The sequence below is a fragment of the Mixophyes fleayi genome, chromosome 2, assembly GCF_038048845.1.
Source record: "Mixophyes fleayi isolate aMixFle1 chromosome 2, aMixFle1.hap1, whole genome shotgun sequence".
Taxonomy (NCBI): Eukaryota; Metazoa; Chordata; class Amphibia; order Anura; family Limnodynastidae; genus Mixophyes; species Mixophyes fleayi.
In genome coordinates, this window is record NC_134403.1 from 89,088,229 (window position 1) to 89,160,317 (window position 72,089).

General features: G+C 41.9%; 1 protein-coding gene across 2 annotated transcripts; it reads right to left on the reverse strand.

Annotated features, from left to right (window-relative positions):
* Positions 1-1,354: 1,354 nt before the first annotated feature.
* On the reverse strand, positions 1,355-52,649 carry RDH5 (retinol dehydrogenase 5). 2 transcript variants are annotated; one of them, XM_075199603.1, is made up of 5 exons: positions 52,517-52,649; positions 21,751-22,080; positions 4,477-4,735; positions 2,932-3,095; positions 1,355-2,102 (listed from the first exon to the last, which is right to left on the reverse strand). In XM_075199603.1, exons 2-5 carry the CDS (start codon positions 22,061-22,063, stop codon positions 1,879-1,881), a joined length of 960 nt encoding a protein of 319 aa, XP_075055704.1. In that variant the 5' UTR covers positions 22,064-22,080; positions 52,517-52,649; the 3' UTR covers positions 1,355-1,878. The 2 variants fall into 2 exon arrangements, with proteins under 2 accessions (XP_075055704.1, XP_075055703.1); XM_075199602.1 differs by lacking the exon at positions 52,517-52,649 and adding an exon at positions 26,479-26,513.
* Between the last annotated feature and the right edge of the window lie 19,440 nt (positions 52,650-72,089).

Below are 72,089 nucleotides of genomic sequence, written 5' to 3' on the forward strand. Positions count from 1 at the left end.
TTCCCATGTGAAACCTCCCCTTAGGGGCGGAGAAATGCATTTGGTGACGTCATCACTTCCGGGTAGTAGCACTGCCTGTATACTGGCCCCCTGGCATGGGAATCAACTTTAAATTTCAGTGTAAAAATAAAGTTATCAAGTATTTGTGTGCTACATGAAAAAACAGCCAGTATTTTCCTTATGTGTGAAATAATAAAGTCATTTGCACCCCTTGCATTGTAATATGGTTTGTCCAGGATTAAATTTACTCCTTTTTTTGCCTTACTTTCCTTAATGACTCAGGAAACCCAATGAATTCAAATTCTGGTCAAAATGGATTACATCATATTATACATAATATTATTATTAGATGGTGGTAATGATGAGTCTTGTATTCTCCTGGGTGCTCAGTTCTTTAAATGCATTTGATTTATTAATTAGTGTTCTATATTACATTTCAATTTACTATCCCTAAAGATATATTGTTATATGTAGTACCTTCCTGTTGATGTGTTTTATAAGACCTAGCCATTACAATTTGGCCCTTGTCAAAGTCGCTCAGCTCCTTACACTAGCCCATTTTTCCTGTGCAACTTGTATTGCATCCTAATGTTTAATGAATGTATTAAATATTAAATGGTCATAAGGAATTTGTCTTACTATTGGTCACCTCATTTCACTGACCATGCTGGGATGTTATTTGCTTAGCTAACACCTGTGTGTAAACCCTTGCCTTCAATATACTCTGTGCCCCTCATTTACCCAGGTGTTTCCATTTATGTCCACTACATGTACTTGTCATACATACATGGGTATATTTACTAAACTGCAGGTTTGAAAAAGTGGAGATGTTGCCTATAGCAACCAATCAGATTCTAGCTGTCATTTTGTAGAATGTACTGAATAAATGATAACTAGAATCTGATTGGTTGTTATAGGCAACATCTCCACTTTTTCAAACTCGCAGTTTAGTAAATGTAGCCGAAAGTATTAGTCCCCTGGAAGATTGAATTGATTTAGTGCTCATCATTCAATTTAGGGACTACAGTCAATGGAAAAGGACAATTATACAATCAATATCCATTCCTAACGTCAATAAGACAACACCTTATGAACTATACAATAAACAATATTTTGTGGTAGCATTTCTGCTTACATGCACTGGGGCCTTGGGCTTTCCATCTTCCTTCCATGGTCTAAAGACATACCACTATGTAAATTGTCTTCTAAGTGTGTTTAAATTTTAATCTCCACTGGGGCAGTGTTGTTATAAAATTGCAATATATTAATCATTCAATAAAAAGAAAAGTAGAAAAAAAACCTTGATTTTCTGCGCTATATACATACTGTACATGTAATCGTATAACAGCCATGACATGTTCCAGTTTTCTTTATTACAAATCTGTAATCCATTACACATACACTTATCACATTAGCTATCTGAAAACCTTAGTGTATGTATTGGAGATGACAGTGGACTACAGACTATTGCTACAAGGCGTGTCATGTGATTCTGTACAGTTAGGATAATTTTTTGCCTGTTATCTAGAACTGATGTATTTAACATAGAAATGCTATAACCATAAAAGCTTATAGTGGTTCAGACACAAACTCAGCAGACTTGTGCAAATCATGTAATTGATCAGTACATGACCTCTATTTCACAGCCTGAAACATTAGAATTCATGGAAGTCGGGACACAAGTAAACAGATATACAGGCAAAGACAATTGTGTTTCATCCTTGTTAGGCATAGAGCCTTCTAGTGTCTTAGTTGTTAGCTTAAGTTTTCAATACAGAATGGGCTTTCTCCTCTGTGTGAAGGAGGATATTCAGCAATTATTAGAAGACGTTTAAGTCTTCCTATGACCCAGATCTGGCCAATTTTCAAGAACATGTCCTAGCGTACTTTGTGTCCTGGTTTAGGAAGGACAAAGGCAAGTACTGCATCCACAATGAAAGTTGGCATGTAAGAAGCAGGTAGCCACACCAGTTTGGCATCCCAGCCTGGACTGTATCTTGTGCGAGGGTATGTGGCTTGTAAGGCATGCTCAATGGACTTCGGCACTTTGGAGATGTCAGGATCACAGATGAAATTCATGATCAGCCTTTGCACTTTCATATCTAATTACAACAGAAATCAACAAGGTAGATTAAAAGGTGGAGAAAAGGTACATTGCAGTTTAGATGTTATAGACAGAAGTCACAAGTAGAATATACTCTAACAGACAAAAAACACACTCTCAATATGTGTACATTTGGCCAAGATCCCCTGGAAACTGCTTATATGGAGGAATATACTGGTATTAATTGTAAAAGAGCCTGCTATGCCTGAAAGTGTTGTTACAACATCTCTTTCCAGACCTAGCCATGCTATGGAAGCTGAGAGCAATATAAACATTCAATACTTAGTGGCGCCACTAAATGAGTCTTCCTGGTTAGTGCGTGCGACACTGACCAAGGTGGTGGCTTCTAGACTGGCTCTGCTACCCATCACACCCATCAGTGGTCTACATGTTGTCGCTATAAGCAATACTGTGTTATTTTTACATACCTAGCCTAATTAGTTACAAGACATCAGTGATATATCACAAGCATCAGTTATGGTATATATCCACTGGTGTTTTTTTAAGTGCATTTTTTAAAGTAAAATGCATGTAAATGGCTCTGACACTAGCAATTATTGTTATTAGTGTTACCATGTTACCATACCCAATGGCGTTATTACTTGGGTTCTGGTGCAGTAACATTTTTCAAAAGATGAAGAATAAAACAATGTATTTAGTAAAAAACAAAACAAAAAAAACTCAGATTCTAGACTAGGGACAGCTAGAATTGCATCATGCATACAGGGGGGAAAAAAGTGTCTCTCTGCAGAATTTTTAGTATTAAAGATCAGAGGCAGCCCTTACAAACCAGAAACAATTGTCACATTGTGCACCCAGAAACATACACTGCTGGTAATATACGTCCCCATAACTCCTCCTCGTCTCTGCTGGCATCTGGTCCCAGAGCTTCTGCAGGGAATGCTCAATAGAATCCAAATCGGTTACTGCGGTCTTAAAGAAGCCAGGCTCTATGATACAGACCTTAACTCCAAAGTGCCGCACGTCTCGTCTGTAGCACAAAAAAGAAATCATATACAAAACTTAGTGATCACATAACACCACCTGGATCGGAGGTGTATATTGAGAGACATTTTCTGAGGGACTAAATTTATAAATGTCGCATTGTGCACAATTTGTTTATAAAAATGTTCTATAATTCTAAAAAACGAAAAAACAACCTCCACCAGATTACCGGAACCAGCAATTTACGTCAGACAGCAGACAGTTTTAGCTGCAGTACATTGTACTGCTGATCATAAAACAAAGCTATTGCATAATAGCAAAATGTTATGTATTGTAGGCCTGTGATTCCAAGTAGGTTCAATCCCCATATTAAAGGGATTCCCAAGAACAGCTATTAGTAGGTTTGTGTCACTATATCCCTCACTACAGCCATGGATCTCTATGACATAAGAGAAGGTATGTAACCTTGTTGGCAAGTTTTGGGAATTTCACTGAGTTAACAAAAATAGATTAAAAAAAATAAGGATCACTTTGCAGATGTCTGGGACTAACACTTCTGTGGACTGTCAGTGGAAATATGATACAGATGAAAAGAATGATTTTTGTTGCAATTTTCTTTCTATTCTACATTTCTGTAATAGAATGAAATTACAACGCATTGAAATGCGTAGGTATAATGTGCAACTGTGGGAGTTCTCCACTAATTGAAGGTTTGTTTATTTACAAAGGTGAACATTTAAAGGATATAAAAAAAAAATAATAAATGATAAAGCACTTCCTATAAAATGATTATAGCTTGTTTGGAGTAATAAAAGTTTACATATATGCATATGATTTCAGGCTAGCCCCAAATAGTTACCTTTTGTTCAGATATCCCATATTCCTTGGCTGGCAGTTCCTCCCTAATGCCAGCGGCTATGCAAATTATGAGACCGCATTGTAATTGTGGAAAAAAAAAATTTGAAAGAAAGAAAATGCCTCTTTCCATTGTAACATTTGGGAACGTAATATTATTATTATTATTATTATCATCATCATCATAGATTTGTAAGGAGCCACTGTGCTCCGCAGCGCCGTACAGCAGAGAAAAAAGTACATATATAAATCAGGGACATACAAGGCAGACAAAATAAATGCAGACATGAAAATAAAGGGTATGAAGGACCCTGCTCATTAGAGAGCTTACATTCTAAGTGGAAGAGGGCACAGCTGAAACAAGAGGAGTAAATGTGTTTCAGAATGGAGATAATACAAACTAAATCAAACTAAAAGTCGTTAAAAGCTTCTATATTTATTTTTATCCTATAGGCAGTTAGCCGTATCCATAAATGCTGGTTTAAAAGGAGCAATGTGGTTTTATATGTAGATGAAATTACTATAATAGGTTTTACTGAAAGTGTGTATAAAATGCTGATTGCGCTTTTTACCTCAGACTGTCAGAGAACGCCTCCACAGCATATTTAGAGACACAGTAACCACCTCCGTTGGCTGATATCCTCCCAAGTACGCTGGCCATGTTAACAATTCGACCTTGTGCCTGCTTCACTAGTGGCAGAAACCCCAGTGACACTGCAATTGTGCCAAACGTGTTTACTTCCATAACCTTACGGTACTCCTCTACTGTCATCCATTCAGTGGGGCCTATCGGATTGGCAATACCAGCATTGTTGACCAGACCAAACAGACCTATAGAAGAAGACATGAAAATAAATCATAGCCTCAGTGTCCAGTAATAGTAATTATTTCATAGTAGAGAACCAGCTGAACTTTTCACGTCTCATTGTAACAGTTTTAAGGAGTCTAGACTTCTTCCAGGTAGTTTGCCCTAAATTTGTTTGAATTTTATGGTAATAAAAGATAGTATTATAAAAAAAATACTAGGAATTGTACATCATGGACCATTAATGTTATAGCAACAGTGGCAGTGTAAGACCCTCAGCCTTACACACCTTTACTGTGCTGTATGGATTAGAGAGGAAGATAGCAAATAGCCTGACAGTTTGTTCTGCTCAATCATGTGGGGTGAAATGATCTCTTACAAATAGAGTGGGTAAATCTGTGTCACATGGATGCAGGTTACACTGCTCAGGTCCAAGAGGAGCGACCGGGCTATGGCCCCACCCATCTCCATTAGAATCCACCACTGTCTATCATAAAATACAACCCATGTATGTATGACCTGTGAGACCTCTAATTGAATACAACTGGAAAAATATACAAGACAATATAGACTATGTTTATGGGGGTATTTGTTCTCTCTCCATCTGGCATACGCAGCGGACTTGCTTTCGTTGACGGCCCAGTGTCTTTGTTCTTGGCATGTGCAGAAGGGAATAATTGTGTACGATACGCAAAAAAAACAGAGATACGTCCCTTAATGACTCAGGCCCCTCGTGTCTAATTGAATCTCCCCCATGTCTCACAATAAAAAAATGTGTATATATATATATATATATATATATATATATATATATATATATATATATATACACACACACGTACGTACATACGTACGTACGTACGTACGTACGTACGTACATACATACACACACACATACATACATACATACACACACACATGCATACATACATACATACACACATGCATACATACATACATACATACATACACACACACACACACACGTGTAAGATGCACACACCTTCAATAATACGGTCTTGGACAAAAGTTTTGAGAAACAAAATTAAACAAATATTATTTGTCACAAAGTGGGCCACCTTAGTTTTTATAATGGCAATTTGCATATACTCCAGAATGTCATGAAGAGTGATCAGATGAATTGCAATTAATTTCAAAGTCCCTCTTTGCCATGACAATGAACTTTATCGCAAAAACATCATTTCCACTGCATTTCAGCCCTGCCACAAAAGGACCAGCTGACAACAGGTCAGTGATTCTCTCATTAACACAGGTGAGAGTGTTGGCGAGGACAAGGCCGGAGATCACTCTGTCATGCTGATTTAGTTAAAATAACAGACTGGAAGCTTTAAAAGGAGGGTGATGCTGCAAGGAAACGCATGTAGTCATCATTGCATTGCACAAAAAGGGAATCACAGGAAAAGATATTGCTGCTAGTAAGATTGCATCTAAATCAAGCATTTATCGAATCATCAAGAACTTCAAGGAGAGAGGTTCAATAGATGTGAAGAAGGCTTCAGTGCTCCCAAGAACGTCCAGCAAGCACCAGGACCATCTCCTAAAGTTGATTCAGCTGCGGGATCGGGGCACCACCAGTGCAGAACTTGCTCAGGAATGGCAACAGGCAGGTGTCAGTATATTTGCACGCACAGTGAGGCGAAGACTTTTGGAGGATGGCCTGGTGTCAAGAATGCCAGCAAAGACGCCACTTCTCTCCAGGAAAAACATCAGGGGTAAAGTCATTTTCTCTGATGATTACCCTTTCAGATTGTTTGGGGCATCTGGAAAAACGCTTGTCCGGAGAAGGAAAGGTAAGCGCTACCATCAGTCCTGTGTCATGCCAACAGTAAAGCATCCTGGGACCATTCATGTGTGGGGTTGCTTCTCAGCCAAGGGAGTGGGCTCACTCACAATTTTGCTTAAGAACACAGCCATGAATAAAGAATGGTAACAAAACATCCTTCAAGAGCAACTTCTCCCAACCATCCAAGTACAGTTTGGTCATGAACAATGCCTTTTCCAACATGATGGAGCACCTTGCCATAAGGCAAAAGTGATAGTGGCTCGGGATCAAAACATCGAAAATTTTGGGTCCATAGCCAGTAAACTTCCCAGTCCCATTGAAAATTTGTGGTCAATCCTGAAGAGGCGGATGGACAAACAAAAACACACAAATTCTGACAAACTCCAAGCACTGATTAGACAAGAATGGGCGTCCATCAGTCAGTATGTGGCCCAGAAGTTGATTGACACCATGCCAGGGTGAATTGCAGAGGTCTTCAAAAAGAAGGGTCAACACTGCAAATATTACCTCTTTGCATAAACGTAATGTAATTGTCAATAAAAACCTTTGACACTTATGAAATGCTTGTAATTTTACTTCAGTATACCATAGCAACATCTGACAAAAAGGTCTAAAAACATTGAAGCAGCAAACTTTGTGAAAACCAATACTTGTGTCATTCTCAAACTTATGCCCATATGACATATAGACTGTGTATATATATTTGTGTGTCTATATATATATATATATATATATATATATATATATATATATATATATATATATAATACATTATAATGATACATATCCCTCCCCCTAGACACATCATACCCCCCCAGACACAGCATATTTCCCTCTCCCAGACAAATCATACAACCCCAGACACATCATACCCCCCAGGACCTATCATATTCCCCCCAGACACAGCATATCCCCCCCCAGACACAGCATACTCCACCACCCCCAGCCCAGCATACTTACCTAAGCTGAACTGGAACTCTGTGCATCAAGAGCTAAAGCTCCTCCTCCTTGTTTTCCAGGCTGCTGTGACAGTGTGTGATGTCACACACTGTCCGGGGACTGGGAGCTGGGAACTGTTTATCAGACAGTATGCAGTGGCGCACGCAGGGGGGGTTTCTGGGTCTCCAGAACCCCCCCCTCCGCTAACTAAGTGCCCTCCATAGTGGCACTGTCCTATACAGCAGCCGCTGCGCTGTAAAAGAAGCGTCTGTGGCGGTGCTGTATTGCGGGCGCATGCGCAGCAGCTCTCTCACAGGGTTTTTTTTTTTGTCTGGGGTCACTGACAATCCTGCGTGCGCCCCTGGTGCGGGTCCCGGGTCCCCAGGCAGGCCGGGCCCCGGTAATTCGTATCTGTTCCACCCCCTCGGTGCTCCCCTGGCCATACCATCACTTTTAAATTTCCAGTTTGACCACTGGTTGTAACACAGTACAAGTGTCAGATGTGAGCTATTCTGCATTCTCACATATGTCTGTGTTCTCTTGTGTGTGCGTGCACAGTGCAAGTTTACATATTTTAAGCTACGCAAACAACCATAAGTCCAACTCTTAATCAGACCCTAAATGAGCCCACAAATCACAAAGTCTAGTTTAACACCCTAAACATTTTAATACTACATGCAATCCGCCAACATAGAGAAATGACATCTTACACACAGATTGCTCTTTACACAGCTTTATTACATTGCCCTCTTACTGGAAATCATGGACATTTCTTCTGAAAGAGAGATAACATTTCTCCACTCTTCTTCTCAGTAAGATGACATCAGTGTAGTTATGTATGCATTTTTTCATAAAAATGTCATTACAATGTTTCCAATGAGAAATGTTTAGGGGAAAAAACAGGGGTGTAGTACCAATTAACAGTACTGACTACTCCGACAGAGAAGAAGACGACAGGAGGACACAGAATGCATAGTAGAGCAACCTGAAAAAAAAACCTACTTACCAGGATGCAGAAGACTTCATGGGGCGACTCTCTGTGTTGCCGACTGTGCAAGATGACGTCATCACAAACCGTGACTTGTCTTAAAGCGGCGATGGACGGTCCCAGCTATCATTGATGTAATGTAAGTATTATTTTAGGGGTTAGGGATATTAGGGTTAGAAGTTAAGATTAGGGTTAACCCTAACCCTAACCTCTAAAAGAATACTTACATTACATCAATGATAGCTGGGACCGTCCATCGCCACTTTAAGACAAGTCACGGTTTCTGATGACGTCATCTTGCACAGTCGGCAACACGGCGAGTCGTCCCATGAAGACATCTGCATCCTGGTAAGTAGGGTTTTTTCAGGTCGCCATACTATGCATTCAATGTCCTCCTGTCGTCTTCTTCTTTGTCAGGGTAGTCAGTACCATTAAACTGACTATCACCGAAAAGCAGTAGATTGATAAAGAATTTATTTTCAAGGTTTGTTTCATTACAACTTCATCATAGCTTTAAATACAAAATAACAATACCCACTAAAAGCATGTTAAATATGGTTCTATTGTGACCAATCACTTGTCCCTCTTAAGTATTATATAAAACGGACTTTCACATTGTAAAACAATGTGAATTTGGTCTGTCTTGTTCCTATTGATTACATTTCACCTATAAACACATTTGAAGGAAATGTTATTGTTCATAACAATGTCATTATTTTATAATTCCCCTTAAATAACCCTCAGTTTTCAGTGGAGACTTTGCCTGATTAGAGTATTATGACCTCAGCAGTGACATCACAACCAGCTGGATTCTAGTGTCCTACAGCTGCTAGGCAGTAAGGAGGACAGACACTTGCCGTCATGGAGAGAAGCATGGTAGATTGGTTGTACCAGCGGCAGTTATTTGATATGAACAATATCCTGAAAACCAACCAGGAACATTGTAATGAGAAGCAGGATGAGTGAGTACAGATCTATGGTGTACAAAGCATATTGTGGGGAAGAGAATTGTACGCCTCCATTGAGGATCATTTTAAGTCAAACCTGTAGATGATTATTAGTATTCTGTTTATTAGACAAATATCTAAACATGGTCAGTGAAATGGAGCATTATAATAATAACACTGCAACACTGAAACTTTATTCAGATATCTCTGTCTAATTAAAAATTTAATATAATTGAGATCTCCCCAGCAATCTGTAGTCGGGGGTGGAGCAAATAAATATTACAGATTATTCCCCTTAGAATGTTTCAAGCTCATACACAATAAGGTGCACAAGGAACTTATACTGAGAAGTATTGAAAATGAAGTGTTTATGAATAGAATTAAAAGCATTGCTGCTGTCCAATACCTCACACCCAAATAAATTGCTTAGTGGCTAGTATTATATATATATATATATATATATATATATATATATATATATATATATATATATATATATATATATATATATATAGTAATCACCAACCAGGGTGGGGTGTAATGTGCTCCCCATGTTTGTGTGCGTGTCCTCTAGATGCTCCAGTTTTCCCCCTCAGTTCACAGATATACTGGAAGGTTAATTGGTTAAGCGAGTGTTTGTGTGTCAATGACAGCGATATAAGGGTGTATGCTGCACTATAAATAAAGGATCAAATGGAAAGGACTATTAACAAAATGGAATAGTTCTATATAACTGAGTGTTGTTACAAGCTAAATATGTGGAATTAAGTGCTCATGGGTGACGTGAGATATGGAATGGGTGGAGCTAGTAAAGCTAAGTGGCTACAGGTATGTGCCTATGTACATGGCATGTACCTTATGTGCTTATTTACCATTCTTAACTGTAGTAGATAATTATTAGCTCCACAATGATAAAATTCATGGAAGACCCTCTGAAATATGTTTTTTTCCCCCAGAGCTCTGAAGAAAACAAAAAAGAAGAAGAAAAAGTCTCGTCGAGCATTAGATGCAAATCCCTGCATACAGGAACAGGCTGGTTCCAATGCTGATGAGGACTCAGGTGAGATAGAACCCACCACAAGAAGAATTCCTGAGAGATACAGCAGCTTTCACAATGCTCTCCAATCTAGGCGAAGCAAATACAATTCGTCCAGACGCTTTCTTCCAAGAGATAACAACATGGAAGCAGCAGGCTCCCTATTAGAAGAACTGGGAGATGAAGCTGAGGAGTCACTGGGTGTCACCCTAGAAGCTGAATCTTCTGTACCAACAGACACAACTGTTGTCCTGATGAGAATGAAAGTACAATATGAAATCTATACTGAATATTCTGATCATTGTAATTCAATTCAATGTTTCAGTAGTGAAACTATTATTTACTATCATTGTTTTTAAATAAAATTATACAATGTGAAATATAAGGATGGCAGAATGCGTAATTTCTCCAAAGTATAACTGTAAACTAATGACCAAATGTGTCCTCTAATAGTCTGCTTTAGAAAGAGGAAATGTTACCAGGGCTCAATACGATGGGGACAACCCATGACCCATATAACCTGTGAGGATGAGGTAACTGTGCATTCACCTGCTGTCACCAAGTTCTGTCTTGGATTCATTTTATGCTGAATGTGCCTCACCCTTCAGGGGGGGGGGGGGGGGGGGGGGGATCTAGGAGAACTCTTACCTATCTTCCCTTCAACACAATGGGGTCTGTTTATCATTGCTGGGCAGTGGGCAGCAGTACTTAAGGATCCGTACTGCTGCTATTGAAGAATACTTACCCGTCGTGTGATCCTCAGTGAAAATCCCTCTTTGCAACGAAAGGGACTGGCTCCATTGAAGAGACAGAGTTGACGTCATGCACATGCGCCGATGTTTTGTCGCTCATGCGCAGTAAATCGGACTCTGGCTATGGAGTATGAAGTTTGCGAAGAGGATCCTCTCCAGCAGGACCAATCTCCATTGGAATAGGTAAGTAACGCCATCCTGAGATTTGCTTTTCACTGCTTGATGAATAGGTTTAGTTCATCGTCCCCATAAATTTTCCTTGGGCACGGTGTTAACCAGTTTGAGGTTGCTTAAGGCCAGAGAAATCTCTAATTTCTCTGGTACTAAGCCTTTGTTAAATGGGACGAAGCAGTGAAAGAGCCTTTTTCAGACACTGTCGTCGATTGTAGGCACTTCACCGCTTCATAAATAGACCACAAAGTGAGAAAGCAAATAGTAAGGGGGAAACCAAACTAGTGTATTTACTCAAATTGGAAAAAAGAGCATGAGGACACATCAATGGTAAAAAGCAATGTGAGGGCAATAAAAGTTACGGTTGACAAATAACAATGACTAATCGGCTTAGTGTGCCCTGATCAACACCATGTAAATATCAAGAATGTGTATACACACACACTGGTATATATGCTTCCACTCTGCGCTATTGCCACCATAGTGTCACACACCAGACTCTCATTTCCTGTCACCTCTCTGCTGTCTTTCCAAGCTGTCTCTTTGGTCCTCGGGCTCTGCTGGTTTCAGATCTCTCTGCAAGATGCTGCCCAGTCTGTCTCCACTCCAGAGATCCCTTTAGAATCAGGGTATGGGCACTGCCATCTTGGATTCGGTCACATGATTCCTCCCAGCCAATCAGGGCATAGCAGCCTCCACTCCAGGTTTCCCTCCAAAGCCAGTTCCTGGCAGCTGCCATCTTAAATATGGTCACCTGATCCATCTTGGCAACTCAGAGTGCTGCTTCTGCCCAGCTGACCGCAGTCTCCAATAAGGAATCCTCAACTACTATAAAATTACTTCCTGTAGCCTTTACCTGTTGCCAGTGCAACATTCTTATTTTAAACACCAACCTGGTTCCCAGCAGTCTGCAATCCTTTCTCCTGTTTCAGATCAAACAGGTCAGTCTTCATTCCAGCTCCATTCCGGTTCCAGCATTACCAGTTCCATTTTGGTTCCAGCATGTCAGCTCAATTCCGTTTCCATTCCAGTTCCAGCATTACCAGTTCCAGCTATCTACTCATGAGCTGCCTTCTACACTAGATGAACTAATTTTCTTGTGTACTAAAGTTGATTTATGCTTTCAGAAACATGAACTGGAGAATGGAGAAAGTAAGGGGTGAAAGGGTTAAGCCGCATCACCACCATCGGCCCTGGAAGTCCTCACCCAAGCGATGAGCCCATGCAGGAGAACCGCACTCATTTAGCCCAAGAGGAACATCAGAGACGCAGACAGGCGAACCTATGCCTTTACTGTGCAGCTCCGGGACTCTTACTTGATTCCTGCCCCAAGCGTCTGGGAAACTCCCACTCCTAACTAGTGATAGAGAAGTTAGGTTAGGAGTGGTCAATTCTTCTCCTCAAAAATCTGATTGTGTACTAACAATCACTCTTGAACATGCTCAGCGAACCAAGAACCTCTCAGCTCTTCTTGAATCTGGTGCTGCTGGAAACTTTATTACCGCCACAGCGGGTCAAGAGTTGTGGTTACCCACAGAGCCGTTACCTTGACCTTTCTACATCACGGCAGTGGATGTAAGTCGCATCTCAAATAGTATCATCACCCACCAGACTCACCCTCTCAAGATTACAGTGGGGGTTCTGTACTCAGAATTGCTTAAGCTTCATATTAATCCTAAAGCCTCACATTCCTTAGTCCTAGGTTTACCTTGGACACCGGTTACATAACACCCAGATTGATTGGACTACATCTCAGATTACATCCTGGGGTGTATCTTGCCAGAGCAGGTTTCTTTTTTGTGAAGAAAAAAGATGGCGGTCTCCAATCCTGCATTGACATAGCAGTTTGAACTATATTACCATTAAAAATTGTTATCCTTTGCCCACTTATAACAGAACTGTTCGTGTCAGAGGTGCCACCATCTTTACCAAACTAGATTTAAGAGGGGCTTACAATTTAATTCGAATTTGTGAAGGAGACAAATGGAAGACTGCTTTTAACACTAGTGATGGGAACTAAGAGTACCTTGTCATGCCATTTGAATTGAGCAATGCCCCAGAGGTATTCCAGTATTATGTCACTGAAAATTTCTGTGACCTCCTCAAAAAAACAGTGGTTGTCTACTTGGACGACATTCTTATCTTCTCCAATCATCTGGAATCACATTGTGCCCATGTCAAAGAGGTTTTTCATAACTCTGTACCGACTGGCTCTTTTGTAAATTGGAAAAATGAACATTTCGAAGTACCACTCATCTCTTTTTTAGGTTACATTATTTCTGGTACCGATTTACAGATGGACCCAGAGAAACTCAAGACTAACTGGCCTCTTCCAACCACACTCAAGGCGGTTCAATGCTTTCTGGGTTTTGCGAACTACTACAGGAAATTCATTAGAAATTTCTCCACTCATGTGGAGGGGCTTTTGGTAAGGGCTTTCATCATATTTCTTCAGTGTGCCACAGTAGACATTGTGGTCGATGCGGAATGTAAAATGTAGCTGTAGCCTCCTGATCAAGGGCTGAATCTAAGGTTTGGGTGTGGAATTGCCAGATCAGGAGAGAAGAATGTAGATGTTAAGGAGAGAAGTGGTCATAGAAAGTTGGAGAGTTGTTGATAATTAAAAGATGTGAGAATGTTGCGTTTATGAGGAGGCTTGGTAGAGTTCGACAGCAGAGAAGTTAAGGTAATGGAGGTGAGCTTGCAGGTGATAGGGTGATCTGAGAGGGGAAAATTAGTTTTAAAGAAAAAAACCTGAACATAATCTAGAGAAAACAAGATGAATGTAGTGGCCATTCCGATGAGTACAAGAGTCAGTACACTGAGAGAGGAGGTTAGTGAGAGTAGTCTGGAGGCACAAGGGGAATGTGGATAATCAACGGGGATGTCGAGATAACACAATCCGAGGGAAACATTTTAAAGTATTTATGGTTTTTCTCTCTGAATATAACAATTCATCTAATTTAATTAAGAAAATCGTTCAGATAAATTACCCATTCTTTTATCTGTTCCAGTTTTGAAATATAATTTTAAAACTGTTCCATCTATTGTCTTTCAGAAAGTGAATATGTTAGATAATATGTTACCTCTTAGCTCTTTTAGATCCCAGAAAGCCAAAAGAACTGGAGAAGCAAACTTTATTAATACTTGGCTCCCCCACATCTCCAGAAGATATGACCTAACCATTCTAAAATGTGTTGGTGCAACGGTGGAGGTGTGGGGTACCTTATGCATGTCTTTTGGTCGTGCCCGGTTATTCAGTCCTTGTGGCAGGAGGTGTTTGACCTTGCGCAGAAAGTTAACTCTATATCCTTAGCTCAGACACCACTTGCTGCCCTCCTTCATCTATATCCTGAACAATTGCCCGAACATTTCAGATATATTTGGGGGCATATCTTAGTAGCCACTAGAGCAGTAATTGCGCAACTTTGGAAACAGTTGTCCACCCCTACCCTTCATAAAATTATTATGATGATTCATTATAGCTTTCAAATGGAGACTTTAGATGCTCCATATTCAATGTCACCGTCCTCCCCAATTGTTAAGTAGATATCTTGGCATGAATTCGCATCTGAAGGTAAAGGTTCTAGATTAATTCATCCTCTAAAAACACATAACCTTTTAACTCAGGCCCCGCCAGATCTACTTCCAACCTCGAGCTAAACATTAATAGTCTTTATTTTCCCACCCCGTAGGGATACTGTTGTTATGTCTTCGCAAATATGTTGTATGGTTTAATATACAATGTTATGTCTGCTTCCCACTATGTATCTCCCTCCTCCCCCCCTTCTTTTTTTTTTGTACCCCTCTACCCCTTACTTTTAAAACTCCAATAAAAATTATTGATGTTAAAAAAATACTTGGCTCCCCCAGAAAACTTTAAGCTGTTTCTTATGAGGTGGCTCTCAGTGTATAACCTGCTCTTATCTATCTATATATATATATATATATATATATATATATATATATATATATATAGAAGTTTGTTCGTTTGTAGGCAAAAATCTTCGACACCCCTGCAACAAATCGGATGAAACAAATGCGAGGTGGTTCAGTTGGATCCCAGACAGATTTTAAATGATTTTAGAGACCCAGTTGGACCTCCCAGTAGTGTACACTGGGCAGAACTTTGAACCAGGGAGCCTGTTCTGAGCCTTCTACTGGATGGATTTGGACGGAAACCTTCACAGACTGATAACATTGGATCCCAAAAGACATACTAGGGGCTTTAGGTCTCAGTCGGACTGCCTGTTGGTGTATGCTAGCCAGAAATTTGACCTGTTCTGGGACCTGCACTTGATGGATTTGTTTTTTTTTGCATTTGGCCACCCCTGCACCGATTGGGATGAAGCCAATGTGAGGTGGTCCAGTTGGATCCTGGGCAGGTTTTAAGGGGGTTAGGGCCCCAGTCGTACCTCTCATTGGTGTACGCTCAGCAGAATTTTGACCCGGGGAACCTGTTCTGAGCTTTCCACATGTTGGATTTGGACAAAAACCTTCACAGACTGGTAAAATTTGATCCCAGAAGACATACTGGGGGAAATGAAACTAATACAAGGTGGTTTATTTTTATCCTGGCTAGGCTTTAGGAAGTTTCAGGTCCTGATCAGACCACCCATTGCTGTACACTGCTCAGAGCTTTGACCAGGGGAGCCTGTTCTTAACCTTCCACTGGATGGATTTGGTTTGTTTGTATTTCCAGTTAAGTATTCAGACACCATACACCGATTGGGATGAAACAAACGTGATGATACATGGAGATATAGAGACAAATTCCCCCAGCACACTGCTATAGCCAGCAACAGATCTGCTATTTCACCTGTAGATAAAAATGCAAAAGTCTCAGTTGCACACATTTGCAAATGTATGTTGAAGCCACCCACCACGCCAAAGTGCTTTTGCTAATAGGGTGGTCCTACTCTAAACAATGAGAGTCCCATATATTTGGGCCATACATATGTGTTTTTAAATTGAGAGCTAACTTACCAAAGAGGTACCCCAGAGACCTCCAAATAGCAATCCAATGTCAGTACTCCCCCTCAGCTACTGACACCAACATGCCTCTCAGACAAATACAGAACTGGTAATTGCTCAAATCAATTTATAGGCTAAAACAGGTGCATGAAAGGGTGGGGTTATCCTAAAAGGAAAAAACTCAAATATATGGGACTCTCATTGTTTAGAGTAGGACCACCCTATTAGCAAAAGCACCTTGGCGTGGTGGGTGGCTTCAACATACATTTGCAAATGTGTGCAACTGAGACTTTTGCATTTTTATCTACAGGTGAAATAGCAAATCTGTTGCTGGCTATAGCAGTGTGCTGGGGGAATTTGTCTCTGTTTTTTCCTTTTAGGATAACCCCACCCTTTCATGCACCTGCTATAGCCTATGAATTGATTTGAGCAACTACCAGTTCTGTATACATGGAGATATCTATGGGCTCCATTTCCTCAGATTTGTCATCAGTAATAGTGAGTATTATCAGCAGAATGTGATGGTTATTTCTTAACTCTATCTTACTTTATGGGACAATATTAGGGCATATTTGGGAATGAAACTCTCACTCCTCTCTCTCCGTTCAGAGGTTCATCAAAACTTGGTAAATTATATGGTGAGGCATTTCATGAATGTACAACATAATGTATTATGTTGTAAGAAGGTCAATAACAGCAATTACTTCAACTAGACACAATTTTATAAATTGTAAGATCCCTGTATATGGATATGTAATTGTTGTATGGCAGCTAGAAGTGATATTACCTCTGGGATACGGTATGTGTTTTACTGTTACATAAAATGGCTGCTATGATGGAGGCTAATCTGATGTGTTACCAAAACTGGCATCTCTGTGGCTCACATCTGAGAATCTATTTGTGCTGGTTTGTATACTTGTCTTAATTTTATTGTAATTTTAATTTACTTCATGAAATTATATTTAGTAGGGCCTTCTTTGTACAAATGAAGGAAGATGATTTGGGGCAAATTGTTGTCCTAAAGAAATTTGCGACACCTGTAAATTTATTTTATTAATTTTATAATCTAATAGCTATTAATATTAATTATTGTTATAACATATCTTAGTATACTCTAATGTTATCATCAACATTTTAGTTTATTTATGATTACTTTTTCAATAGTTGTATGCAGGGCTGGACTGGGACTAAAAATCAGCCCTGGCATTTAAAGTACACAGGCCCACCTCAGGTCCAGAAGGAAAAAAATCGTGAGCCGTCGCGCAGCGGCGGCGCCATAAAGGGCGTGGCCAACATGGGGCATTGATACATACATTATAATAAAACATTACATTTATCATGCCCTCCCAGCCACATCACGCCATCCCCCCAGGCACATTATGACACCCCCAGCCCACTGTACTTATCTATGCTGCTGACATCCATCAGGGTGGGAACTTCCTGTAGAGTGAACAGGGAAGCTCTTAGTCTCACAAGATTACCAAATCTTGTGAGACCTAGAGCTCCTCGACTTGCTCTGCAGGCTGTGTCCTGTCCAGGGACTGGGAGCAACTATCAGATTCCTCCTGCTAACCAGAGCTGGATTAACGCTCGGGGGGCCTGGGTTATTTAAGACAGGGGGCCCCTATTATGTAACATGGTTATCATATTAGACACAATGTTAGACAAATACACAAGCAATACTGTGTGCAATACTGTTAGGTGCCCGCAGCTTTGCCTTCATAAGCAGTACAGTGTGAAGTGGGACTTACCTCCCAACTGTCCTTGTAGTCTGATCAAATCTCACTAAACGAGACAGTCATCAAAATTCGGGACTTCCCCAGCTGTGTTCTTGTCACTTACACCACCTGTGGCTGCTGGTGTCTTTAGTTGCTGCTTGTCTGGATCCTCGAATGCTGAAAGCCCTATTTGTAAAAAAAAAAGGGTACATGTAATTTAGAAACCTCCAACCAGCCCTGGTGTTTAATCAATGCAATCCATGTTTTATAATTAGGCCTCCCTCCAGCCTCAGCATTAAAATTGTAGTATTCACGTTTAATAAATAAACCTATATACCTCCCTCCAAACAACCCCAGCAATAAATTAAATCGCATTTACGTTTAAGAAATATACCTATTTCCCCCAACCATCAATGCCATTAAATAATTCCTATTCACATTTAATAAATAGACGTTATTTTTCCCCCAAACGGCCCCACTTTCAATTAATAGCCCCCAAATCATATTATGCCACAATAGTGCCCCAGTTCGTACAATAGTTCCCCCAAATTATTTTATACCACAATACTGCCCCCGGTTAATATTATACCTCAATAGTGCCCCCAAATCATATTATGCCATACAGTAGTGCCCCCAAATCATATTATGCCATACAGTAGTGCCCCAAATCATATTATGCCATACAGTAGTGCCCCAAATCATATTATGCCACAAAGTAAACATATTAACAACACTAAATTACATTTGCATAAAATGTGAGGTTATATAAATATCCAGTAGGAATATACAGCCCTCCCCTCCCCCGTGTGGCATCCTCACTTTTCTCTCCCCCCCCTGCTTTCTGTGTGCCATTCTCTTTCCCCTTTTCCTGCTTTCTGTGTGCCATTCTCTTCCCCCTTTTCCTGCTTTCTGTGTGCCATTCTCTTCCTGCTTTGTGTGCCATTATCTTCCCCCTTTTCCTGCTTTCTGTGTGCCATTCTCTTCCCCCTTTTCCTGCTTCTGTGTGCCATTCTCTTCCCTCTTTTCCTGCTTTGTGTGCCATTATCTTCCCCCTTTTCCTGCTTTCTGTGTGCCATTCTCTTCCCACTTTTTCTGCTTTCTGTGTGCCATTCTCTTCCCCCTTTTTCTGCTTTCTGTGTGCCATTATCTTCCCCCTTTTCCTGCTTCTGTCTGCCATTCTCTTCCCCCTTTTCCTGCTTCTGTCTGCCATTCTCTTCCCTCTTTTCCTGCTTTGTGTGCCATTCTCTTCCCTCTTTTCCTGCTTTCTGTGTGCCATTCTCTTCCCCCTTTTTCTGCTTTCTGTGTGCCATTCTCTTCCCCCTTTTCCTGCTTTCTGTGTGTCATTCTCTTCCCCCTTTTCCTGCTTTCTGTGTGCCATTCTCTTCCCCCTTTTCCTGCTTTCTGTGTGCCATTCTCTTCCTTCTTTTCCTGCTTCTGTGTGCCATTCTCTTCCCTCTTTTCCTGCTTTGTGTGCCATTATCTTCCCCCTTTTCCTGCTTTCTGTGTGCCATTCTCTTCCCCCTTTTCCTGCTTTCTGTGTGCCATTCTCTTCCCCCTTTTCCTGCTTTCTGTGTGCCATTCTCTTCCCCCTTTTCCTGCTTTCTGTCTGCCATTCTCTTCCCTCTTTTCCTGCTTTGTGTGCCATTCTCTTCCCCCTTTTCCTGCTGTGTGCCATTCTCTTCCCCCTTTTCCTGCTTCTGTCTGCCATTCTCTTCCCCCTTTTCCTGCTTTGTGTGCCATTATCTTCCCCCTTTTCCTGCTTTCTGTGTGCCATTATATTCCCCCTTTTCCTGCTTTCTGTGTGCCATTATCCTCCCCCTTTTTCTGCTTTCTGTGTGCCATTCTCTTCCCCCTTTTCCTGCTTTCTGTGTGCCATTCTCTTCCCCCTTTTCCTGCTTTCTGTGTGCCATTCTCTTCCCCCTTTTTCTGCTTTCTGTGTGCCATTCTCTTCCCCCTTTTCCTGCTTTCTGTGTGCCATTCTCTTCCCCCTTTTTCTGCTTTCTGTGTGCCATTCTCTTCCCCCTTTTTCTGCTTTCTGTGTGCCATTCTCTTCCCCCTTTTCCTGCTTTCTGTGTGCCATTCTCTTCCCCCTTTTCCTGCTTTCTGTGTGCCATTCTCTTCCCCCTTTTCCTGCTTTCTGTGTGCCATTCTCTTCCCCCTTTTCCTGCTTTCTGTGTGCCATTCTCTTCCCCCTTTTCCTGCTTTGTGTGCCATTATCTTCCCCCTTTTCCTGCTTTCTGTGTGGCATCCGTCACCCGCTATCTCCCCCCCCCCACCCCACCGTTTTACTGTACTTACCTTTTCATCTTCTTTTCTCTTCCTGTTTCTGTCTTCTTTCTTCTTCTGTTCCACGCTCCTCAGATCCGGCCGACTCGACAGTGCAGCGCGCAGCGCTGCCCATGTGATCTGGTGGCTGGTTCCTGGGGAGGAGCCAGCCACCAGGCTGTCAATGCACGCTGTGTCAGTGCATGGTGTACGCTGTCAGTACACCGTGCACCGACTGCCAGGGACCGGACCGGCCCATCTGTCCATCGGCCCTTCTGGCATTTGCCAGAAGTGCCAGATGGCCAGTCCGGCACTGGTTGTATGGTTGTTCCATTAGAGACATTTTCAGATTACTCCATGATTATAACATTCCCCTTATGTGCCTGTATATATGTATGTATATAATCATCAGTACATCTCTGTATAATATGTATATACCCAGTGCTCAAAGTGTGCCGGTATGAGATGATATGTCATACCATCACTTTTAAATTTCCACTGTGACCGCTGCATATTGCCCTAGTTATTCCTGTGCCATAGAGACAATTTGGTCTAGGCCTCTGGTGGATGAAATAGCATTGTCTTGCCCTATATCAATTTTTACTATGTGGTCCAGTCATACCATGTTCCCCCTCTGTGAGGTGACATCGGGAGTGTCTTCATTACATTTGGTACTTTTGTGTGGTTGAAGCTTTGTTTTAGTTTGGGCAAAGTGAACTAAGGAATGCATCTCTCCTCCTATGTGTATAAAAGTATAAGACAAGACGTCATCGCCACAAGCTCTGAGTTAGTGCAAGAATCAGGTCCTTTGGTCGAGTGGAAATGTGGCCCTTCTGCCAGCAAGGAACGCCCCTAAAATGCACTCTCTCCACCCCTTCATCTCATTACAATGATCTTGGTCCACAAAATGAAATCTTGTTTTTGCACTGCTCCCTTAAACTACACTTACAGGAACGCTCTCAATCCACCCACAATCCTTCCATCAGTCAGTACAAACTTTTGTTTCTCCATCAAGGAACACAAAGTCCATAATGAGGCACTTGCCGTATGCGGAGAGGCCCAACACACTGCATGACACGTACAATGCATATGTATACATAAAGTCCCATTAGAACGCACAGAAAAAAAATATGCAAAATGATTACATACATTAACACCTGTTAATCATATAATCATTAATGAAAATACATTAACGTGAAAACATTAATGCAAATAGGCAAATAAAACATAGCTTCTTTTTACAGTAGTTTATGCGGAAATATTTCACTGATAATTTATATGAAAATAAATTGTATACTTTACTTTTAAAGTAATCATTTGAATATATACATTATTATACATTAGTTACGCTGTTGAAATTCTCATGTTACATATATATATATATATATATATATATTTATTGTTTCAGGGCACATGATCACCATTGCTTTCTGATTTTATATCCTACCTCTATCTCCCACCTCTGCCTTCACCCACTCCACTGCCCTTTTGATGCTATCTGGGCTGGTGACATTCAGTAAAGTGACTTTCAGTCCCATAGGACATGCTTTTTGCAGGTCATCTGCTCCAGTTTGTGTGAGACATCCCGCCAGGACCTGAAAACCTTTTCTGTTTAGTCGTTTGGCCAGCAGGTTTCCAAAGCCTGTGTCACAACCAGTGATAAAGACATGTTTGTCAGATAACCGTGAAATTGTCTGTCTGTCTCGTAACAGCCATCCAATAGCCCATGCAATGGCAAATAGAAGCACGTAACACCACATGGAGTCCTCGTAGAGCCCTATTACGAAAAAGAAGAGAGGTGAAACATATATAGAGGTGATTATATTTGATAAGAATAAAAGAGACTAATTTTTAGGCCATGTCACACTGGGCTATGCCGCTTTTGGTTATGTCCCAAATGTATTTGAATATGACTGTGTACACATGTAAGGCAGAATACAGTGTAGCCTAATATACCTTTTATACAGTACAATACCCATGCAAGTATATTGTATGTCCTATTGCCCAAGTATACACTATGCCCCACTCTGGCAGTGTGCCAGAGTGTTAGTTTACACTATGCCCTAATATATACAATTGCCCTGTGCCACGAACAGCAATCTGAACAGCTGGCTGTGACTGGTGTTACCTTAGTTAATTAACAATGAATACATTTTTCCTGCCACCACAAAATATTTATTATGGTGTCCTTACGTTCACCAGAACCACTCATTAATGTTTCACACTTAAATTACATACATAGGTAGCATGAGCCTCCCTTGACTTCGTAAGTTCACACAGAATCACGGAGACATACGCTAGATTAAATATGTTTAGACTCAAAATGATTCCAAGGCTTATTTAAAAAAGGTAATAAAGAGACATATAATATGTTTTGCACAAATTAGTTTTAGAAAATAAAATAGGAAATAAAACCAGAATCACAAGTTCAGGAATTGGGGTGTGAGGAATACACATTGAGAATAATGGCACATTTCAGTCTTGACAGACTCTCCTCAGAAGCTTTTAAACCCTACTTACAGCTCTTCACCCCCACCTTAGGAATTATATTTTTCACCTAAGTTAGATTGATGGCCAAAATGACACAGGGCTTTGAAATAAATCATGGATGTCCTGAGACCTAGCATTTTTCGCAGGACCTTGAATTTTCACCTCTGCTCTTCTGCTTAAGTAGTTTACAACTTTGGGCTTCAAACTCCGCCAAACCTTTCTCTTCCTGATCTGGCTAACAACAGCCACAGAAACAAGGGCAGGCAATGGGTGTCGTAGCAGAAACCCATTGTAAGCAGCCTGTGCTTTAACCAATTACGGCTACTTTCTAAAGGTTACCAGGAACTAGAGCAAGGTTCCAGCTGGAGGATGAGCAACTAGAGACCCAGACTTTTCACTCATAAAGAGGAAAAATCGGGGGTAACCAGATAGATGGTAAGCCAAACAATATAATAATATAAAATAATGTATAAAGTCAACTAAATATTGTTACTAACAGGGGCAGGCTGGGCTGGGGGGGGCATCTGCCCCCTGGGCTGGTCCCACAGTGGGCTACCTTGGGCTGGGTCAATGGGCCACATGCATTTTTTTCCTTTAAAATAGGCTGCTGAGTTGAGTCTTACCCCTCGGGCTGAAATTTGCCAGCCCTCCCCTGTTAGTGAATGGAAAAAATTGTTCTCCGTTTACCAAGAAAATAATTATATTTGTGCTACACAATACCTACCATCTATCTTGATTTAGGTGGACAGACCAATGCTCTAAATGTTGGGAATTATGTCCCGTTCACACACCCTGGGTGCGCATAGCAATTAATGGACGTTTTGTGGGGAGGTGCAAACAGAGCGATCTAGTACTTCACCATAACAAGCCACTCTCCTGGGATTGTGGCCATGCCCAGATTGTGACATAGCCACGACCCGTTGTTACGCAGTCATGACCTGTTGACAATGGTCCCTAACGGACCCTGCTAGACATGCACCTGTCTGCCATACTGTTGTGCCACAGTCCTATAATATTGCTGTATTTGTTTGTCACACCGGTTGCATGAGACCATATGGTTTTTTACTAACATGTCATTTAGGTGCAACATTCTCTCTAAATCACAGACACTTATTTCTGATTGGTTGTTGTGGCTCAGTGCAAACTTTATACCTAAAAGCAATGTTAGTTAATTAGCGCTATAGTGCTGTTTGTTGTTGCTTTTAGACATGCTTGCAGACCACATACTGGAACACCAGAAAAAAATGCATGCAACAAAATTGCATGTAGATGGATGCAATTACTCGGATTACAATGCTAAAATTGCTAATCTAGTGTGGCCCTTATATATCCGTAGGATATTTCTAGTTTCTTTTTTTTTGCATAATACAAAAGATGAAAGACCTCATTCACTGCTGTCTTGGGGAATATTATGTGAGAGTATGAGATCACATCACACCTGTTCCATTACTTATGTTGCTATTTCTGTGCCGAAAAGAAATGGAAAAAGAGCTGGTGCCATATTCTCACACTTAATTAATGTAATAATATATGCAAAAAGCATTTACAGCTTTGCAACACGTATTGATAATGCACAGAACACCACTAAGAACCACAGACAGCATTGTATACAATAAAAAGTCAAACCTCCATTTCGGTCTCTTCAAGGGACTTGGAAAAATTGGTCTATATTCAGGAGAGCTTAAAATAAGGAAGAAGTATGTAAAACGCATAAAACATCAAGCAGATAAAAAAACAAAACAAATCGCTATCCTTGGATGGCGACCGCCATCTTGCCTCGGGTTCTGCGCATGTGCAAGTCGGCTCTCTCTTCAGACCTCCTACTCATTCCTCATTGGTCACAGCATTTTGGAGCGGTATTTAAACCTACTTCCTCCTGTCAGACGCCTGTTCTTCGAGTTCATTCACTCGCTGTGAGGATCTGGCTCCCTCCAGTCTACCCGAGACTCCTGTTGCTCCAGTGTGGCGTCTGCTTCTCACGAGTATTCCTCTTCGTGCTGGCTGCAGCGCTACCTCTCTGCAGCATCCACAGCTGCTACTGCTGTGTCCGAGGTTCCATTTCCTCTCTTGAATTCATCTACCTCTCCATTGCTCATATTGAACTACCGCTGTTCCAGTGACTCTCCTGCCGTTGCTCTGAGTTACCATAATCAGCTCAGCTATAGTGCTACATCTACTTTGCTCATATTGAACTGCTGCTGTTCCAGTGACTCTCCTGCCGTTGCTCTGAGTTACCAGAATCAGCTCAGCTATAGTTCTACATCTACTTTGCTCATATTGAACTACCGCTGTTCCAGTGACTCTCCTGCCGTTGCTCTGACTGCTATCTTCAAGTCAGATACAGTTCTGCACCTCCGTTGCGCATATTGATCTACTGCTGCTTCAGTAACTCCACGCCTCTGCTGGTCACCGCCCGGTATCAGCCGCCTTCTGCCTTCTCTGCTTCTGGCTCCTCCTACGAATCTGCCCAGCACTCACCCAGGGGACCACGACCTGCGGGATAGGGGCAGCTAAGACCATACCTCCTTGCGGGGAACCCTGGTGAATACCACATACTCGTTAGACTCCGCACCCCTGAGTGAGCAATACCAAACCTGGCAGATACAAGGGATCCGTTAAAGACTCGCGGATTTCGTGTCAGCAGCCTAGCAGCAAATCCAATTATTGACAGTGCAGTGAGTAAGTGTAAGATGTTCCGGAACGATAAAAGTTCTGTTGGCTGCCTGTTATGTATAAAGAAACAAATGAAATAGAAGACTGCTGTGACAAGATGATGGCGGAGACTGTTAGGCCTGAGTTTGGATGTTTGGGCCAGAGAGCAGGGATTGAGGAATAGGTCGATGAAATGTGGCTAAAAGAGGGTCCAAATAGCCTCTCAATGTAAAAAGAAAAGTTTACAGCATATTGCTTTCAAGAGGCGTTGGAAAAAGTGAAAAAGGGTGATGAAAATGGTTGAAGGATATTTAAAAACTGGAGCAGCTTTAGAGGGGTTCATGATCTCTGTGTTGTGTGGTGGTCACAAGAATGTTCTTTGTATTGTGTGGCAGTTAAAAGGATGCTCTCTGTGAGCTCTGCTTTCTCTAGAATGCTAAATATTAGTCAGATGGGACTGGTAGATGCTTGTATTTGATCATAGCTCTTTGACAACAATTTATTATATATTTTATTGTCTATATATGCCTGTGTTATGGTGTAGTTTTATCTGCCCACAATGGGGTGTTGTAACTAAATAGTCTAATCACTCAGGGTTTGTTAACATTTTACATTATAATACAATACTTCCATATTTTCAAATGAAAAAGTACTAAACAGTGAATGTAAGAAGTTAGAAAAATGAATTAAAAAGGTTGTAAAAAGCAACCTATACATGGTAATCATACATCACAACTAATCAAGGACATTTAAATAACCCACTGTTACTATGTTAGGCAGCAAAAGTTGTGATATGAGGGAAATATAATTTCCTTTGTTAAACAACAGAACAACAATCATTCAGTGTTATACCAAAAAAACACAAGCAGAACTAACTGAGGCTGACCAACAATACAAGCTTTCTCCTTCTCCTGGGAATAAATTATATTACCAACAGAGAAAAATCCCATTTGACAACTCTGTTGCCCAATTAAGGGATAGACAAACAGCGAATGAGAATGGAGGTAGTAGGGACCCTTTTAAGGGGGTTTACCTTGGACGTCTGCGCTTGTCTTGTGTGTTTTGGAGGTCGTTCCGATTCCTGTAGGTTTGGTCTTGTTTGTGGTTGGTTCTGCCGTGGCACAACTTGAGGTGCCTGTAAGGGGAGAGAAGTGGGTTGGGTGTTGGTTTGAATTTGCCTACGGCGTATTTAGGGGGGGGGAGGGTAATTTGTATTGCTTCATGCTTATTGGGCTGTGCGTTTGTATGGTATAGTTTGATTGGTTTTGGGAACTTTTGAGAATGATGCTTTTATTGAAAACAGCAAAAAGCTATAATCATCTGCTGCAATTCCAGCAACCAGAGTATATTGTCTGTACCGATACTCCTGCATATTCCCCCTATCTCTCCCCCTCCCCAATACCCCACCCACTTCTCTCCCCTTACAGACACCTCAAGTTGCGCCATAGCAGAACCAACCACAAACAGCAAATGAGAACTATCTATTCCATAAACTAGGAAAGTAGGCTTCTCTCAAATCTGTTAAGAGGAGAAAATGCTCTAAAGGATGACAAAGAAATCATTGTTCATAAAGGGGATGACATAGTGGATACTATGTTATTGTTTAATAGCACACTCTATGAACAAGATCCCATAGATGAGAAGAATAAACAGACATTTTGGGAACACACAAGATTGCCGCAGATAAATTGGGCAACAGGTTGAACCACTAACCTTCCCTATTACATCAGAGAAGGTTCATAAAGTTATAAAAACCCTCAAACTAGGGAAAGCGCCAAGACTTGATGGCCTTAATGGCAAATTTTATAAAATGTTATAGAACAGGATTTGTAATATTTTAAATTCTACCAATATCTCCAAATACGCCACTTCCTACAGACATTCCTTAAACCCACAACCCCTCAGCGTCTTTCCCAATTCGAGTGCATACTGTCCAACCATACTGTCCTTGTCCTGCAGGATCCTCTCTCTGCTACGTATATAATGGATGGTTACCCCACTCTGGGAGAAAGAGGGGGGCGCTTCAGCATCCCACATGGTGTAGTACAGTTCCGCTTCAACTACATTTTCTTTTCCAAGCAAATTCTCTCCAGGGAGTTAATAGTATCAAGCTGAGAGTTTTCCAGCGGATTTGAAAAGTGGAGATGTTGCCTATAGCAACCAATCAGATTCTAACTTTCATTTTGTAGAATGTACTAAATAAATGATAGCTAGAATCTAATTGGTTTTTCAAATCCGCAGGAAAACTCTTGGCTTGATACATTTAGCCCCAGAAGTCTTCATGATTTGGTATGTGTCTTGAATATTAAACTCTCTCCTTTTATTTAGCAGTATCAGATCTCCAACCCTTATTTCATATCCCTGGGACCAGCACCTTCAAGTCATCAAGGCACTGTGTGACGAGGAAGGACACTTGAAGGTAGTTTATGGTTTCTGTTAATAAAATGACTGCTAAGTCTTCCATACATGTCTGTTCACTCCCTGCTTCTAAGTACAGCTCAATAAAATGTACATCTCTGTGAAGACAAAACACATCTAGATACGAAGTAAACATGCAAAATATATATATATACATACATGTATGTATATGTGTGTGTATTTAGGATAGTAGTTCTGTGACTGCCTCAGGCTGCACCATGGCTATATACAAACCTTTCCACATATGCATCTGGTTTAAGAGAAAACCACTGGACACACCCCTGCTCATATCCATCTGAATTTGACAAAATTAGGTAAGACCACAGACCTCAGAATGAGACCGAGATTTTACAGACATTAATTGCACTGCATACAAACCATCTCTTATGGCGACAGTTCAGACAATGAATATATAAAATATTATGAGAGGAGTGTAAATAACGAATAAAAATGACAGAACCCAGATGAACAGAAAATCAGAATTTATATTCCATAAAACTAACATTTTTATTAAAAACCTGAAATAATTAGAGCTGAGCCATCATCAACTCCATTGGCCTGACAGATTATATAGTTGTATTAGTAATTAAGAAGTGTGAAGTAATGGGAGCACTTAGTCGCAGTAAGAATGTGATTTGCATGAAAGTGAGTGGGTATTGAGTGTTCAAATTTAACAGGAGAGTACAAAGGTAACTAATTATACACAGATCAGTCACAACATTATAGCCACAGCCTAATATTGTGTTGGTCCCCCTGTGGTAGCTGGCTCCAAAACGTTACCAGCAGATCCTTTAAGTCCTGTAAATTGCGAGTTGGGGCCTCCATGGCTCTGACTTTTTACAGTATATCCCACAGATGCTCAATCGGATTGAGATCTGGGGAATTTGGGGGCCAAGTCATTGAACTCTTTGTCTCTTTGTCATGTTTCGCAAACCATTCCTGAACAATGTTTGCAGTGTGGCAGGGCGCATTATCCTGATGAAAGAGGCCACTGCCATCAGGGAATACTGCTGCCATTAAGGGGTGTCCTTGGTCTGCAACAATGTTTAAGTAGGTGGAACCATGGCCGGATTAAGGGGGGGGCACAGGGGGCACGTGCCCCGGGCCCCCCTCTCTCTGAGGGCCCCCCGCCGCCGGCCGCCAGCTGATCGGATCACCTGTCAGTTGGTGATCCGATTCTGCTGCTTGTGCGGCCCCCCTGACGCAGGCGCACCGCCCCCCGCAGAATTTGACAGCTGCCCTGATGTACAGCAGCCGCGGTGCTGTACATCAGTCTATTCTAAGATGGCCGAAATGGAGCTGCTGCGCATGTGCAGCAGCAGCAGCAGCTCCTCACATACCAAAAGCTACTGGGATGCTGTGCTGAACGTGGCTGCCAAGGTGAGTCACACATTCACTTGGAATATGTATGTATGTATGTATGTATGTATGTATGTGGTTATGTTTATATATATATATATATATATATATATATATATATATGTGTGTGTGTGTGTGTGTGTGTGTATATATATGTTAATTAAACATTTAATAGAAAAGACATAAGTACTTTAATTACTAACAAAATAGGGGATCCCATAACATATTTGTTGTGTGTGTCTACATATATATATATATATATATATATATATATATATATATATATATATATATATATACACACACACACACACACACACACACCGCACATTAAAAAGAAAGAAACATTTATAACATGTCAATAATTTTGATATATATATATATATTTATGTTAAAACTGATGTCATTTTATCAGTGTTTCTTTTTTTTTTTTTAATGTGCCGTATCAATACTATTTTCTGAGGCGGGCTGGGACGGGGAGCTGGGGGACATATGCCCGCTGGGCTGGGCAGAAAAAAAAAGGACTATTTTGGGCCGGTCCCTGCACTGGCCCAAGTCTCTATTACTTGGTGGCTGGCCCCTCCTCCAAGACCAGCCACCTTCTATCATTGGCTGCGGATTCCTACGATCCGTCCTCCCCTTCCCCCATGTGTGGCTGCTATTGGTGTCACATGGGACGTGCACCACGTGACAGGTGCCGTCCCATTTGTGAAGAGAAACAAGGTCATACAGCGAGCAGATAAAACAAAGTTAGTGGGGGTAGTACGTTAATATAATGTGTGTGAGAGGGGGGTAGTATGTTAATATATTGTGTGTGTGAGGGGGGTAGTATGTTAATATAATGTGTGTGTGAGGGGGGTAGTATGTTAATATATTGTGTGTGTGAGGGGGGTAGTATGTTAATATAATGTGTGTGTGTGAGGGGGGTAGTATGTTAATATAATGTGTGTGTGTGAGGGGGGTAGTATGTTAATATAATGTGGGAGGGAAGGGGGGTTCTTAATTTAACTTGGATTGCAGGTGGATGCTAATTATTTAATGGGTGATCTTTTATTTGTGGAGTGATGGTGGGGCAATTTAATATAATAGTGTTGGCTATCAATTTAAGATGGGGTGATTGGACCTTTAAATTTGATGCTGGGGTGGTTTGGAAGCTCATAAATAAATGTGTCGTGTTTTGGGGAAAATTAGGTCTGTTTATTAAATGTGAATATGAATTATTTAATGCCGTAGATGATTGTGGAAAATGGTTATATATTTTAAACATAAATGCCATTTAATTTATTGATAGGGCTTTTTCGAGGGAGGGAAATATGTTTATATATTAAATGGGAATACTATTGATTTAACATCAGGGTTGGTTGGAATTTTCTAATTTTCATGTACCCATTTTTTTTACCAAATAGGGCCCACAACATTCCAAGATCCAGACAAGCAGCAACTGAGCTAAAGACACCAGCAGCCACAGGTGGAGAAAGTGACAAAAACAGGTAGGAGAGAACAGGACAGTCTTCCAACTGTTCTGAATCTGGTCCGGCAGTCCTGAATTTGGGTGACTGTCTCGTGTAGTCAGAATTGGGTCCAACTACAGGAACAGTTGGGAGGTATGTCATGCTTCACGTTGTACTGCTTGTGAAGGCAGAGCTGCGTGCACCTAACAGTAGTGCACACAGCATTGCCTGTGTGTTTGTCTAAAATGATAACCATGTTACATCATAGGGGCCCCCCTGCCTAAAGTGCCCCGGGCCCCCCAGAGCCTTAATCCAGCTCTGGGTGGAACATGTCAAAGTAACATCCATATGAATGCCAGGACCCAAGGTTTCCCAGCAGAACATTGCCCAGAGCATCACACTGCCTCCACCAGCTTGCCTTTTTTCCCATAGTGCATCCTGGAGCCATCTTTTTCCCAGGTAAACAACACATTCACACTCAACCATCCACATAATGTAAAAGAAAAAGCTATTCATCAGACCAAGCCATCTTCCTCCAATGCTTCATGGTCCAGTTCTGGCACTCACGCGCCCATTGTAGGCACTTTCGACGGTGTACACTCTGAGCAGTCTGCGGCTACGCGGCTCCATACGCAGCAAGCTACAATGTTCACTTGCTGCCTAATATATCCCACCCCTTGAAAGGTGCCATTGTAACAAGATAATCAATGTTATTCAGTTCACTTGTCAGTTGTTTTAATGTTTTGGCTGATCAGTGTATACGAGTGTTTGTCTTTATTTGTGCTGTATGTGTTTGCTCGTCTGTGTCATTACAGTGTTTATCACAGTGAGTGAGCTGTTAGCAGAAAGGGGGTTGCTCCTTTTTAGAGCAGAGCAGGTGCTGACTGGCTTCACAAGCAATATCTCATTGGCTACATTTCAGAAATTACAATATAGATAAGAGAGTGCAGTAAGGGATGAGATATACATAAAGCTAGGGTGTCCCAATATGCTGCATTATTCCCACTTTTCACCACAATGGATGTATGCTTCCTTCTAAATATATATATATATATATATATATATATATATATATATATATATATATATATATATATATATATATATATATATTTATTTTTAAATTATGATTTTCTCTTATACAATAAATATACCTGTTCACAGGCAGAATAAAGGGATCTGCCACCTGTAGGATTCCCATGAATCCTAGTTTTCCCTGCACATTTTTCCCACTTTCCCCCGACAGCGTTGAGACGGATGGGGACGCTGCGTGCCTGTTGCCTAGCAACAGGATGTTCCCGGCCGAATCCGTCAGGTGACCATCCCCGCTTCGTAGAGGAACAGCGGTGACGGCGCCTGATAATCTGGATGCATCTATGCTCTTTATTGTAAGACAAGTGCAACTGGAAATGCATGTACATTTCTACCTATACACAAATGGTGCGTCATTATGTGAGGCTGAAACTATTTTCCAACACCCAGTAAGGTTTAGCACCACTTATACAACACTTGTCATGATAAGGCTCCCCACAAGGCCTGTTAATGCCAACATCATATCAGGTAATACACTGCTGAAGTCTATGGGTAAGAAGTACCCCCTTATGACTTTGTTTTTCGTTTTTTGTTTTCCTTACTTGATTCAGAGGTCCCAATTTAAAGGGCCCCTAAACCTAAATGCCAGCTGATCCAGAATTAATAACATACTTGCCAACTCTCCTGTAATGTCCGGGAGACTCCCGAAATTCGGGTAGGTCTCCCGGACTCCCGGGAGAGCAGGCACCTCTATCTTAAATATAGTTAACATTTCCTTTTCCCCCAGAAATACTGTTTATGTGCCCTCATTTATGTACTGGGTTAGATCATTGATGAAAGCAATGAGTAAGCAAATTCATCTTGTTAGTATTTAAGTGCAGTAGTTAAATGCACGTTAACGCACAGAAGTATCAATGCAGAGTAAATGATGCCCCTCTGAAAATAGTGAGTGGGTACTGAGTTACACCACCATCTAAATTTCAGGTCTATACATAGCGATTCTACACTGTACTGTTACTGCTCCCCTCTTCCTTCACCTACAGCTGAGTTAAGAAGAAAACATTCCTACAGGTACAATGTAGTTTTTATTGTTATGTGTGAAAGGTGTGCACACATCTCATTGCTTTGTTACAGTAGCAATAATGTTGCAGAAACACAGCACATTCTACATTCTTGGTGCCTTATTAATCCACGGGTGCAAAATGGTTTTCCTTCTGAAGACAGCCAAGGTGGAAATCATTGTCTGCTCAGAGAGAGTGTGTGACTTCCTCTGAAAGTTATTAAATATAGCCAATTCTGGGGATAAATATATTATATATTTAGAGATCTTTCGACTGGTGTTTTAAAATTAGGGTAAGACCATAAACCACGATCATTATCTACACTTTCCAGCTCATTGTAATATCTCGATCCGTAAAAAAGAAAATGTATTAATTCTGTAATAGCATAAATCTGCTACATTCTTTCAGGACAAAAATGAGCAAATATTTGCTCATCCCACACACAACGCCAAATAACTATACATATTGATGTGCACCCCATATAAACAGGCTTAGGACCCACAAGTGTCAATTAACATTGGTAATTAAGGCCTTATACTTTTAGGTGCTCACTCAAAAATGACCCCTGTATCTCAAATAACTCTAGTTCCAATAAGAGCCTGCATTTTTGTATGTATGAATGCGACTGTTACTTTCAAGTTTTTATATTAGGCCCTTGGCAGTTAAGCTTTAGCGATCCTTTATAAAGAGTAGACAGCAGGCATGAACGATCCAGAGATTTTGAAGAAGGTACGAACCACCAGAACAGGTAGAGTATAAGTAACATAAGGGGTACACGTATCTCAAAGTAGCTAAAGCAATATTTAACAATATTGCACTTGTGTTTTATACACAAAAATAATATAAAAGCAGTAAAATATGCATACATACACAGAAAGGCTACACAAACAGAAGCCAAACATAAAGCTGTAATATACAGCAAATAATTCCACATTGCCTATAAATCATCATCAAGTATTTATAAAACGCTAATTCCGCAGCGCTGTACGGAGGACTCACTCACATCAAACATGCAGTTTAGTAAATATACCCCTTGGTGCCATATCATTAATCCACGGTGCAAATTGGTTTTCCTTAGTATAAGAAGCATGCATGTTGAACTTCCTATTTGTAATGTGTTCTTGTATAATCTTTACTATCTGTACTGAAGTGATTAATCACACAATTCTGTGTCACTTAGTAACGAAGTGAGTTAAATATTTACAATGTGTATTGTGTTAGCAGTACCTGTCAGTGACAAGACATCCACACAACATACCCTGCATTCCATTTCCTACCTTCACAGTCTGTTAGCCTTTTCCTCCTTGATACACAGTATTTAGGTGGAGCAGGATCTTGGGCTCTCTATAAACAGCTGTCAGCAGCTTTGGTGATTAGTTCTACTATCTACTTAGGTCCAGTGTTGAGCTGTGCTCTGCCCAGCTAATCATGAAGACGGGAGCTGTTTGTAGGCAAAGTCCATCAGCTTTAAGGGAGAGATTTTCCTGGACTTACAGAGCGGAGTGAGGAGGAGATTGTGCTATTAACACTTGCTGGAGACCAGATACACATTGCTGCCGTAGGGAATGGGGCATAACTGTGTTGTCTTTCCTGAAATGTTTACTTCAAATTATTTACATTCTGATATTGTCATTGCAAGTCATTTGTTTGTCTCATAATCCAATCAATGTGCAGTGCTTATAAGTGAATGATGGTAATAATAATCATGAAAAAATAATTGATAAGTTGCTAAATGCTATGCACTGGGGTATTGCTGAAAATGTCTGCTCCATGGTTACCATCCATCAGTAAATTCACTGACATTCAGTACAAAAATCAGTCACAGATTTACCTTTAGAAAAACCCCCAAAGATCAGGTATGACAACATTTGGTCGCACTAAATATCATATAGCATTCACCCCACCATAAGATACGGGCGTGTATAGCGTCATGTGAGCCTTTATTTCTCTCAACACCTCTAATTTTAATTAGAATTGCAGAAATAATGCGTCAGTAAAACTGTTGACAATCAGTACATTTTTAAAACATTGCTTATAATATTTTCAAGTGTTGGCATCACTATTATGTCCCAAATTGTGGCTGTTATAAAATAAAAGCAAATAGTTTATTAGTTATTGAATGTGACCATATGAAACCCAATAGAACTGTATTATAACTCTGGTGATCAAGTTACGTTAGTAGCCTGGGGTGGCATATTTGCACATATTAACAAAGTATCTATAGGAACTTTTCTCTAAAGCTTCTACAACATGGGCAAGTGTGATAAAGGGTCATGGTAGTGAGAAGTTTTAAAAGTGCACTATCACCTACTGAAAAAAGATGACTAACACGCTCCTTCCTGTAGCCAAAGCCCCAGGCCTGCTCCATGCAGACATTTATTTCCAAGGGCTTCTCCTCCTTTTCCTGATAATTGCTGATGAAAACCAGCGGGTGGGTGGGGGAAAGGGGGTTGTGTGAGCGGACGGGTGTATGATTACAACGTGTGATTATAGCTTGTGATTGGTTCTTTTGCTAGCTTCCTCCTCCCCAATAATTTTATAGTGGCCAAGTTTTACAGTAGGTGCTCCGGTTTCCTACAACACTCCAAAAAACATACTGGTAGGTTAATTGGCTGCTAACAAATTGACCCTAGTGTGTGTGTCTGACTGTCTGTCTGTCTGTGTTGGGGAATTTAGACTGTAAGCCCCAATGGGGCAGGAACAGGGCCGTCTCTTCCATTGGGCACGATGGGAAGGTGCCCGGGGGCCCTGAAGGCAAGGGGGGCCCATCCGAATCCTAAAAAAAATAAATATTTTTTTTTTTTAAAATACTTACCTTGTGGTCATATCAGCGGTGATCCGGCTCCCTCCCTGGTCCCCTCTTCCGTGCTGTGCTCGCAGTGAATGCTGGGCGTGATGTCACGCCCAGCATTCACTGCAACCACAGCACGGAAGAGGGCAGAAGAGACTCAGCGGCGCGGAAAAAAGAAGAGGATCTGACTTAAGGTAAGTTAAGGGGGCCCCTATATATATATATATATATATATATATATATATATATATATATATATATATATATAGAAAAAAAGTGATTTTATATATATATATATATATATATATATATATATATATATATATATATATATATATATATATATATATATATATAATCACGTTTTTTTTTACATACATATCTATTTTTTTTACACACACACTATTTATATATATATATATATATATATATATATATATATATATATATATATATATATATATATATATATATATATATATATATATATATATATATATTTTTTTTTTTTTTTAGGGGCCCGGTACACTGCATTGCCCGGGGGCCCATAAAGTTGTTAAGGTGGCCGTGGGCAGGAACTGATCTGACTGGCAGCACGGTTAGCACTTCTGTCTTACAGCACTGGGGTCATGAGTTCAACTCCCGACCATGGCCGTATCTGTGTGGAGTTTGTATGTTCTCCCTGTGTTTGCATGGGTTTCCTCCGGGTGCTCCGGTTTTCTCCCACACTCCAAAAACATACTAGTAATTGGCTGCAACAAATTAACCCTAGTCTGTGTCTGAGAATGTGTGTGTGTGTGTGTGTGTATGTATGTTAGGGAATTTAGACTGTAAGCCCCACTGATGTGAGTGAGTTCTCTGTACAGCGCTGAGGAATTAGTGGCGCTATATAAATAAATGATGATGACTTGTGCTATAATTAAATGGTGAATTATATATTGGCTTTTATCTTTGCTTTATAAAAATTATGGATTATGCATTGCTATAATTATAATCAACACAAACTATACCAGACAAAATTCACAGGCACTAAACAATAAACCATAGTTGCCTACTCTCCTGAAATGTCTGGGAGACTCTCGAATTTTTGGGAGCTCTCCCGGACTCACGCTTCATACCCTGTTCGTTGGTGAAGTGGGTGGGGGCGTGGCTAAATGTGTCATCCTGGCCACACACCCTGCTGAGATAGACTTAAGCATACTTGCCAACTCTCCCGGAATGTCCGGGAGACTCCCGCATTTTGCGAGAGTCTCCTGGACTCCCGGGCGAGTGTGGCAATCTCCCGAATTCTGCCCACTTCACTAGGAAGTGCCCCACTTCCTAGTGAAGTGGGCAGAATTAGATCCCAAATGCCGCGATTCCCGGGGCGAAATGACGCGATTTTGGCCGCCCCGCCCCCTCACGCCCACCTCCACTGGCTGGCTCCCGGAAGGGAGCTGAAGAAAGTAGGTAAGTATGGACTTAAGTTGACAACGTTTGACAGGGGAGGGGCCTGACGACACGATTCACGTGGCCACGCCCCCGTGACGGACCCCCCCTCCCGGACAGCTTTATGCCAATGTTGGAAAATATGCAATAAACAGGATCACCTCTGGAACTTCTCAAACCTCATGAGAAGCATCATTTGTAATAAACAGAATGTCTACATTCTGTAGATGGCTCTGCAGGATCAATAAACAGTTCAGTGAAATTGGCATATCCATGGCAACCAACACTGCTGGCCGACCACCTCTCTGATTGTGATATTGTGATTGTGGGGAAACATTTTTTTACACATACCAGTCCTAAGTAAGCTTATTGATGCAAAGGGATACATTTTCATAATAGATCAACATATACAGCAAGGTTTCATTTTTGTGGCATTTATAAACAGATTTTCTTAGCCATAAAAAAGGATGCTAATCACGTCACTGCGCAGTGGGAGAAATGGCTGTCATGCCGCAAATCTCAGTGTCACACCAACCCCCTGCCACCGCCATTTTCTTCCTTGAACTTCCCTCTAGGAGAGGTCTAAAAATATTTTTACATTCATTCTCACTTGCATTGTATATTCATGTAGATCCTCTAAGATGTTTGGTATGGTGTGACACTGTAAACCTGCGTCCAAATGGACATTTGAATTGGATTGTAAAAATAAAATCATAAATGCTTATGAGCCAAGTGTGACAGATCACTGATAAATAACTTATGGTATGAATTTATTAAAAGAAAATAGCGCAGGGCGCTTATTTATATAATTGCACAAAATCGTTATTTCTGAGACCAGGGTATAAAATTCGTTTTTTTCTGTTTAACCTTTCCAAAGCAAATGTTTCATTTCTGATGTATATATCTGATACAATTAGCCTTTGTTTACAAAGTCTTTTGTGTATTGTGATGTGTGGAAATGACTGGTTTGAGGGTTGTATTTTTTCTTTGGGAATGTGTATTCTGCGACTCTCTGAAGTATTCATGCCAGTTAGACCTTTTGTCTTGCCAGTAGTTCTCCTGCCTCTGAAATAAGATGCAGGATATCACAGCAAGGATTTTAAGAATTTCATAGATATGTGTAAATATTGGTGGCTTTGCAATACATATAAATCTATGTGTTACGAGCCGCGGCAGTGCCCAGCCGCCGCGACTCACTCACCCGCGTCCCGGCCGTCGCCATGGCGACCGGGACGTCATTTCCGGCCATAACCCGGCCGTTGCCGGGGCAACCAGCAGACGCTTCAGAGCTGCGTCCCGGCAATAGGAGGAAGCCGGGCGCAGCGATTCTACAGCCTGTGGGCTAATTAAATAGGGGCAGATCATAGGAGGCAATTACAGGCATTAGCCTGCAACTGTGCAGGCCAGGGACAAGCCCTGATTGGCTCTATTAGTGACTGCTCTATTAACCTGCAGGAGTGTGTTCAACCTGTGATTGGTTCAGCTGGGTATTTAAGGCAATGAGGTCTGCTGCCTCATTGCCGGTTATAGCTTCTGTGCTCCAGTCTGCTGACCTGCTTGTTCCAGTTCCTGTATCCTGTATCTACGTTTGACTTCCCGTGTATGACCCTTGGCTTCGTATTGGACTTCGCTTGTGTTTCCTGTGACCCTGATCCTTGGCTTGTTTACCCGTTCTGCTACTTTGCCTGTGACCTCTGACCTCAGCTTGTTCATCATTACTGTTACCTGCTGCCGGCCTTTGACCTCTGCGTGGACCTGACTCTTCTTGCCTGGGTTCTCCCCAGCCGGTACACACTTCACGACCCTCTGTCAGTCTGCAGCCCAGTCTGTCCCCACCATCAGGGGCTCCAGTGAACACCTGACTGGCAGAGTAGACTCCGGGTTGTGTTGTGCCAGCTGGAGGGGTTCCTAACATTATAACCGGCCCACTCACGGAGACAAGATTAGGATGGATGCAAGTGGATCCACACCGTCTCCGGCACAAACCCTAGCAGGCCATGTTGAGTCTTTGTATCAGATGATGCAGGGATTGGCTGAGCGTATGTCTGTTCAAGAAGAAGCCACAAAAGCTTCACAATCTCCTCCAGATCCCATCTGTGAGCCCAAAATGAATTTACCGGATCGGTTCTCCGGAAATAGAACCTTGTTTCGGAACTTCAGGGAGAGCTGCAAGCTCTATTTTCGGATGAGACCCCGCTCCTCCGGTTCAGAGCAGCAACGAGTTGGGATTATTATTTCCCTTCTACAGGGTGACCCCCAGTCTTGGGCGTTTTCTTTGCCACAGACCAGTCCGGCCATGCAGTCCGTAGACTCCTTCTTTGAGGCATTGGGTTTACTGTACGATGACCCGGATCGAGTGGCCTCCGCGGAAGCTCACCTACGGTCCTTGAAACAAGGCAGACGGTCGGCAGAAGAATACTGCGCGGAATTCCGTAGATGGTCACCTGACAGTGGATGGAACGACCCTGCCTTACGTAGTCAGTTCCGTGTCGGCTTATCTGAACAGATTAAAGATTCGCTAGTGCAATACCCGTCTCCTAGCTCTCTGGAGGATCTGATGCACCTCTCCATTAAAATTGACAGGAGATATAAAGAGCGGAAAACTGAAAAGGAAACGTCATCACCTCCATCCGCCTTCGTTCCTATCTCCCAGGATGGTGAGGAACCAATGCAATTGGGAGCATACCGTCTTTCCTCTGAGGAGAGAGACAGGAGACGGTCACAAGGCTTATGTTTATATTGTGGCGCAAGAGGCCACTTCTCCCGTTCTTGCCCAAACAAGTCGGGAAACGAGCATGCCTAAGGAACGAGGGGAGAGTTCACTTAGGTCTACAAATTGTCTCCCAGAAAAATGCACTATTGGTCCCTGCACAGCTCACGTTCAGTGCTCGTTCTACGAAACTATCAGCCTTCATTGACAGTGGAGCTGCTGGCAACTTCCTTGACATCGAGTTTGCCCGCTCTGCTGGGATTCCGCGGATTAAACTCCAATCTGCCATTACGGTATGTGGCTTAGATGGTAGTCCGTTGCCAGGAGGCAAGATTACTTGGGAGACCCCACCACTACAGTTGAACGTTGGCGCTCTCCATTCGGAATCCATAGTCTTACGTCTTATCGAATGTCCATCGGTTCCTTTAATTCTGGGCCACCCTTGGCTATCCTGCCATAACCCCGTCATGGATTGGGCAAAAGGAGAAATTGTCCAGTGGAGCCCCCATTGTACACAGTCTTGCTTGACACTACCTCTACGTATTATTCAGTCTATTCCGGAGCAGCTCCCTTCTCAGTATCATGACTACTGGGATGTTTTCTCCAAAAAGGCTGCTGACACACTACCACCGCACCGCAATTTCGACTGTGCCATTGAGCTCATTCCGGGCTCTAAATTACCCAAGGGACGCTTGTATCCTCTCTCCGGTCCAGAGACCAAATCCATGCAGGAGTATATTGACGAAAACTTGGAGAAGGGCTTCATCAGGCCATCCAAGTCCCCAGTAGGAGCAGGGTGTTTCTTTGTACCCAAGAAGGACGGTGGACTCAGACCCTGTATCGACTATCGAGGGCTGAACCTTATTACGGTTAAGAACACCTACCCCCTTCCCCTCATCTCCGTTCTTTTTGATCAATTAAGAGGAGCCACTATCTTCACAAAAATTGATCTTCGTGGAGCCTATAATCTCATACGTATTAGAGCAGGTGATGAGTGGAAGACGGCGTTCAACACGCTCTCGGGCCATTACGAATACCTGGTCATGCCGTTTGGCCTGAGTAATGCTCCTGCCGTATTTCAGGATTTGATTAATCATCATCATCATCATCATTTATTTATATAGCGCCACTAATTCCGCAGCGCTGTACAGAGAACTCATTCACATCAGTCCCTGCCCCATTGGAGCTTACAGTCTAAATTCCCTAATATATACACACACTCACACAAAGACAGACAGAGAGGGAGACAGACAGAGACTAGGGTCAATTTTTGATTGCAGCCAATTAACCTACCAGTATGTTTTTGGAGTGTGGGAGGAAACCGGAGCACCCGGAGGAAACCCACGCAAACACAGGGAGAACATACAAACTCCACACAGATAAGGCCATGGTCGGGAATCGAACTCATGACCCCAGTGCTGTGAGGCAGACGTGCTAACCACTAGGCCACTGTGCTGCCCCATGAGGTGTTACGTGAGTTCCTGGGACACTTTGTTGTTGTTTACCTTGATGACATCCTCATATATTCAAAATCGTTGTCTGCGCACCAGGGTCATGTCAGACAAATCCTACAGAAATTACGGGAACATCACCTCTACGCGAAACTCGAGAAATGCGAGTTCGAGGTCCAGAAGGTATCCTTCCTCGGTTATCTAATCTCCTCAGAAGGTTTCTCCATGGACCCAACCAAGGTCCAAGCAATTCTGGATTGGATTCAACCGAATAACCTCAAGGCGGTCCAGAGATTCCTGGGATTCGCCAATTACTACAGGAGGTTTATTGGCGGCTTTGCTGATATCGTGGCTCCTATTGTCACCTTGACCCGCAAAGGAGGTGATCCAACTGTTTGGTCACAACAGGCAATAAATGCATTCAAAACCCTGAAGAAAGCTTTTGTGTCTGCTCAGGTTCTCAGACATCCGGATCCTAGGGTACCGTTTGTTCTTGAGGTAGATGCTTCTGACGTCGGTGCTGGGGCTGTCTTGTCACAAAAAGACCCCCAGACCCACCGCTTGCATCCATGTGCCTTTTTTTCCCGTCAGTTCTCATCAGCGGAAACCAACTATGACGTGGGAAACCGAGAATTGCTGGCAATTAAATGGGCCTTTGAGGAATGGCGACACTGGTTGGAAGGCGCTGCACACCAGATCTCCGTTATAACGGATCATAAGAACTTACAGTATATACAGTCAGCCAAACGTCTGAACCCCCGACAGGCTCGGTGGTCGCTGTTCTTCACTCGGTTCAACTTTATTATCACCTATCGTCCTGGTTCCAAAAATATTCAAGCGGACGCCCTGTCTAGAAGTTTCCTGGCACATCATGCTCCGGTCACCTGCTCAGAGCCTATTGTTCCTGTGTCTATGATTCATGCCGCATTAACTCAAGATTTGAGCTGTACCTTACAAAGGTTCCAGAGGTTGGCTCCTGATAACACTCCGGCAGGATGTTTGTTTGTCCCAGTTCATCTAAGGAAGACAGTCCTTGCTGAGGCACACAACAGTCGGACTGCTGGGCATCCTGGAGTCTACAAAACACTGGAAATCCTTTCCCGTACTGTATGGTGGCCGTCTCTGTCTGCTGACGTCAAGAGTCACGTCCGGTCCTGTGAAGTTTGTGCCAGGAACAAAGTTCCCAGGACTCGCCCGGTAGGTCAGTTAGTTCCGTTGGCCGCCCCTGGTAAACCTTGGACCCATCTGTCCATGGACTTTATAGTCGATCTGCCACCCTCTGCGGGACACAATACCATTTGGGTCGTGGTAGACCGGTTCAGCAAGATGGCACATTTCATTCCACTCACTAGGCTGCCTACTGCTCGAGATTTGGCAGTTTTGTTCATTCAACACATTTTCCGCCTCCATGGACTCCCTACAGACATCGTCTCCGATCGGGGTTCCCAGTTCATAGCGCAGTTCTGGAGATCATTCTGTACCCTCCTGGGAATCAAGGTCAGTTTATCATCTGCATACCACCCTCAGTCAAATGGGCAGACTGAAAGGGTTAACCAGTCCTTGGAGAAGTTCTTGCGATGCTACATATCAGAGTTCCATGACAACTGGTCCTCCTTGTTGCCCTGGGCAGAATTTGCCTGTAACAACTCCTGTCACTCATCCACGAAAACCTCTCCGTTCTTTTGCAATTATGGTTTCCACCCCAGATCTAACTCTTTGTATTCACTCCAGTCCGTTGGTATCCAGGAGATCCGTTCCACTGCCAGGGATCTCAGAGTTGTCTGGAAGAAAGTACATTCATCTTTAAAACATGCCTCACTTATTGCAAAAAAAAATTCGGACCGACACCGTACCCCCTGCTCCCTTAAGGTTGGCCAGAAAGTCTGGCTGTCTACAAAAAATATCAGGCTCAGACAACCTTGCAAGAAATTGGGCCCTAAGTTCATCGGGCCGTTCCTTATCATCAAGCAGGTGAACTCCGTCGCATTTAGGTTAAAAATTCCAGGCTCGTTAAGAATTCCAAACACCTTTCATTGTTCTCTATTGAAGCCAGTGCTTTATCCTGGTCAAGCCCAGTCTTCAAGTGTGCCTGGGAGAGGTCCCAGTGGGCCACAAAAATTCGTGATTCAAAAGGTCCTTGATTCTAAAAATGTTCAAGGACAGGTGCATTTCCTTATACAATGGAGGAATCGCGGATTAGAAGAGCGATCTTGGGTTCCGCGGAGACAACTCCATGCCCCAAAGAAACTGAAGGAGTTCTTCAAAAAATTCCCTAGGAAACCAGGATGTCGGGGTCCCTCGACCCCTCCTCAAGGGGGGGGTACTGTTACGAGCCGCGGCAGTGCCCAGCCGCCGCGACTCACTCACCCGCGTCCCGGCCGTCGCCATGGCGACCGGGACGTCATTTCCGGCCATAACCCGGCCGTTGCCGGGGCAACCAGCAGACGCTTCAGAGCTGCGTCCCGGCAATAGGAGGAAGCCGGGCGCAGCGATTCTACAGCCTGTGGGCTAATTAAATAGGGGCAGATCATAGGAGGCAATTACAGGCATTAGCCTGCAACTGTGCAGGCCAGGGACAAGCCCTGATTGGCTCTATTAGTGACTGCTCTATTAACCTGCAGGAGTGTGTTCAACCTGTGATTGGTTCAGCTGGGTATTTAAGGCAATGAGGTCTGCTGCCTCATTGCCGGTTATAGCTTCTGTGCTCCAGTCTGCTGACCTGCTTGTTCCAGATCCTGTATCCTGTATCTACGTTTGACTTCCCGTGTATGACCCTTGGCTTCGTATTGGACTTCGCTTGTGTTTCCTGTGACCCTGATCCTTGGCTTGTTTACCCGTTCTGCTACTTTGCCTGTGACCTCTGACCTCAGCTTGTTCATCATTACTGTTACCTGCTGCCGGCCTTTGACCTCTGCGTGGACCTGACTCTTCTTGCCTGGGTTCTCCCCAGCCGGTACACACTTCACGACCCTCTGTCAGTCTGCAGCCCAGTCTGTCCCCACCATCAGGGGCTCCAGTGAACACCTGACTGGCAGAGTAGACTCCGGGTTGTGTTGTGCCAGCTGGAGGGGTTCCTAACACTATGTTTGTGTAAACAGGCTACATCCTGATTCTAAAAATAGCCTGTGTCTGAAATGTATAAAAGGCACTGGCTTGTATTGAAAACTTGTTCTTCTGATTTCATCTGATCTAATCACTGGTACCTCCAACCAGTGTAAGAACAAATAAACATCACTTGCTTCAAAGACTTGCTTGAAAACATCTTCAGCATTGCTGTATTCCTGTGACCTGCACATTAGACCCTAAATCTAATCCGTTCTCCGGCTGTCTCTGAGGTTTGGACCCAAGCTTTCCGGTACCACCACTCTGCCTGCTACCCATGCAGCCCTGGTCAGTGTGATATGCTAGGGGGGGAACCATCCACAGCTTCCTTGATAGTAAGAGGTCAGGAGTACCAGCCCAGGTACACCAGTAACGGGGTACACTCGCAGCGTCAGTTATCCAGAAGAAACCCGGTACTGGATGCCGGTAAGGAGTCCAGTGGTGGCAGCACGTGTAAGCTCCTCCTACTGCGGCAAGAAGGCACATTTGGGATAACTAAAGGGAACGGTGGCAAAGTAAGTCCAGCGGTCCATCCTGTCACACTAGGTATGAGAAAACACCAGATACAGACATGGAAAATGAGGATTGACCTGTTCCAGGTTTATTGGCAGAGATAACAAGAACTAGCAACCAATCATGGGGCTATACACAGTAGTGACAATTATCAACATATTGTTGGAAATTTATAAAACGAGAAAAAAAATCAGCAGCTTTGATAGAAATGTAAATATCATGTGTAAGTCTTAATATAATGTATACATAAACATGCTAAAAACTCACAGTGCTAAGGCAGACTTCCAATATAACTCTGGCTTGCTAGAGTTACCCGGGATCTCCTATAATAATTTAATGAGCACAATACTTATATATAGTATAGCATGTTATACCTAGAGCACATTTCAACTCTATTTTAGCTACACCCTTTTGAATTCGTAAAGAATTCTAGCGCAAAACTGAAGAAAAAACCATGCAAGCGCTGCTATAAATATGTTTAAACTTCGCTTTGCGTTATTTTGGGCCCGATTTTTATCAGGTGTTTTTCTGAATGTCCTTCAGGGACAGAAAAATCAACACACCTGCACTGTTATGTTACAGGTGATGTAACGGTGGAACTTTGGGGAGACTTATAAAATGGTGTAAGACACTCTGTATACAGAGGAATAACAAAATACACCTGTCTGGATGTAGCATAAAGGCAGTTTTTTTTAAATAAAACAAATGCTGTGTGTCTTTGGTAGAATATGATTTGATTGCGACCTGGATTGTTTCAGTGTTTGGTAGGATACAACAGGACTTGATTAAGAACCTATGAAAATGTAATACTTTCTGAATTCAATTATTATTTCCTTGGTTAAATACACTGATCAGTGTGACCCTCTCCATATATACATACTGATTGTTATATAACTGTCAGCCTAACACTTCATCATCATCATCATCATCATAATCACCATTTATTTATATAGCGCCACTGATTCCGCAGCGCTGTACATGCCCCATTGGAGCTTACAGTCTAAATTCCCTAACACACACACACAGACAGAGAGAGAGACACTATGGTCAATTTTGATAACAGCCAAATAACCTACTAGTATGTTTTTGGAGTGTGGGAGGAAACCAGAGCACCCGGAGGAAACCCACGCAAACACGGGGAGAACATACAAACTCCACACAGATAAGGCCATGGTCGGGAATTGAACTCATGACCCCAGTGCTGTGAGGCAGAAGTGCTAACCACTTAGCCACCGTGCTGCCCCCACTTATTACACTTATAAATTCTAATCTTGGCAAAATAATATGACATATTTCAGTGGTTCTATCTGCATAATTGCTGAACAGGACACGGGATACACAATAGCTATATATTATCTAAATTAGTAGAGTGTGCTTAGAATTATAACCATAATTGCCTGCTCTCCAGGGAGTCCGGGAGACCTACCCGGAGTTCGAGTTGGCAAGTAAGATTATAACCATTTAAAGAGTAGCAGCTTTTTGTATTGCTGTTTTTACCATTTGGAGGCATTTTATATTTATTTGGGTTACTACTATCTGTAAATGTTCTAAATAAGAATGAAGTGAAATTAATATTTCATTCATTAATTGCTTACACTGAGGTATATTTACAGAAATCATTGGCGTACAACAATACCATATATTTTTTGTTGTTTGCACCATATTTACCGAGCGCGTTGTAAGATTTTCTACTCCCTCCCTACACAGCAGTAGAGGGTTGCCTTAAATGAGGTGCTCTAAGTCCCAGAAGGTAAGAGTGGCTGAGGACACAGATTTGTGGAAATTTTTTGCCTGCATCTTTTTATGACATATATTGCAATTTTCTGTTACAATTTGTCATTCGAAAACCATATAAAATATCTTTACTAAATGTTTCACCTACGTCCCTTTTATAAATGCACTCAAGTGTATCTTTTAGAGAAATACAATAAAAGTGTTTTATATTTATAGATACTACTGATTATCTGGAGGCAACAAGGCCAATGGCCTTGCTCTGGGTGAGAATCTTGCTGTGTGTTTTAATGAGATTACTATATGGTATAGTTGGCCTATGCTTCCCGGATTGGCAGGAGCAAGAGAGTACGTCAGAGTTTTCTCACTCTACCCACCTGGTGCTTTTTCAGACAGAGTGTGAGAGCAAGCAGAAGTGAGCAAGATGTCAGGGGACCCATTGGACTGCATGAATGTTGGCCCAGGTAATTTATTGGTACCTTCCAGTATTTTAGGTCACCTAGACCAGTGTTTCTCAAACCCTGTCCTCAGGACCCCTAACAGTACATGTCCTCCAGATGACAAGGGAAATAATTAGTACCACCTGTGGATCTGTTACAATGTGTCATACACCTGTGCTAAAGCAAGGAGATATGGAAAACATGCACTGTTAGGGGTCATGAGGACCAAGTTTAAGAAACACTGACCTAGACATCTTAAATGTCCCCCACCAGCCCAAAATACTACCTACAATGACTTTTATACTAAGAGGCTAACATACACATCCTCTCATCTATTTTTCAACAGATTTCTCTAGCAAACCACAACATTCCAATTGAGAAGCTCATTAACATACATTAATTACTCAATGTTCTGCTACTCACTATATATATATATATAGGAAAACTCATCTTACACACACACACATATATATATATATATATATATATATATATATATATATATATATATATATATATATATATATATATATATATATATATATAATGAGCTATGGACTTCTGTGACAGCAGACTCCACCCCTTTGGGCAAATATACTGCTAATTGGACAGCTGCCATATAATCACACTAGGTACTGAACAGCTACATGAAGAAGAATGTCAAAAGTGCAGCTATCTGACCAGGGCTGCCAAGAGGAATTCAGGGCCCCGGTACAACAAATTTGTGGGGCCCCCCCTTATAGTTGAGCATGCAAAAAAATTTTGCGCCGCCTCACGGCGGCGCAAATTTTTTCAAAGTTGTAGTTAGGCATTTGGGGGCGTGGCTAACATCAAAATCACTAGGCACTCAATTCGCCGGAGCGTCACATATGTCCAAGCACTCCTGACTTTCAGGACATCTACCACCACAGTGTAGTATACAAAGAATGCAGTGTGTACACAAACAGTTCAGTCTTGGCCTGCACCTAACATTGGGCACAACACTCACCAAAAATTGGTATTGTCCCTACTAGAATCACAACATTTCACACACTCTGCTGCTCTCTCCTACCTGTTCTTCTCACTTTCTCCACCTGTGGCTGCTGGTTTCTTTAGTTGTGGCTTGTCTGGATCCTGGAATGTTGAAGGACCTATTTGGAAAAAAAAATGGCTACACTTAGAAAATTACAGCCAGCCCCGGCGTTAAATCAATAGCACCCACAATTAATAATTAGGCATTCCTCCAGCCCCAACATTAAAATAATAGTATTCACATTTAATAAATAAACCTATTCCCTTCCTGCAAACAGCAATACCTATTTCCCGCAACCATCACTGCCATTAAATAACTCATAGTCACATTTAATAAATAGACCTCATTCTCCCCAAACTCATCCCCACATTCAATAGCCCCCAAACCACCCCATCTTAAATTAAGTCCCCACTATTAAATTGCCTCCCCATCACCCTACAAACAAAATAGCACCCATTAATTTGCCACCATCTACCTCACACTCACTACATTGCAACAAGCCCCCTGTGCACATTACTGTGCCCCTTCATCACTACACTGTGCCCCCTTATGTTCACACTGCGCCCTCCATGCTGCTTCCCCTCCTTTTTATTCACTCTGTACATTTCTCCCACTTTTTTTTCATTCTGTACATCTCTCCCCACTTTTTTTTCATTCTGTACATCTCTCCCTGCTTTTTTTTCATTCTGTACATCTTTCCCCACTTTTTTTTTCATTCTGTACATCTTTCCCCACTTTTTTTTTCATTCTGTACATCTTTCCCCACTTTTTTTTTCATTCCGTACATCTTTCCCCACTTTTTTTTTCATTCTGTACATCTCTCCCCCTTCTTTGTCACACTCTCCCTTTCTACTTTCCTTCCCTTGACTCTCTGTTCTTTACTTACTTGTTAGTTTCTTTCTTTTCTTCTGTGTTCTCTTCTTTCTTCTTGCTTGGTCCCCTCTGCGACGTTCCTCACTGACTGTCGGGCGTGACTTGATGACGTCACGCCCGACAGTCAGTGTGAAACGAGCAGAGAGGAGGGAGGGCGGCGCGATCAGGTGAATATGTAAATTTTTTTTTTTTTTAACTATCTAGCTCCCCCCACCAACGGACGGGTCGGACAAAGCAAAACCCCCCCCCCCCCCTCCCCGGGAAAAAAAAAAAAAAAAAGAAGACAAAAATAAAAAAAAATTGCAATAAAGAAAAGTGTAAAAAATAAAATAAAATTCAGCGGTGGGGGCCCGGTCCGGGCCCCCTGGCATGGCCGGGCCCGGGTAAATAGTACCCGCTCCCCCCCCCTCTCGGCGGCCCTGTATCTGACGTAGAATTATGTAACCCTTAAAGCCAATACACTGTTGTAGTGTAAATATTTGCAGATGTGAAAAGTGGAGATTTCAAGCACAATGGTCTCTGAGTAGTCCTCATGTGACTGACATTCTTTCAGTGTAACAGTTCTCCCAGATAAGATTCTATTGCCCACCAGTCTCGGGTCAGCTGCTTTGGTTAAACTTTCCCCTTGATGCGGATCAGGCAAAGGATTAGCTACCCAGTACAATGGAAGAATTATTGTTCTCAGCAAAAGGAGAGACAGGCCCTTTCTAGGAGAACAGATCCAAATCACATGTTTAAAAAAAAATGTTAATATTTTACATAGAATTACCCACACTCCTCCTTTCACAGCATTCTACATTGAAAGCAGAAAATGATTCCGGATTTCTGCTGGGTATTTGATGTGTACACATCACATGTACTCTAGGTACACATAGAATGGTAGCTGTCGCTGAATATGATCATAACTTAACTGAAGATTTATTGTAAAACTTTGCATAAAAGATACTGAAAATCTTAAAAAAAAAATGTCACGTGCATGTCCCTGGAAATCAGTAAGAAAGCCCGGGGAACATTGTGTCCTGCCAGTGATTCAGCATCAGGAAATACCAGTAACTGTACAGCAACAATAAGCCCATGTATTTAACTTTCACTGTTTAAGGGGAATCAAAGCAAGATTATAGCTTAGGTGGAGAGAACGTAACCTAGTGCAATGTAATTAGCCAGTGTTATCGGATGTAAAAAAATCTCAAATCTATGTTTACAAAGCTTGAAGGACCACTAGACTGAAAAAAAATATAAGTTAGCATATAATCAGTCCCCATAGCAACATTTTGCTGGATCCCAGTGATACGTGCTCATCCCCTCCAATCTACAGTAAAGTCTACAAGGGTCTTCACTGCACATCCGCCGTTCTCTGCACATGCTCAGAAAGCAGAGATAGGGCCATTATAATTGTTTGATCGCCGGATCCTCTAGTGCAGAGAGACAAATTGCATGGGGTCCCACGACAAAAGCTGCAACCAGGGCAAGCTGACATTTGTAGAACTAAAGTCAACAGAATCTTCTCTCCTAAAGTAGTCCAATGGTTAAAAAGACGACACAGGACTTACTCCTAGTGAAGTAGTGACAAAATAAATTATAAGGGGCCTGTCCGCATACAGCCACCGATTGTGTTTTGGTTACCAGGGCCATCTTAACAACATTATGGGCCCCTGGGCAAAGCAGTGCACCGTGGCCCCTAGATATAGATATAGATATAGATATAGATATATAGAGATAGAGATAGATAGATGTACTTGCTCAGTGACCTTTGAAGGTTTTTTTTTTTGCAGGTTTTTTTCTTTTGCAGGATTATTTATTCTCATTAAGAACTGTGCCTATGGGGCCCACTTGCCCGTGGGGCCCCCGGGCACCTGCCCATCGTGCCCAATGGAAAAGATGGCCCTGCTGGTCACCAGTGGCACTTGCAGTTTTACAAGCTCCAGCAAAGAGAAGCAGTTAATGGCTGCTCATGCTTGCTGGAATTTGTAGCTACCTACACACACTAAATTAGTGTTTTTGTAACTTTAACTCATTACCCCAACTCCCATATTTTTTTTGTGCTCCCGATTCCCTTCGGAAATTTATTTCTACACTGCCCATGATTGATTGTAAAACTATAAAATTCCATCTACTTACATTTTCCATACCGTCACTACTAAATTTCCACTTCGACCACTGTGTGTGTGTATAACTGTCACTGGAAGGAGGCTAAATGGCAGAGGTATGTGTCCCAGGCTTCCAGCATTGTGTACGTTAAAACACCAGGGAGAATGTTTAGATGTGTGGAAAAAGCTTCCTACAGAGTGTTTCCATGTGGTAACAAAACATGGTAAGGGTCCCTGGTGTTATGTATGGAGAAAGAAAAGGGTGGGCTCCATACATAAGGCCCAGTCCGGGTCTTCTGATTTGTCAGTCTCTAAACAGAATGATCAGGAGTTGCACCTGTGAGGTGCCTGTTAAAATGCAGCTAGAATATGTAAACAGTCTCTCAACCTGGGGAGGAGGCCAGATGGCTCCTGAGAGACTCTACTGTGGTGAACAATGATATGTTGAGTGTGTGTTTGGACACAAGGTCCAACACCTGAGAGAGGGTGTCGCTAAAATGTATTATCTAGTAGCCAGACGGATAGGATTTTGTTTATGTTTTGATTTGTTTTGTTTCCAAGCTGGTGAATAAACTAGCTGCGGCTTTTAACCTGAAACCTCTGGACTTGTGTGGTTTACTGCTGCTGTTCGTCGCCATCTTCCCCAGGAGATGGTACCTATTCCCCTGATGGTGTCACAATATATATATATATATATTTAATTATTTCTTATTTTATCACGCCAATATCATGATAAAATTAATAGTAACGGGACCAACAAATAAACATTCATGTTATGCCATACAATAGTGCCCCCAGTTCATATTATGCCACAGTAATACTCCCAGTTAATTTTATGCAACACATAAATGACCACAATCCATGTTATGCCACATAGTTGTGCCCCCAATCCTTATAATGCCACATAGTTGTACCCCCAATTTAAAGTATGCCACATAGTTGCCCCCAATTCAAAATATGCTACACAGTTGCCCCCAATTTAAAGTATGCCACACAGTTGCCTCCTAAATCAAAAAATGACACACAGTTGCCCCCAATTCAAAATATGCCACACAGTTGCCCCTAAATTCAAAATATGCCAACCAGTTGCCTCCCAAATCAAAGTGTGTCACACATAAGTGCCCGCAGTTCATTTTATGCCACAGTAATGCCCCCAATGCATTTTATGCCTCACATAGGTGCCCCAGTTCATTTTATGCCACAGTAATGCCCCAATTCATTTCATGCCACAGTAATGCCCCCAATTCATTTTATTCCACAAAAATGCCACCAATTCACTTTATGCCACAGTAATGCCCCAATGCATTTTATGCCACAGTAATGCCCCAATACATTTTATGCCACAGTAATGCCCCCAATTCACTTTATGCCACAATAATGCCCCCAATGCATTTTATGCATCACATAAGTGCCCCCAATTCACTTTATGCCACAGTAATGCCCCCAATACATTTTATACCACAGTAATGTAACTTTATACCTCACAAAGTGACTCAAAATATTTTTAAGATACACAAACATGTCCCCAATGACTATTATGCCTCACAAAGTGTCTCCAAATTATTTTAAGCTACTAATAAATTAATAAAAAATAATATAATTTTGTACTTACCTCTTCAAGGCGTGATCCGTTCCGCAGTGGTGCTTGGGAGGAACTGCGCAGTTCACTTTCCACAAGATGTCGGAGAGCAGAGCTGAACTAAAAGGAATAAATGACAGCCAGAGAAGAGATGAACTGCTGCACTTGCACAGCAGTTCAGTTCTTCCCTGGCTGTCATTTAGGACGGACAGTGTACCAGTATGCAGGGGGCTGCGTGCCAGGGGTTGCCGACACCTGTCCTAGATCAACCTTAAATTTCAGTGTAAAAATTAAGCTAACAAGTATTTGTGTGCTACATGAAAACACAGCCAGTATTTTCCTTATGTGCAAAATAATAAACTAATTTGCACCCCTTGAATTGCAACATGCTTTGTCCCGGAGAACACTTACTCCTTTTTTTGCCTTACTCTCCTTAATGACTCAATGGGGCATATTCAATTTCGATCCCGATTCACGGGATCGCGCCGGAACGGGCGCGAACCTAATCCGCGGTACCGCAATAACATGGATTTTCGTTCGCAGCCCATAGGGTTGCGTACGAAAATCCGCGTTATTGCGGTACCATATTACCGGCAGTACTGCGCATTTTCCGCGGTAACGCGCGTTACCGCGGATCGGATCGGAATTGAATATGCCCCAATGTGTTTATATCAGGGAATAGACCTATAACTTTGAACAAGCATCAATGCAAGTATTGAAAGGATGATTTAGCCTTTCAGTGTGATTATCAGTGTGATTATGGGAGTAAAGGATTGTGGGCTGATTATTTCACTTTCTGCATCAAGGTAAGAGCATACTTGCCTTCTTTTTAAATCTGTACTCTGGTGGGAGATTGGAGTACAGATCATGTGACAGAGGGTAGGAGGGAGCATGACGTCCAGGGCCATCTTAACATCATTATGGGCCCCCGGGCAAAGCCGTGCACCGGGGCCCCTATATATATATATATATATATATAGATAGATAGATAGATAGATAGATGTACTTGCTCAGTGACCCTTGAAGGTTTTTTTTTTGCAGGTTTTTTCTTTTGCAGGATTATTTATTCTAATTAAGAGCCCTGCCTATGGGGCCCCCTTGCCCGTGGGGCCCCCGGGCACCTGCCCATCGTGCCCAATGGAAAAGATGGCTCTGATGATGTCATTACGTCACTATAGCCCCACCCCTACCATAAAATACAGAAATTCAAAGTATTGAATAGCAGGGACGAGGCTTAATGACACAATAAAGCCCCAATTTTGGCATTTCACAGGGTCCGGGAGGTTTGCCTACTATTCCTGGAAATTCTGGAAGAGTAGACAAGTATGGGTAAGGGAAGCAACAAAGCTGTCAGAGTAAACAGACTGCTATAATAATGGCCACACAACATATAGAAGGCAAGCAATAATGTTGTGGGGAGCAATCAAGGGCTATTTGGTACCTTTATACTCAGACCATAGGGATGGAGGGCAGAGACTTCTCTCAGCTTTATGCCTAATGACAATTCCGCAATTTTTTTTTTTTTATTGGATACAAAATGATTTATCCAAATCAGTGCTAGAAATCGTTGTGCTCACTGTTTTTGAAACAGGGTCCACAGCTTTTACATGTTTTAATTATTCCAGAATCAGGACACCCCTAAGACCTGAATTATACAGTATATAAATATAATTTACTGCACTAAGCCCTATTGGAAGTTGGCTTATAAGGAGTTAAGGGATGAGTTATGCAAAAGAAAAGACCACAAACTGTAATTTAGCTGTCACTCATCTGGTGCCTAAAGTCTTTTTGGTTCTATTGTGAGCTTATACTTTTTACATATAGGAGTACATAAAGTTTGTATTATGCCCACTCGGGAATCAACATGCCCAGTACTTTATTTTCTCTAACCCTCTCCTCATTCTTTATCCCTCTAATCACTGTATTATAAACAATCTTTAGAACAATCTTTTGCTAAGTAATAATAATGACTTGTTTAAATAAAAGCCACAAGTCCATTGTTACAAGTGATTTAAGAATGACTAAATTTGCTTCTGTGCGAGCACCCACAAAAATGCTGCTTTCTTCTGGGCGGAAGGTGATGTTTATGTGTTACCATTTAGCAAGTTATGGGAGGTGATAAACGTTTCTCTTTACAGCATTTTCGGAATGTGCATTTCAGACTCTAGAGGCCTCTTCACAGCACATTGACGTTGTATCAGATGACCACATGCCACAGTCACGTTAACTCTTTATTCACTGTGTTATATGAAACTTCATTTGTGAGCCGGCCCTGAGAAATTATCAAACAAGGTAAAGAGAGGTTTATGAAACACGTGATAAGCTTATATAAACATGAGTAGTTCACAGCTTAAACTGTTGTAGTGGTTCATAATAGATTCTTTGTATAGCTAATAACCCTTTTAGCTTACTGGAACCAGTAGAGGTCAAGAGAAGTCCAGGTTCAGTCAGTATTTGGTACCCTTCATCATTCACTTTAGGGGGTATGCATATCCATCTGCAAACTCAAGCTTGAACATCTGTATGCCAATAGCAGATTGTATTTCTCAAGAGAGCATGTCAGGCGCCGCCTCTGCACTGACATTAGGTGCAGGAGGCGGCCGTCTGTGAAGTCCCGATCTCTGCATCCCATTGCCGAGCAACAGGATGCTTTCCCCCATTTACGGCCACGACTCATGCATGCGCAGTTGCTCTTGCGTTCTGTTGCTAGGCAACGGGACACTAGGGGGCAGTTAGCGTGTCTGACCGCCGGCAAACCGACCACCTATCAGTGCTCACCTAGAGGGATTTATAGGAGGCAGAGTATTGGTTTCATCCAGCTCCAGCACCTTGTTGTATTTGTTTCCTGCTCCAGTTTTGACCCGGCTTTCCTCTGGCCTTCCATTTCGATCTTGCCTTGTACCTTGCCATTAGCTCTGGTTTCCTGATTCCTGGACTGCCTCTGACTACTCTTTGGATCTCTCATTGTACCTTGCTGCCCGTTTGGGTTCCGGATTGATTGACTGACTATGGAGTCTTGGAGAACCACGACCTGCGCACCCTCTTCCAGCGAAGCCCAAACTCCCTTGCGGGGATCCCTGGTGAACACCGGGGGTGCGTTAGACTACGCGCCTGTTTGCTCAGCTGCGCTAATATCAGCTAGTAACCACCTCTCAGATCGTGACAGAGCAGTAGAAGTCAGAGTAGTAAATATTTCTCTCTGCCTACACCTAAATCTTACCCCAATGACATTTCAGCATCTTTGTCTTGCAAAATGATCTATTCCAATCACTGCTAAGAACTCGTTTTGAAACTTTGTCAACAGTTTTTACATGTTTTTTAATGGTTCTAGGATGCCCCGGACACCTGGATTATAAAGTATATAAATATAGTTCTCCATTTGCAAATTTATTGTGTGCTAAAAACTAATAAACTTAATGATCATGGTTTTGTATATTTTGTACCAGTTGCTAATGCCCCATTATATTTTTTGAATACAATATTTCTAGAAATAACACGTAGGACATTATTTTACATTTTTGAGGAAACAACTCTTAAAATACATTTCACCTGGGACTTGTGATAAACTGCAGAAAATAACAGTTTCCCATGCTATGTTACTCAAGATTATGACAACTATGGCACAATATACCATTGGCGTAGAACTAAATAGTTGCTCATATTGTCATAAACCGCACTAACCTGAGCTTACATGACTGAATGACAAGAGATTAAGCACTAAAGACTACCTGTTCTGTCAAAAATTACTGACTTCACACACTCTATTAATCCAAATCTGCAACCACCATGATTTATTTTAGAGATGTCCACTGACCCCTGTGTTCTGGTTTTGGTTTTGGATCTGGATTAACTTCGTGTTCTGGTTTTGGTAAAACCGCCCTCGTGTTTTTTGGTTTTGGATCTGTATTTTTTAGAAAAACAGCTAAAAAATGCTAAAATCACATAATTTTGCTAGTTTTTTTCTTCCTACATTATTCTTAACCTTAATAACATTAATTTCAAGTCAGTTGCAGTCAATTTTGACCACCTCACAGGTCACAATATTATTTTCATACACTTTCAAATAAAGACTGCAGCAGTTCTTGACAGTGATAAGAAGGCCATTGTCATGCCTAGGCATAAGACCAAAAAATCCACCTCTTATGTGTGGAATTTTTACCCAAATACTGACAACATTTGTCAAGCCATTTGTAGCATTGTAAAGCCACAGTCAGTATAGGTAGGGACCTTAACCATCTAGGATCCTCATCCATGTTACGCCATTTGAAGCGAGTTCATGGAAAGCTCTTGGGAAAATCAGAAACTTATGCTAAAAAAATAACAAGCAGTCCAGCATCAGCTACTTCCCTTCTCGCATCTAGATCCCAGCACCTGCAATCTACACCCCCAACACCTTCATCATTAATATCCTCACAAGTGATCATAGTTAGTCCTGCATCCAAGTTGCTAATGCGAGATGACTCCTCCCCTATCCAGGACTCCTCAGAAGAATCCTTGAGCATTAGGCCCACTGCTGCTGCTCCTGGGGGTGGATCTTCAACCCAGAAGCAGACCAAGAAGAAGACTACTAGTAATTCACAAAAAATGACTGTTAAACAACCCTTAGCAAGTATGAAAGCTGTCACCCAGTCGCAAAGCGGATCACAGACACCATGGCGACTATGCTAGTATTAGATCTGCATCCAATATCCACTATTAATGCAGCTAGTGTTAGAGAATTACTTGAGGTCTTGTGTCCCTGTTACCAAATTCCATCACGACACCATTTTACTAGAAAAGTTATTCCTCACCTCTACCAGGTTTGAAAAAAATTTAATTATTGGGCTACAAAATGCCATTCTACCTACTGTACACTTAACCACAGATATGTGGACAAGCGGAACTGGGCAAACTAAAGATTATATGACAGCCCACTGGGTTGGTGATTCGCCTTCACCAGCAGGAACAGCAGCAGCATCATTATCATCACCATTTATTTATATAGCGCCACTGATTCCGCAGCGCTGTACAGAGAACTCACTGACATTAGTCCCTGCCTCATTGGGGCTTACAGTTTAAATTCCCTAACACACACACACACACACACACACACACACACACACAGAGAGGTCAATTTGATAGCAGCCAATTAACCTACCAGTATGTTTTTGGAGTGCAGGAGGAAACCGGAGCACCCGGAGAAAACCCACGCAAACACAGAGAGAACATACAAACTCCACACAGATAAGACCATGGTCGGGAATTGAACTCATGACCCCAGCGCTGTGAGGCAGAAGTGCTAACCACTGAGCCACCATGCAGCATATACCCAAGTACGTCACATTTGTCAGAGGCAGGCTACTCTGTGTATCATCTGCTTCACTAAGAGGCATATTATTATTATTATTATCGTAGATTTGTAAGCCACCAGTGCTCCACAGCACCGTACAGTAGGGAAGACAAGGACATACATAATACAAGACATACGTAAAACAAGAACAGACAAGGCAGACAAAATGAAAACATTAGAGAGCTTACATTCTAAAGGGAAGAGGGCACAGCTGAAACAAGAGGAGCGAGTGTGGCTCAGAGTGGAGATTGGGATAGTTGTGAGGGTGCATTAGTGTGAATAGTGTTATCGAGGATAAGGTCACCTCTAAAAAAGAGATGGGTTTTCAAAGAGTATCTAAAGATTTGAAGGCTGTGGGAAAGTCTGATTGAGCGTGGTAGGGAATTCGATAAGTGGAGATCAGTACGGGAGAAGTCTTGAAGGCGCGAGTAGGAGGTGGTTATCAGAGACGAGACAAGGCGCAGATCAGAGATAATACTGCTGACAACTTGTTTGCAAAACTAAGGGATATCATTGCAACATGGTTTATCCTGCTTGGACTCTCCTGAGAATATGTGATTTCTGATAACACCACCAATATTGTTAGAGCATTACAGTGGGGGGAATTTCATCACATTTCCTGTTTTGCTCACACAATCACCTTGGTGGTGCAGAACTTTTAAAAAATGACAATGACATGCAGGCAATGCTGTCTGTGTCCTGAAATGTTTAGGGTCATTTTCGGGATTCTGCAACAGCATGTAGGAGCATGCAGCAGCTGCAAGAAGAATAGAATGTAGGGGAAATGTACTTTAGTCCAGCGCAGTGGAGAATTCTTTCCGTGTTGTGCAAGGTGCTGAAACCACTCGAAGTAGTCACCTGTGAAGAGAGTGCAGACACTGTTAGCTTGAGTCAAGTGATTCCCCTAATTAGACTCTTTGAAAAGCAGCAAGAGAAATTGAAGGAGGAAATGAAACAAAGCAATTCCGCTAATTATGTTGGACTTGTAGATTAAGTACTTTATTCACTTCACCAGGATCCAAGAGTTATCAACATCTTGAAATCGGATCATTACATTTTGGTAACTGTGCTTGATCCTAGGTTTAAGAGCTATTTCTTTTCTTTCTTTCCAACTGACCCAGATCTCAAGAGATGCAATGAGCTCCTGGTCAGCAAGCTGACAGCTCAAGTATTACATGACACAATGACGTCTCCTCCTTCAGTTTCTCTGGAAATTGCTGCTAGGAAAAAACTTATCTGTCCCAAGACACCCAGTGGTGATGCAGATGAGTCTGCACAACATTTTGTCATTTGGTCTGGTCTAAAAGAATTGCCCAAAAATCGTGTCAGCTTTTCCATAAAATGAACTACAAATTCCATGAGGAAGGCCAATACCGGCAATTATATCAAAGTACACAGACTTCTGTGATGGTGTATACCAGCAGGGATGAATTAGTATTGTTTGAGGATGATGTACACACTGATGAGGGTGAATATGATAACAGTGTAGATTGCAGGTGCTGAGATCTAGCTGAGAGAAGGGAGCTAACTAATGCTGGTATGCTTGGTAATATTGTGGGTAGAAGGGCATGTTGTCAATTTTATGTTTTTCTACAGTAAACGTTCACCTTTATTAGAGAGATGTTTTTTTCTTTAAAAAGGTACAAGCTTTTTATTTACATATTTGTTTCCCTGACTTAAAACCACTATGCACTTGAACATAGACTTTAGCACATGAGGAAGAGGGATTAGTAGCATCATGACTGAGACTGGAGAATGACAAGAACAATGCCACCCCTCCTGTTTCTGTATGAGCTATGGCACAGTAGAATGTCACTGGAGACTTTTAAGAACACTGACAGCCCTATTATTACAATTTCTGTTTCAGCACTGAACCTTGCCACCTCTCCTGTTTCTGAGTGAGCTATGGTACTGTAAAATGTGACTGCAGATTTAGAAGACCAAGCCTGCCAGCCCTAGTATTTCTATTTCAGCAATGACAATTAGTAATGGAACTCTCCTCTTTGTGTGTAACCTATATAACACTGTACAATTTGACTTCATATTTACACCAAGCCTGCCAGCCCTAGTATTTGTATTTCATCAATGACAATTAGCAATGGAGCTCTCCTCTTTGTGTGTTACCTATATAACACTGTACATTATGGGACTGCATATTTAGAAGACCAAGCCTGCCAGACCTATTATTAATTATATTTCAGCAATGACAATTAGCAATGGAGCTCTCCTGAATGTCACTGTAGACTTTGAAGAACACTGCTACCCCCTCCTCTTTCTATTCTACCTATGATGCCCAACTGTTCTACAGACTGTGCTACCCCTTCTGTGTCCCTCTGTGAAATGGCGCTCGATCGCTGTGGAGGGCGGTACTTATAGAATCCAAAACTTGCGAGATCCGACAACATAACGATGACGTCTTGCCTCGTTTTCAATTCTGAAAGCACGCAAAAGTACCGAGCCGGCTCGGTACTCGGATCTGCTAAGTTCGGGTGTGTTCAGATCTCGGGGGAATCGAGCCTGAGCATCTCTAATTTATATGCAAATATTCCACTTTGAGGCGGTTATATCACTTAAAATACCATCACAGCTTATATCAATTCAACTTAAATTAATCAGAGTTTATTGATAGCCAAACAATCGCATGAATTTCAAATATTATAGCTTTTTAATAACCAAGCTGTCTAGCACATGAATTTGAACACAAAGGCAGAACATTATTACATGCAAATGAATGTGGCAAAAATTGATTAATATGGCAAAATAGGCGCAATGCCTAAGGAATAAACAATACGAAACAAAATGACACAGAGTAATATAAAAATATGCAAGCAATAAAAAGGAAAAATGCAGAAATAGAAAACCATGTCATTTCTTGATTTTCATGCTGGAGACAGTGGACAGTAGTTCACTAACAAAGTTATCCCCTTAGTCTCATCAGAGAGAACAGTTTTCCATGGTTTTTAAAACCAGGTTCTGTTCCCCCTCGGCCCCCACCCTTGTCAAGTCACTCAGGAAGTCCATCAATATGCCAATAGGGTGAAAATTCACACCTGGGTGTAAATCACATTATATTCAAGAATACCCAGAAATTATTATACAGTCCATAATTTTCTTCCAGAACATCACAGAATCATAATAATACATGCAATCAACCAGGCAGGAGCAGGCTGGGCTGGGGGGCAGGGGTGCATCTGCCCCCCGATCCGGTCCCGTAGTGGGCTACCTTGGGCTGGGTCACCTGCATTTTTTTCCATTGAAAATAGGCTGCTGAGTCGAGTCTTGCCCCCAGGGCAAAAATTTGCCAGCCCTCACCTGCAATCAACAGAGTATCATTTTATCTACATGTAGACATGAAATGTCACTAGCAAATATTGAGTATTTGGGACAAGATTATGTTCTATCTTTAACCTGTCATGTAGACCTTTCTGTTTGATGTATTAGGTGTAGTTTATTTTCCTGATTATAAATACGCATAGAAACTTGTTTAAATAGGAGTGATACCATAATTTGCTTTGATGTGAACATTTCTTCTTCAAAACTATAAATCTAAATATGTGTTCTGCATACATTTCTACCGGATATGTGATTTGATAACTGTGCTGAGAGGACACTGAGCACAATAGCCATAGCTCCTCCCCTCCTCTGTTAAGAGACAGAACATAAGCAACAATAGGGTGTCTGGCTATGCGTGCACAGCTAGTTAACCCCTTAACTACTTGTCCACATTGAATTACACACACTCCATTGTTATATTTTTAACCGCTGATGTACCTACACAAAGACCTCGCAGTTACCCCTCTCTTGGGGAGTGAAAATTATTTTAGTTACTCCTGATTTGTTACAATTCACAAAAATATATACAATAATACCTTCATTAAAAAAGTTACATCACCAGCTCCATTGTCATCCAAGTAACACAGAACCTACTGCAATTTTTTATTTTAGATTTTACTTTTTTTTTATTTCACCCTAACATATATATGATCTGTTTTTAACCCAATGTGATATTATATTCCTTCTCCAACTAATTTGTCTGTGCCCTGGTTCATGCCTCTGCTTCCTACATCGCTGAAGAGCATAAATAAAAGTATTAAATATACATATAACAACTATTGGCAGAAGTTGAGTATATTTTACCATATATTTTTTGGGTTGCAATCAATAAATAATTAGATTGTAAGCTCTCATGAGCAGAGCATTCTCTTCTCCTATCTTCTTGCCCGTTCCCACATTGTCCATCCTTGTATTATGCTGCTTGCATTGTTTTGGACCTTGCTTATTACATCTTATGGGGGGAATTAAATTCCCCCCGAATTAGCGCGGCCTTAAAGTTATTACCGTTATTACGGTAATTTTGACCCGGAGCTGCGAGCAAAAAGCCAGCGTTGAAACTACCGTAATAACGGTAATTAAGCGCATTATTACCATAATAACAGTAATAATGTGCAGGCCGCGTTACTTTTACCAGCAATGCGGCCAATTGAATTCCCTCCTATGTGTATTACATCTTAATTTTTGGTATCATTGCATTAATGCTTTTTGAACGTGCTGTATATTGCATGTTGGACCTCTACATTATATGTATTATGCTCTATTCCCCTTTTTATAGTGGTGCAGAGATTTGTAACGCTTTATAAACTATAATAATAAATGTGTAAGAAAAACCATTGGGATATGGAAGAGATATATTGTATTTTTGCCATACCATTTTGCAAAACAGAAGAAGAAAGCGTGAAAGCAAAGGGCTGGTATACTATAATGTTTCCACTAGGTACAATACCTGCACAAAATTAACACATTAACATGCACAAACACAATGTAGCAAAACAGGTCAGTACCTTTCATTTTGTTTTGTAGATACTTAGATAATGAAGCAGCCAATTATTTTTTATTATTTATGTTCACGTCTTACTTAAAACATTTTACTTTTCTTGCTATTTCTCCATTCTACCGTTAGAAGTGTGGCTAGTCATTCTGCAAGGACATATATTGCTTTTGCTGGAAGAAACGTCACATCGCATGCAGGTACATCTCCATTTACAAAATCAATAACAATGTCCTCTTGAACTTCCTTGAAAATGTGTCTTGTTTCCAGACATCAAGGAACAGAGTTCTGAAGCTGCCTATACTTTATAAATGTAGAATGTTGGAAAATGCGGGAATGGCTACATTAGTATTTTTGTATGAGAATATTGCTGATCTTCATCAGTTCACTCTTCTTTATGCAAGGGCTGCTTTTGGGGTTTCCAGAAAACTGGCTTCTGCTAGTAATAAAATAACTACTCTGTCGAGTTGGAAAAATGACTTCCGGCAATTGTGGTTGTCTGGCAGGTCCTGGGAATGAAGGTTTTTACCAGAGACAAGCAAAATAGGGAAGAGGAAAAAGCTGATGACATGATTCTTAAGCCTTATAAAATAAGATTATATATTTACACTGTGATGTAGAAATATCCATTCGTGAATCACTCATGATTTCACATACCAAGATGTGTCATAGATTTATCACGTGGATTCAGGCAGGGTGATGTGTAATGTATAAGACTGAATGTACACTAAAATATGATGCAATTAGTAAAAGGAGATAAAGAAAACAAGACTTGAAGCAGGACTACTAGTCCTGGACTGGGACCTAAATATCTCTGTCAATACTGGAGGGCAACTGAGAAATGTTTGCATCCTTATAAATATAACAATAAAGCATTTAAGTCATGCCTAAAAGAGATTTACATGGGAACATGCATAGATTCACGTCTCACTTTGTAAGCTGTTCATAAAGGTGTAAAGAGTTCAATGCACTGGGAATGGTGCATCCTCAAAAAATAATAATCTGTAAACACAAAGTAAGACACAGGCATAAAACAACTAATACAATCCTTATACCGCATGTCAATAATTAAAATAATACGTATGGCTCACAATCACAGTGAAATTGTCCAGTCTCTTAGGATGGTTCAGTCCTGTGTCTGGTGTATAAAGCACTGTGGACACATCAATGTAACATTATAAGCCAGCCTCATTATTAGCCAGCCACATTAAAGCCCCCACATGCAGCCTGGAAAACTTCAGGGCCAGTATAAATACAAACACCTCGCCTCCACTAGCAATTAGCAGGCACAGTCAGCGAAAGACCCAGGAATCCCAAGAGGCACTACCAATAATGTCATGTTTATGTGTTTCAGAACTCCCTTTTTCCTCTGTTAAATGACTGGCCTATGGTGTTACACTGATGTGTCCACATTGCTTATACAAAGGAGTAGTCACGCAGAACTGACACCAAACGGGGTAATTTGCAGAAAGCTGTCAATCTTCAAGGTATGGTGTTTGTGTTATTTTGTTCCTGCTATTTAAATGCCATACAAATAACACACACATTTTAACCATTCAATTAAATTAAATACTAAACAGAAACATGCAAAATACATAGCTTGATAGGATCCGAATAGGTGTTTCCAACAATTTACCTAAGAAGTTATTTAATTACCCTGTCACTAAAGGTTTGTAAAGTAATTAGACTGTGTGGCATACATGTCAATCAGTAACAATTTAACTAAAGAGTAAACAATTAGGTATAAAGTAGGAAACAGGAAATAAAATATAAAGCAATCTCTTTCGCTTGGGGGGCAATGCTTACCATGGGTATAGAGGGCGCTGTGTGGAGTAAGGCACTAAAAAAAATGTCTAGCCTGCTCCTCTCCCCTCTATACCCCCTCTGGCAAGACATATCAGTTACTTAACTTACAAAGCCACAAGGGAGGGTGAAATACCATCAACAGAACAGACAACTGAACCATCAGAACAAAAGGGTGGAAGTGCAGTGCTCCCCTACTGTGTTAAGGAAAAGATTTTACCATAAGTACAAAAACCTTATTTTCTCTTGGAGATACAGTTGAGGGACAATGCTCACCATGGGGACATTCCAAAGCTGCCCCTATGGGTGGGAATGCTCAGACTGAGCAGCACGTAAAACTTTACAGCCAAAACTGGTGTCTTTGGAAGCAAAGACATTGAAATCAGTAAAATCTGGTGAATGTGTGGACAGAAGACCAGGTAGCTGCCTGACACAACTGCTCGACTGAGGCACAAACCCGTGCCGCCCAGGAAGCACTAACCGACCTGGTGGAGTGAGCAGTAAGGCCGTCAGGAACTTCAGAGATATAGGCCCGACAAATAGTAGCAGTAATCTATCTGGCTATCGTCTGTTTCATGTCTGGCCAGGCATGCTTCCAAGCATCATACAATACCAGGAGACCTTCTGCCTTCCGAACGGAATCTGTGCCGTCCACATAGATTCTCAAAGCTCTAACCACATCCAAAAGCAGAAGAGAACCCTGACTGTTGGATTGAAGATCCTGAGGCAACACAGGTATAAAATTATCTTTGTTGATATGAAATTTGGAGACCCCCTGAAGAACAGTATTTACATCTGGTAACAGAGCAAACCGCTTCTGAAATAAACAGACAATGCCGAAACCTGGACCTTAAGGGACACACCAAATGCAAACCCTTATTCAGACCCTTCTGAAGGAGCGCCAATACTCTAGCCAGATGGAAGGAAGAAGTCAGAACCCGTTTCTTCCCACACCAACCAATGTAAGACTTCCAGAAACAATGGTAGCTACTAGAAGACTTTGGGTTTTTGACTTTAAGCATAGTCTGAATTACCCTATCGGAGAGACATTTCCGTCTGAGAATCAAGGTTTCAACCTCCTGACTGTCAAAGCCAACTGTGCTAGGTCCTGATGGAAGAACGGACCCTGGCTGAAAAGATCGTCCCTGAGAGGCAGTCTCCATGGTGCATCTGTTGTCATGGCAAGAAGATCTGTGTACCACGATCTTGTCGGACAGTCAGGAGCCAGAAGAATCACTGGAACCCGTTTGCGCCTTGCCTTCTTCAATACCCGGGGCAACATCGGGATTGGAGCAAAATGTACACCAACCTGAAATTCCAAGGAACCGTCATAGTGTCCACTAGAAACTCCTGAGGAGCCCTTGTCCTGGCACAATACTTGTTCACCTTGTGGTTCAGCTAAGAGGTTGACCCCACCTGTGCACAATCTGAGCGACCACCCCCGGATGAAGGGAACACTTTCCTAGATGAAAGGCATGCCGACTCAAGTAGTCAGCTTCCCATTTGTCCACCCCTGGTATGAAGACCACTGAACCTACTGTTCTGTCCACATCATGATCCTGGCAGGCTCTTTTATGACCACGGAACTTCTGGTACCACCTTGATTGTTGAAGTATCCATGGAATTGATGACAGAACAGATGGATTCCATACAGAAGCAGGGTACACTCAAGTGAGTTTTGAGTGACTTCAAGTTTAGAATGGGAAGGTATGACAAGTCTGGTTCTTGCACAAGAAGAGGTTTGTGTAAAAAGCTAAACCTCAATGCTCATTCGGAACATGGACATTCACTCCCGACGCCAGCAGGGACTGAATGGCTCCCTGAAGGGCCAATCTCCTGGCCTCTTCTTGAGTAAACATGAAAAGACGCTGAGGCGTCCCCAAGAGGTCTATAATGTAACCCCTGTGCACCACTCCCCTCCCCCTGGCGTCTGTGATAGAACTGAATCACTGGTCCCGATAGAGCAGGAGATGAGCCCCCACCACAGCACTTCCGGGAGGGCGGTGGAGAGAGTCATGCAGGTTGCTTGTCTATTTGCTTTTGAGTCGGGTCTTCCCTGGTCCAAGCCTGTCTGCCCCTCTGAGCACCACCCAGAGGGGTCAAGGAATGACCTCTCGTGGAGGCGCCCCTAAATTTGCCAACAAAGTGAAAGGAGCAAAAACACCTGCCCTTCGCCTTGGGTGCAGCCACTGGAAGAAATGAACTTCTCACCTCAGTGGCCTGAGAGATGAATTTTTCTAAGGCTTGACCAAATAATACTGAGCCATCATACGGCAATGAATCTAGGGCTTTCTTGGATTCGGCATCCGCCTCCCAAGATTTAATCCACAGCATGCGTCTAGCCGCCACTGCCAAAGATGAAGTCCAAGACAGTCCTTGACCTGCGTCAAGCACCGCATCTCCCAAAAATTTGTCTGCCTCTTTAATGTGGTCTGCCAGGAGTAAAAATTCTCTAGGCACACCATATTGAATGTAATCACTGAGAAAAAATGGCCCATATTTCCACAGCCTTGATTAACCATGCCGTCGCCACTATAGGGCAGAGGGAGACACCTGAAGCCAAATAAATGAATTTCAGAACCCCTCAAATCTCCTTTTTATGATGTCTTTCAAGTTAGCAGCATGTGTAATAATAGTGGATTTTGCCAAATGTGCAATGGGAGAATCTACGCTAGGGTGAGTTTCCCATGACACAACATTCAAATCTGGAAAAGGGTAATAGAGGCTAAACCATCTAGGCATCAGCTATCTGGTTTTAATCTGGCCTCCCCCCAAATCTCAGACAATTGTGGAGAAGATGGGAAATCGTTTGTTCCTTTTTCCATTTAAACAGAGATACCTGAGAGGTCATCTGTTCTATCTCACTAGGATAAGATCTTCTACTCCCTGCATGCTGGGGGAATCATCCTCCCAGGCAAATAAGTCCTCATTATCCAAGTCTTCTAAAAATTCACCCTCCTCCATAAGGGAGCGGTCTATGTCTGATTCAAGCAGTTCCTGGGCCTGGGTCTGCACCTGGTGCTTACGCTGCCTACCAGAGGAAGAGAACTCTAACATCCTTTCTAGGGATTAAGAAACTCTGACCAAACCCTGGACTGATCTTTCCAGGTTCTGTATCCAGGGTGGTTCAATAGATGCAACCGAGACATCAAGAACTAGCTGAGACATCTGTCCAAGGGGAAGGGTGTCTGTAGATTGAGTCCCAAGGGAAAGAGGTACCACCTACTGTCCCAGACTGTATAGTGTATTGTTTGAGTTCCACAATGGACCTTGCCAGTTCTGTAGCTCAGGTTGCCTCCAGCATGTCAGAAGCCTTCCCAGACGGGCGCAGGGCCAGGTCCTGACTCACAAATAGCACACCTGGATTCCGGGTCTGACCATCCAGAAGGAAGTTTGGTAGCTCGGGAAGGAGGGGGAAGTGTCACCTCCCACAAAAGGGATCTCCTCCCTTATGTCCAGCATGTCAAAATGATGCCTGTCATTTTGCAACTGGTTGGCGTTGCGCCCGACACAGCTCCCTGCCAGTCAGTATGCCCCTTTTGCTATCTGGCATCCACTACTGTCTGTCGCCTTGAATCGCTGCAGTGCACACACAGGACACAGGTGCGTGCAGGGACCGCTGGCAGCTCCGTCTCAGCCCTGCTGGGGTAGACTGGACCTGCTGCCGCGACTCCCACCATGACCCACTGATGCTATCCTGGTACAGCTGCTGAGTCCTTGGTCACAGCTGTAAGTAACCAAGTGACCCTTTTGCCGGGAAGTCCAAATTGAAAGGAAAAGGGGGTCGGCTGTAAGCACCATCAGAGCTCTGCCCTATGCTGCAGTGTTCACCCTGTGAACACTACAATACATAGAGACAAGCCTAATAAAATAAAATATGAAACCGCTAAAACCATGCTCTACTCCAGTGGCAATAAATCAAAAACCGATATGTCTGGACAAATGGGGCATATAGAGGGGAGGGGAGCAGGCTAGCAAAGTCCTTTTTAGTGCCTTACTCCACACAGCGCCCGCAACAGTAATGGTGAACAGTGTCCCCAACTGTATGTGCAAGAGAAATAATAATAGTATGTGTACCAGGATATGCTTACTTTGACAGCATGATTTGCTTTTTCTGGTTGACTGCAACAAGTAATCACTATTGGTGCTGTTTACCAAGCCAGTGCCTCCTCGATTGTGAGAGTCAAATCCACACCAATGTGAGTTTTCAGTTGTAGGAGGTTATCACCACCACCAGGTTCCTTCACTGGAACTCGGAAACTCTGAGGTTTCTTGGGCAATGAGTAGCTGCTGCAGCACCTCTTGCAGGTTGCTCTGACTGAATCCTGTCCACTTATTTTGGATTAGGAATGCTGGGAACTTTGCAAGGCGATGACGCAGGTTGTGCTTATTGGCTCATATAGCTTGTGTAAGAATTGTTCTTTTAAAGTGGGTATACACACCAGATGGAGGTAGTGATAGAACATGTTTTCATGGGCCCTATGGCTCCCATCTCCAGTCCCCCCAATAGTCCAGGTATTAAGGATATCTATACTTAAGCACAGATAGTTAAAGCAATTACCGAGGCACTGAATAAGTCACCTGTACGAAATCATGAATAACCTTAAAACCTGGACTGTTATGGGCTTGAGAACTGGAAATATTATACTAGTCCTTCTTTTAGATTTTTACACACAGGGATTTGGTGGGTAAACAAACCCAGTCCTTTAACCCTTCCACTACCTTTCCTGTACACAAGGGTTAGCCTGGACACTTCACATTTACCGTAGGTGATCAGGATCCTGGTAACTCAGTCTCTAGAGCTATCAGAAGTAGGGATGTGCACCGGCCACTTTTGGTATCTCGTGTTTTGTATTCGGATTTGCTTGAGGTTTTGGGTTCGGATTTGTTTCGCAAAACACCTGACGAAAGGTTTTGGTTCGGATTTAAGGTTTTGGATTCGGATTTATTTTGAAAAAAACATAAAAAGTGCTAAAAACCAGTTTTGTGGTTTTTTTTTTCACTCCTACGCTATTATTAACCTCAATAACATTCAATAACAATCATTTCCACTAATTTCCAGTCTATTCTGAACACCTCACAATATTGTTTTTAGGCCAAAAGGTTGCACCGAGGTAGCTTGAGCACATAATGCCAAAAAAAGAGGTACAAGATGGAATTGTTCTGGGCCCTCCCTCCCACCCCTCGCAAGATTCGACGCGAGACTTGGACGACAGAGCCTCGTTTTCATTTTTTTGCCCGCCGGAAATATCCGAACAGTGCTCGGATCCGCACTGTTCGGGTGGGCTCGGATTAGCGGAATCCGAGCCCGCTCATCTCTAATCAGAAGCTACTCAGGTGTACTGGACCTCCCAGTGGGGAAATTTCATTTGTGTTGTTGTGAGACATTCCTTGCTTGTAGATAATATATAAAGTCAAAAATCTAAAGCACTGGTCTCCATCACAGCAATCTGACATTTCCCCCCTCATGGCCAGTGACCACAATAAAGTGACAGTCATACAAATAAAACTGACCTATATTCACACCCTACACAATAGCCATAGTGGCATATACTTGACCTAAAATTTAGAATAATAAGTCATCAATACTTAAGTAAAAGGAAGAAACAAGTAAATATTTGAGGAAGTTATAAAAAAAAAAGTGAAAGCTTGACTTAAAGTATTATAGTTAGTGCATTGCATAACAGCTGCAAATGCCAATATAACAGTATGGAAATGTAGTTTATTGTGCTCCACCCCAAACTGCACTATACCTGAAACTTACCACGGAAACCTAGATACAAAATCTTCTATTTTATTTTGCAATGTAACTACAGTACCCACCATCACAACATGCTATTAGACCTTGGTTTGATATTCTTGGAATCCAGGCAACATATTCACTTTTCCTTCAAAATTGTTTATACAAGTTATCCAATTATCTTTCCAGATTTCTCACCCGTGGAGCACACAGCACTTATCTTAGTTCCATTTCCAGAAGCCTGCTAATTGTTCCTAAATTCAATAAATAATCTGATTGATATAAATCTGGCAACACAAGTCTGTAACAACATGCTAGAGTTTGTTTAATCTGAATCCAGCCTAAGATATTTTAAAACATCTGTTATTTAATATTATAAACGTGTGTAATTGTAATGCATAATTGCCTTTTTCCTGCAACTAGGAAAACTGTATATGATGTACCCAGGACATACCTGAAAACTAGAGATAGCTCTCAATGCAAAACATTTTAAAAAAAATAAAAATTAAAAAAATTGTAGGATAGTATAAACATATTAAAGATACAATTAGATGAATATATTAAACCTGGGTCTAAAATCCAAAGTCTAACCAAGAAAAGCCAAGCCAAAACTAGAGATACCTTATGCTCCATTTGTAAGAACAATTAATATAGATATTTTATTTGGTTATATAGATATGGAATATAAAATGACAAAAAATGAAATTGGTAATCATTTATAATCCAGTTTCTCATCTCCAGAGACTATACGTAACTTTTTGAAGGTTACCTCATACTCTGAGTAAACATCAACGCCAAGATTATACTAAAAATGAAAGATGAACAACAATAATACATATGACACAACACAAGAAATTGTGGCCATCTTATACTATACAGAAATGCCTGAATTTGTGAATAAGTCACGTAGGCTCAGACCTACGGCATCTGACTTTCAGGGGAGACAGATTGCCTGTTGTTATAACTTTGTACTATATTCATATTCTTATCTTTATTTAATTTCTGTCAGCAACTTGTAATTCTACATTTGCTTTCTTATGTATTTTATATGTCTATATGTTTCAATAGGGGATGTGTTGAGGCACACATGCATGTCTGTATAATATACTTTACTATGGTAAAAGGGGGAGGGGAGAGCAAAAGTGGTCTGGTGGAGTGCGTTACCAGGTTCATACCCAACTCAGTGTCTTTGGAAATACCTGTAAAAGCAATTGGTGCCTGGTTTTGTGGGTTAGCGAATGCTCTGGAAAATATGCATGGTGGGAATTGTAACAACAACACGTCAAAGTCCAACCTACTTCCACTTCACATTCATCTCCTCTATTCAATTAAATGTTTCAGTTTGTCTCCAAAATTATTGCTTGTTTTAATTTGTTTATGGCTTTAATTAATTGTGAGAATGACGTGAAATCAGCACTGTGTTTATTACGCTTTAGTGTATTTGAAGATTTTCATAACATTGATCAAAGTGCACGTAGAAATGTGCTTCCCTGTGTCACGAGCCGCGGCGGTACTCATAGCCGCCGCGGCTCGCTTCCTGCCTGCCCCAGCGTCCCGGCCGTCACCATGACGACCGGGACGTCACTTCCTTCTAACTCCCGACCATTGCTAAGGCAACGGCCAGACGCCCAGCACTGTAGCGCCGCGTCCCGGCAACAGGGGACAGCTGGGCGCGTGCGCAGGGAGATCTAATAGCCTGCTGGCTATTAGACTGTGATTAATTCATTAATCAGCTCCTGGAAGTATTTTCAGAGCTAGACTCTGATTGGCTCATCTGTACATTTAAGGCAGTGAGGTCTGCAGCCTCACTGCCGGTTATAGCGTTCTGTCCTCAGTCCTGCTGCCTGCTTGTGCTATCCGTTTGGTTCCTGCTACCTTGGATTTGACTACCCGTGTTTTGACCCCTGCT

Coding starts and splice junctions, on each gene's coding strand:
- RDH5 (XM_075199603.1), bottom strand. CDS start 22,063: ATGTGGTGTTACGTGCTTCTATTTGCCATTGCATGGGCTATTGGATGG. Junction 4,736..21,750: donor GGCAGAGGTGGGAGATAGAG/GTAGGATATAAA, acceptor CTTCTTCTATAG/GTCTGTTTGGTCTGGTCAAC. Junction 3,096..4,476: donor GCGTTCTCTGACAGTCTGAG/GTAAAAAGCGCA, acceptor TTTGTGCTACAG/ACGAGACGTGCGGCACTTTG.